The 60,948-nt window shown below is 34.5% G+C and overlaps 3 protein-coding genes across 6 annotated transcripts; 1 reads left to right on the forward strand and 2 right to left on the reverse strand.

Annotated features, from left to right (window-relative positions):
- Window positions 1–1,351: 1,351 nt before the first annotated feature.
- On the forward strand, window positions 1,352–48,906 carry LOC131668694 (cuticle protein 2-like). 2 transcript variants are annotated; one of them, XM_058943066.1, is made up of 4 exons: window positions 1,352–1,482; window positions 3,090–3,389; window positions 48,211–48,294; window positions 48,725–48,906. In XM_058943066.1, exons 1-4 carry the CDS (start codon window positions 1,471–1,473, stop codon window positions 48,758–48,760), a joined length of 432 nt encoding a protein of 143 aa, XP_058799049.1. In that variant the 5' UTR covers window positions 1,352–1,470; the 3' UTR covers window positions 48,761–48,906. The 2 variants fall into 2 exon arrangements, with proteins under 2 accessions (XP_058799049.1, XP_058799047.1); XM_058943064.1 differs by lacking the exons at window positions 48,211–48,294; window positions 48,725–48,906 and adding an exon at window positions 4,184–4,864.
- On the reverse strand, window positions 5,194–8,424 carry LOC131668688 (MYG1 exonuclease). 3 transcript variants are annotated; one of them, XM_058943058.1, is made up of 7 exons: window positions 8,209–8,424; window positions 7,959–8,103; window positions 7,735–7,830; window positions 7,414–7,650; window positions 7,149–7,350; window positions 6,833–7,005; window positions 5,194–6,664 (listed from the first exon to the last, which is right to left on the reverse strand). In XM_058943058.1, exons 2-7 carry the CDS (start codon window positions 8,066–8,068, stop codon window positions 6,478–6,480), a joined length of 1,005 nt encoding a protein of 334 aa, XP_058799041.1. In that variant the 5' UTR covers window positions 8,069–8,103; window positions 8,209–8,424; the 3' UTR covers window positions 5,194–6,477. The 3 variants fall into 3 exon arrangements, with proteins under 3 accessions (XP_058799041.1, XP_058799042.1, XP_058799040.1); XM_058943059.1 differs by having other exon boundaries at window positions 7,959–8,112; XM_058943057.1 differs by having other exon boundaries at window positions 7,959–8,424.
- Window positions 12,736–22,222, reverse strand: LOC131668686 (probable serine/threonine-protein kinase DDB_G0282963). The gene is made up of 7 exons (XM_058943054.1): window positions 22,195–22,222; window positions 21,105–21,181; window positions 20,703–20,826; window positions 19,527–19,683; window positions 18,233–18,614; window positions 17,840–18,145; window positions 12,736–17,746 (listed from the first exon to the last, which is right to left on the reverse strand). The coding sequence occupies exons 1-7, from the start codon at window positions 22,220–22,222 to the stop codon at window positions 13,823–13,825; spliced, it is 4,998 nt and encodes a 1,665-aa protein (XP_058799037.1). The 3' UTR covers window positions 12,736–13,822.
- Window positions 48,907–60,948: the final 12,042 nt, after the last annotated feature.

The following is a 60,948-nucleotide window of genomic DNA, read 5'->3' on the forward strand; positions in this document are numbered from 1 at the left end:
AATTTCTTTTGTCTGAGCTCGGAAAAAGTATCTTACCCCATCCCGGATGCAACTCGTGGCTTACCAAACTTGACCTTCCAATGCAGTTGGACGAAACATTATCTGATGCCATTTACAGATGCATCAAGTTTTGTAGTTTTTTTTCACAGTCTGTAGTATTTAACGTTGCAGTTTAGTTGTGTATTGACTTTTTTACTTGAAATGATATTTCTACAAAAATTGTTAAATGTCGTATATTTAAACATCATTATGTAATAATAACGATGTCTCAATGAACAAATAAATTAATTTATTATTTTTCTTCTGTGCGTTAGTTAATATTTATGTTGTTATTTACGATTCTTCATAAAAAAGGGAATTAAAATCTTTAAATAAAAAATAATTTGCAATTTCAATATACACTCCCATTTTTGTACTATTCAATTTCATTTCGACAAATTATATAATATAGAGTGCTAATGATTTTAATATCAAATGTTATTTCGTGTCAGAATCATTGAATGTATAATAAATTTTTGAAAAACCTAAATTAATTTAATGATATTTGTCTTTAAAAATTTTTATCTAATAAACTATCGGAAATTTTCTTCCCGATACAAGATTGTCTCAACAACAAAATATAAAAATGTAATTTAAACAGACGAAAAAAAATCTTTAATACAATTTACCATTAATAGAACCCTGGAAAAGGATCCTAATTATATGAATACTTTTATTTATTCTTCAAAAGCCACTGTGGAGAAGAAGATGATTCCATAATTAATCTTGCAACGTGATTATTCGCTTCGTCATCGATAAAAAATTACGTGAACATACATTATGAATATCCGGGAAAGTCAAGACGATGTGGTATTCGACAATATTTTGAAACACGTTAGATTCAATTAAAAGGAAGCATGAAGATAATGAGACGAGCGATAAAAACACAGGCGATCCCACGCGGTAACGACAATGCGGAATCGCGTAAGTGCACAAACAAACCAAAAGAAAAGAAAAGAAAGGAAGAATAAAGGTACGAGTCGACTTGCATCTCCCTTACCGTGTAAACATCGGCAGCGTATTATCGAGCGCTCTCGAAGCTCGCGGCAGTCGCGGAATAAGGTACAGGATAAAGAGGCGCAGAGCAAGTTGGGCGGAGGCAGCATCCCGTCTTACAATGTGCTCGACCTCGAAGAGCCTTTAATGTCAATGTCAGCATCATTGCGAGAGAGCTGCAGGGCATGCTGTACGTATACGCATAATACGTACGTATATCCCTACTACTTGCCGCGTACGCGGTAAGTGAGCACAGCTGCTGCTGGGGGTAGGTAGTGCATGCGGCATAGCGTGGCGGCGGCGGCGGCAGCGGCGCGTCGCCCGCAGGAGTTCGGCGACTTCCTATATATAAGGGGAACACGTCGAGCCTTACTCGCAGAGGATCTCTTGCTAAGTCCGTGTATCTCTCGTGTGCATCGCACAACTCAGGCAGCTATGAAGGCATTCGTGAGTATTACAATCCGCTGCTCTCTCGGTGTCTGTCGTCGCTTTTCACAGCTCGCGCGCTACGGCTGCGGGACGTTTCTCGGTATGGGCGCGCGCACGCGTGCTTTCTTCTAGATCGTTCGCCGCACGCCAGTAGCAGTAGGAATGCCGGCCACAGGTCGTTTCTTCTACTGCCACTGCTTTCCACTGCTGCGTTATATACTTTAAATGAGCTTGTCGTTTCTTTTTTTATTGGCACAGCACACGCGGGCTTTTCTCGGATGATGCTTTTTCTCGTTTTCAAATCAAACCTAAGTTGTTCGGACGAGGTCGGTATGCCGCGGTCACATTTTTCCTTTCAATTTATCCAGTACATTACCGTTTCATGAAAAACACACTGTTTTCTTTGGTTTCTCTTTCAATGACAAATAATTCCAGTTAGAATGCAAACGAATGAAAACCCCCATATCGGAATGTTTGTGCAATAGGTGTAATTTCGTTGTGGTCTATTCAAATACTGTAGGAAGTGTCATGTTTTCATTGGTTCCCGTGGCATGTGAAATACGGCATAAAGGATTAGGTACATTTTTTTCACGATTTATTTCATGAGAAACCTTATACACCTACCCGTCTATGTTTACCGTATTAGATATACTGCTAATTGGGTTTTATTGCAGCTAGAGATACGCATCAATTACTCGACGTTCGATATAACAAATTACACTGAAAACTGATCTTAAGCTTATTTCAACGAAGGTTATTGAAATAACGATTTTTCATTGGTGAAGTTGAGTAACAAACAAAGCTTGAGCTTTATTTATTTATTTATTTTTAATCATGGTTGCCTTTGTCTATCAGCGGGTTCGATGAAAATCGTAAGCTTGGTATTTTTACAGAACTACGGGCAAGATTGAAGTGAAATTCTGTATAGCTGTGACAAAGAAACGTTTTTTCTCGTGAAGACTTAGAAAACGCTCAAGTGCGAAGCTAATTTATGAAAATGACGTCGTATAAGACGAACTATGCTATTAACGTCAGAGCAAAATACTAAAATTACATACTTGTGTGCTTATAAATAGAAATTTCGATATGAATGCTCGAAGACGTGCCTCTGTATTTTTATGCGTTTCTTGACTTAGAAAATTGTTAGCTTGGAAAACACTGATAAGGCGCGCAGAAAAGAAAACGTGATTCACGATACGCGCATGAGCAAACGAGCGGTCAATAGTAATCAATTTGATATACGCTTTCCGAGTTGGAGGGAAAACCGACATTAACAAGCGATTATATTGACGACGATTTCTCGTGACGGTGATTTCTACGTGAGTTCCATCGTAAGAAACATTACGAAATCACCAAAACTGAAAAAGAACAAGCAATCGAGATCGGATCGGGCGCGTGGAAGCGTGCAACAAGAGCGACAAAAATCGCGACAACAATGCACTCACGACACTTGCAGAGATAAGTAGCGCAGGAATGTCAAGCATGCGAATGCTATTACGCGAACTTCGAGAACAATAGGCGAAACAGATATTGAAAAAGAAATCGCTCGTGAATACACACCGTAAAAGCCGGCCAAGCGCGCGCTCAAATGAACGTTGTTCTTGGTCCTTTGCCGATGATTACAGATCGCATTGTTCGTGGTGGCTCTCGCTGGTCAAAGTATGGCCGGAGCACTGTTTCCCAGGGACACCCCAGAGGTAGAAGCGGCCAAGGCTGCTCACATTGCTCGTTACAACTACGAGGCTGCAAGGAATACTCTTGGCTACGCCCCGTACGTTTACACCGCACCCATTGCCTATTCCGTACCCGTCTATTACAACAGCCCGGTTGCTTACGGACCAGCACCCCTTGGACCCGATGGCCGTGTACTCGACACCCCCGAGGTCGCCGCTGCCAAGGCCGCGCATTTTGCTGCTCACGCTAAGGTTTGTTTTACACATTGCATGCAGCTCAATTGCACGAGCTTCGGGCATGGTTGTGAGGTTCCGGTTCTTATTTTTCATCCCGCTGCTGATGCTGCGTTGCAGGGACTTTCTTTTCTTAACGTCGATAATTGTTGGTACCATGTAGCATGTATACCAATGCCTAAGCTTTATTAAAAAAGAATGCTTTCCGTTTTTAATGTCTTTACCTAGCTATTATTCTAAAGTTACTAGCTAAAAATGAATAAAAGAGTGTTTCAAATTCAGACTGAATTCACATTAAATAATAAATAACTTCGTACGCGCGACGAACTTTTTAGCAAATTGTCATTCATTTTGTATTTTGACGAACAATTTTGGTACAGGGAACATTGAACTGTCAATATTGACTAATAAGTATCCTATGAATCAACTTGTATTCAGATATTAGCAAACAATGCGCATGAAGTACGTTTGTTCAAATATTATGTTAAAACATTTTTTATTATATTGGCATCGGCTATTACCCAACAAGCTAGGAAAATTTTTTCACAATATGAAGTCTGAATTAAGGCTCGAAAAAACTTTAGCTAAAGCCATCAGATTTGCATTCTCGATGATAATCATTTCGTCACGCTTGTCTGGCTAATAAGAAAACTTGAATAAAATTACCCCACTCGCACACACCTCTGATTTTCTTAGCCCGTAACGAAGAATGCGAGCGCGTGGAGAGCAACATGTGGCGGGTCCATTGTTCCCAGACCGAAAGTCATTAGCGCTCTCTTGTTGCAATATCCCTTGGCATTTTCTGCTGACAGGAATCCCTGAAGCCGTACGGAGCTCTAGCCGTTTCGTCGCCATCGTATTACGCTTATGGTTACCCATACACGGCACCCATTGGACCTGACGGAAACGTAATAGACACACCGGAAGTCGTCGCCGCCAAGGCCGCCCACTTTGCCGCTCACGCCGCTGCCATACATTAACTAGTTGCATCGTCATATCATCATCATCGCTGACATCCCTCTCCGAGCGACCACCGTTCAGTACTTTCATGTAGCTGCTGCTACTGCACGAACTCGTGACGTACACGAACATTCTTCATTGCGAGACTCTTTGTACTCGTCTGATCTCGATTTTTTTATTAAATATTATAGTATTACCAGACATTTACGCGGCATTATTAAATTTTATACCCATCACTACTCAGATAAAGAAATAGTACTTCGATTTTTTATACAGCAGTTATTTATATGTAAGCGCTCGTTTTACTTCATCATGTACCATCTATAATATAAACCACAATGATTCATCATAAATTGTGCTTTTATTTTTTTTCCTTTTAATATGTTATCATTGAAATTATTATTCGACTCTACTTGGATCATACTTATTATGATAGGTTCGTAATAGTTAATGACCTACAAATACGGACTTGTTTATTATCTCAACTCAATTTCACGAATAGCTATACAGAATTGCAAAAAATAAACTTTCGTATTTCCATATATAAGTACATCATTATAAATATTATTTGAATATCTCTTTTTACTTTAATGTTGCTATTTTTATTTAAAATAAATTGAAATTGAAATAATAATAATAATAATAATAAAACAGAAAAAATATTTCACTTTTAAAATTTTGTTTGACCTGAACTGAGATATTACTACTTAAAATTACTATCTTTGTATAATAAAAGAGATTTATAATAAAAGCAATAACTGAAAATTAAATTTACACCATTTGTTTTGAGTTACTAAAGATATTTCAGTAGATTTATAAATAAATACATTTTATTATTTAAGTACATGACTGATTAAAAATTACGTGAATTTAGCACATGTAATTTATTATTTTCCAAAATATACAAAAATGGTGACGATTAAGTCGTGCAAATTATTTAATATTATATTAAATAGTAATTTGTTGAATTGCTATTTAATAAAGCGTACAGATGCTTAATTGAAGGTAGATTTTGTTAATATACAGAACAACGTTCAAGCTGTTAAAACTTACACGCACCTTATTCGTATTCGATTTCTTCCATATACTGTATTATCAAAGTAATTCTATGTGAAAAACTCATAAGAGTGCAACATAAATTATCGAGGATTAGATGAGATAAAAATATAACTGTATTTTACGTTTATTTATGTGTGTATAGCGATTTGGGGAAACCGTGGGTGTGCTTGTTTACAACATAAAAAGGAAATACCAATCGCATCTTCTTCATCTCTTCATTCTTAAAAAACGTACTGTTCTTGAAGCCTTATTGCTAGCATGATTATTTCAAACTATCCTACAACCAATTACAGTGGAGAATCAAAATAATCATATTACAATTTTTTCAGTATATTCATCGTGCCCAAAGATATTTTTAAACGCTTATTTACATTTAATGATTGTTGTATGTAATAAAATAAAATTTCAAGCAGTTTCCATAAATTCCAGCTTCAATTTTACTTTTTTACAATCACAAAACGTTGACATTGGAAATAATTTTGGGCCGAATATTCTGAAGTTTTATATTTTTAATCGTGATTTAGGTATATGAAACTACGCCTTGTAAATTTATTGCTATTACATCCTAAATTTCATTATTTTTAACATAACGAAATCAACCAAATATATAACATATATAGCAGTATTGTAATTAAAAAATAAAAAATTTGAAATTAGGTCCCTACAAAAGCTTGATCAGGCACAGAGTCAAGGGTAGAAATTCATTTAAATTGAAACTTTAAATCCATTAAATTTTATGTACAGTCTTAACTGTTAAATTAATGAACTTCAAAATTTTTGTTGAACCTTTAAAAATTTTTATTCGTTTATGTTTTTCAGTTGGTTAATATGGCTGTATTCTTTAAATTTATTTGTGGTGTTTAAAAGCTGCAGCCGAATTCATATCATAAAAACTCGAGCTTTTGCAGAATCCTATATAAAAGCATTAATTTGCAAAAGTGCCTAACTTTTATTATAATTATTGACCTTTTTTTGTATTTGAAGCAGATATTAGGTAACAAACATAATTAATTTTATCAAAAGATGATTAATTAACCGTGTAATATTTTCATATACAAAAGATACAAATAATTAATCAACTATCATATCAATATGATGAAATATCATCAACTTCGCCAAATTTCAATGCATAGCGAGCCATTGCTAAAGTTCCTTCCTTAGTGTTGTTACCTCCGATAAATCCAGATGAATGAACAAACACACAATCTTTAATTCCAGATAAACTACTTAGGTCGTCATCTCTTTTACCTCTCCATGGCTCGGGTAAAAATACTCTGGAATAAATAAAGTTATCAAAAAATAAGATTATAATTAAGATTATATGATATTGACAATAATCATTGTCGCTTATTATTAGGGTTCTAATATTCTACTATTAAGTTGTCTATACAAATTGTCTTTATATAATAAACAGATAATTTGCATTTAGCAGAATTAATTACCTGCAAATAAAACTACCTAATTGCTGAGGTATCCCTTGAACTCTATAATTATTATCTTTGAAAATGACAAATTTTATTTCATTTTCAATGCCTAATTCCTTTTCCACATCATATAAGTGTTCTTTCCATGGCACTGATTTAATTAATTCTACTATCTTGCCACTAGGATCCACCTAAATCATTAAATTTCTATTAGAAATTGAAAGTCTAAATTACATTTAATGTATACTCTAAATTACATAACAATTATTCAAATATACAGTTTCAATAGATTTATAGATATTTTGTATATTACTGTTATTTTTTTATCAAGTACCTCAAAACGGTTTTGAATAGATTGTTTTACAAGTACTCGAGCAGGTAACCATGTACATGCTGTGACTTCAACAAAGTAGGTAAATTCTTTTCCAACCAAAGCCATAGCTTTCTGAAATTGATCTTCTTCCTTAAGATGGACTGAATTCCACTGAAGATTCAATCTTCCCACTCTTGAAGATATATCAGTATGTACTCTGTACCTATAATAAAAATGAAAATGTAATTTTACTGATAAGTTTTCAAATATTAGATTTGTTACTTACAGAGGTTCTCCTTCAAACATGGGTATTCCATTATCAATTCCATCAATTTCTTTGATGAACATATCATACACTCTTTTAAATATTCTTTCGATATCATCAGCATCTTGTATTTCAGGAACTAACTGTTTGATAATTCTATGTCCAAAATGGCAATAAATTAAACCAGCACTGCTTAATTTCATGGTGCATGTATAGCCTGGCTTATTTATTACAGTACTTATTGATTCATTAAATTCTCTATTAAAATAAAGATAATACATTGAAAAATAATTCTAAAATTTCCTGAAAACTAATAATAACTATTTTACTATTGTTTTTTACCTCATGTGATGATCATATCTATGTATTTTGGGATCATATTCACTTCCAACATCGACTACAATATCACAAGTATCTAAAATATTTTGGTCGCGAGTCCTGAAAATAATAATTAAGAAAATCAATCAAGTAGTTTATTGTTTCTAAAACATTGTAAGTTTTAAATAAGTAGAAATGTTTACCTATGTAAACAAATCCTACGTGTACAGAATCAATATTGCTTTTACCTTTCAATTTTAGCATCTTTGTATTCTGGAAGAAGTTTAAGTAAATAACAGGCCAGAACTTCATCACAATGAAAATGTCCATTGTGTGTACCAATTTTTAGAGGAGCCATATTATCAACTGATGAAGTATTGCATCTGCGAAATGCTAAAATTGCTAAGTTACTTAAATTGAGTAAATTAAAATGTTTAGAAAATTTCTCAGCATTTGAAACGATGGGTCTCAAATATGAATACATATAACTGAACTGACCGATCAACTAAATAAAAAATTTATTGTGCGTAACCAATTTTACACTAAATACAAATTTTTAATTTATAACACTGCTATTGAATATTGATAATTTATAGACATGCTATTGAAAAATATCCATATTAAATTAAACAATAATTATACAGATTGAGATATAAAATAAGTATCATTCGTAAACCGTATCATGAGGCTGCTGAATGTTCGGTATGGAGTTTCGATAGCATGTATCGAAAAAAAGGATCCTAGTAGACAACTTCCGTTCACTTACTGCTCCCCTATTCCACATTCCTAGTTCAACTATTTTCTGTGATTATAGGCGCAAACTTTGGATACTATTTGTGAGCTTCCGAGCATCGCTTATAATCTATAAAGTTGCTTATAATTATAATTTAAAAATTGCTGTAGTTGCTGGATTAATTTTATAGTCGCTAGGTGAAAAATGACTGCTACATATAATTTGAATTTTGAGGTAACCTAGATAATAGCAGTATATGTTTAGATAAGTTATAGTAATAAAATGTGTATTTGGTTAATCATTTATTAACTGACTGATCTATTACATGTAGTCATGTATTTTAAAAAGTAAATAGTTATTACAGTATGAAAATTTCCTGCCCTAATGAAATATTTGCTGAAGTTGTCGTATTAGTTTGGTTCCATGTAATCATATATGTCAATAGTTATGATAATCCTCCTCTTGTAAAAAAGTGAATCTGATAAAGTGAAGCTAGTTTATTCGTGAGCTGATTGACTGAAAGACAGTCACGTGATCAGCTGTTGTGGGCAATTATCTATAGGTATATGTTGTGTATATTCATGAAAGATTATCGCCGATTTTTGTAAATAATTAAATGTTTGAAAAGTGCATCAGTATAGTTGGCATGAATTTCATATGAATTGATCGCTTTAATTATATTAACCTCAAAATAATGAGCGACTAATACCTCAGTAAAGAAATTAATTGAATTTTGCTACAAGCGAAAGTTTAATTTTAAATGGACAAAATTAACTTTAAAAGGACAGATATAAATTGACAGATTATCACGATAAAATATTGTACAGTATTAGAAAATTTGTTTAAAAAGGCACAATTACAACTGTGAACGTTCTATGCCGAATTATGTTATTTACATCGTGAGGGATATGATTATAGAAAACTATAATATTTTAAGAACTTACAATACATTGTTATTCTTAAATTATCAAACAAAATAATAAAGGTTGAAATAATAATAATTCAAATTTTTATAAAACTAAGATAAATTGAATGTTTATTTAATAAATATAATAAGTTAAAAGTAAAACTAAGCTACAATTCTTAAATCTTGCACCACACTGTGTAATAATGTTAACGTCAACTTGCGACCTGCTTTTTCTACGTTCAAAACTCAATCACTCTCATTTTCTCTAGAATATCAGTGCAACCACCTAACTTAAAATTAACTCCATTTAGTTTTTACTACAAATACTAATCTTGATTAAACATAATATTATCATGTTTTCCAAATTTTTGAATGATGATTTTTTAACACAGAACTTAGGATGCGAAAAACTTAAAACTTTATTAACATTTTGAAATCATGATTACCTATATAACTGCATATTTATTTATCAATAAATCATATCGTCGGCTATATCTCATATCAAATTAAAGGAATATCTAATGCAGATTGAATTTCCGAATGTTCTATTTCACCAATAAAAATGTGATCTATATTCGTGCATTAAAATGAATGCAAAAAATAAAAGGAACGCGTGAGGCGCGTTAAACATCACTAGTTAGCTTATATTTTAAAAAGTACGTAGTTATAGCGTGAAAATTTACTGCAATGTGAGAGCTAACCGCAGAGAACAAAATTATAAATCGAAACTCATAATATCTCCTATATGTTTCGCTGGATATTTTTCTAACCACTTCACTAATTTAATTATTGTACAAAATAAATTATATACCATTACAAAATCATTTATATTTTTTTTAGGTAAACACCTACATTTAATACATTGTGAACAGAATATACCTTTTGATTTTTCAAATGTCACACTTACATTGAAACTTTATTGCAAATCGCATATATCAAACTTACAGTTAAAAGTCTAACAAGAGTAGTCAAATTTTTTTTTAATTTTTCTTTTTTCTTATATTCATAATAAACGATATCAAATGATCGATAACGACAAGTAAAACTGTTCATTAGCTAATTAAAACACAACTGAAACAAATATCCCCACTCCTTCTTGTTCAACCAAAAAAAAACATACAAAAATATTATAATTAAAGAAAGCATTTTTTTTAATGAAAATTAATTATGCTTTCTTCAGCTTAGTAAGCATATTTTTTAAACATTTATATTGAGTATTTAGAACTAGCGTATCTTAATAAAGAAAAAAAAACAAATGATTTTGTAATAGTACATAATTTGTTTTGTGTAATAATTAAAGTGCTGAAGAGGCTGGAAACATATCGAACGAAACGTATAGAAGATATTATGAGTTTCGATTTATAATTTTGTTCTCTGAGGTTGACTTTCACATTGCAGTAAATTTTCATACTATAATAACTACGTACTTTTAATGTTTTTTGCTATATTTGAGGTTCCATAACATAGCGAAAATTTTTTTTTTCAAAAACGAGACTAACCGTCTGAAAGGTCTATTTTTACTGTTTAAAATCTTTTCTTTCATCGAGATATGATTAATTGAAGTCAAGTATTTTTGCATATGTTACATATATGTTTCCGGAAAAAGAGCTGTTTTGAGACATCTAAAATACTTGACTTTAATCAATATCTCAATAGAAAAAAGATATTTTAAATATTAAAAATGGATTTTGAAGAATAAAAATAGACCTTTTATACGGTTTGTCCCGTTTTTGGAAAATAAAATTTTTCGCGATGTTACGGAACCTCAAATATAGCATAAAACGTCTTTTTTGCCTTTTTAGATTAGAATATCTAAAACACTTGACGTGATGCATAAATTCGAATTCTACGCAAAAAATTACTTCGGAAGAGACCCTCAGTTGGCAAAATCATGCAGACTTATGTAATTAATTAAATAAATACACATACTTATTACTATAACTTATCTAAACATTTACTACTCTCTACGTTACCTAAAAGTTCCAATTATATGTAGCAAATATTTGTCATACAATAATTATAAAATGAATTCAGCAACTTATTACTTATAGTTATAAACCACTTTGATTCTATGGGGTGCTCGGAAGGTCACAGGGGGCCTATTCTGAAAAAAAATTTTAGCACATGTCATAAGCATTTATCACATCTAAAGTGATTAATTCTGTGGTAAACTGAAGTGACAAACTGATTTACCACAAAATTTTTTTTCAGAATAGGCCCCCAGGTAGTATTTAAAGTTCGCGCCTATAATAATAGAAAATAGTAGGACTAGGAATGGGTATATCGAATAAAAACGAGCTCTTTGGAATTGGACTCAGGACTCCAGGAGCAATGAGCGTACTGTGATGATGGTTCGAAAGCTCGGTCACGACATTTATGCTTAAATAAATGAGACATAGAGTTACCGTGCACAAAACGAGTTGTCGTGCACAAAACAAATCTTAGGGTTGGATTGAACAAATTTTGATTTTTCGGCAAGATATCGTTCAAAGTTTACGTAAAAAAGAAAAACTTTTATATATATATATATATATATATATATATATATATATATATATATATATATATATATATATATATATTTGCAAAATGTAAGTAATGTAAGTAAAGTATTTTCTGGGTCTGATCTGGGGATAATCAGTCTGTCAATAACATTTTTTAATTTTTATATGCTCGTGCAACGCTGTTCACGAATGAGTCCGATTGTAGATAGAGGCTCTGCACATCCGGATACATTTATATAGATAGTACCCCTGCCCTGCAGGCAGTACAGGCTCCTTAGGTCTGTTTTATCAAGAGAGATTGAAATACGCCATCTACAGTGCACTTGGCAAATTAATTATTCGACGAGATTTTAGTAATGAGTTTTAAATTTATTTTTAATCAATGTTAATAATTAGTAAAAAAATAATGTTATTAAGGAGACAAAAACTGTGAAAATGATTAATTCGGGTGGTATGAGCATAAAATTTTTTTATTATTCTGGTATATTTTCTTATAAAATATGTCTATACACATTCGTATAACACGAAAAATACTTTTGAGCTTTATTCCTTTTATTATTTATATACAAATGCCGTTTGTTGGAAGTGGCTTCACAGTACATTCATTGTACTCACTATAAAATTACTATTATATGTAGTAACATTATTCGTATTTTCCATTCATTTTCGAATAGTAAATAATTGAATTTTTTCTAGTGATATATGTTTTTTAAAACGTTTTATCCTGTTCTCAATTCAATAATCAACAAATTACATTTATTTGTAATTAAATTGTACATCAAAATAACATACTTAAATTAGAAAGCAAAATAATAACAATTTCAAATTTGCTTTCCATTACTATTCTATTCTATACGATCAATATTCACTATACAACTTTCATACAGTACATGTATGTGTGTGATTGCTTACAAATATAAATGTAATAATATGTCATATATACAATTTTATTAAGAATTCGAATTTATTTTTATTAGACAAAATACATAAGAAGTTTGCTAATTGATTCACCTGATAAAATTTTGCGTAGCAGCAATTTTAAAGTATTCATATGAAACAGGGATATTAAACGAGGTATTAATTGTATAATTACAAACTACGATGATTTCATCGACTTTTGATTCAATAATTTTTTCAACTTATGAGAACTAGTGGATGTCAATTTCACTTGAATCATACTTTGACGCATGAGTGATTACAAATTAGTTATATTCTAGTATAATTTAAAATTATTACTATCCTTGTGACAAAATTGATAATTTATAAATCGACTATCAATCTTATTTTCTAAGGCAAGATTAAGGAGACTCCTTTCCAAGGTTCGTTTTCTGCAGTCATGTTATACGATCGAACGATAACAATTTTTATAAGCTTTCATATTTCATTAATAACAATGAAAATATGACAAAGGGAGTTCCTTGATTTCCTTAAAATCGTAGTTAACGAGTACAAAAATAAAGACTAAACATTTCATTCATAGATAATAGTTGCATAAATAATGAAAACTAGTAAAATATCATTCCATTATAAAAATTGAAATTTGAATCTCGCCAAAACTTCATTAAACGAGAATTATCATTAATTTTAATAAGAGTGAATCCATTATCCGCAATATAATATAATTATACAGGAATGTTATGGCATTACTTAATAATACAACGCGTGTCATGTAAAGACATTTAAATAAGCACTAAAAGTCATCTAGGATTCACAAATTACCAAAATCAACGAAATAAATAATCAATTCTTTGCATTTTCGTGTTTGTTCAATTTCCCATAGAACTTTTGAAAACATCATCAACAAAAATATCGATAAGATTTCTATGAAAAATTGAATCAATAAAGAAAATAATCATTTCATTTTTTCATGATTCAAACTGCACTGTTAAAATCGATTTTTTTAAAGTGCAACCGTACTTGATGATTAAACTAGCCATGAAAATAATTTGCTAATTTTGGCTTGCTCATTCACCAAACTCTTTTAACGCATTTGGGATTTGGCACGTCATGTTTACAGCTCTGACTTTCTTCGTCAAAGATCGTACCTTCCTCGCAAACAAATCGGAAATCGAGAACTTGTCTAGCTGTGAAACCCGGAGAGCAATAGTGGAATAAACGACAATCCCTAACGTCACCATAGAATCGATACATTTCTTTCTCTAAACAATTAAATCCAGGTACTTGCTTTGGACCTTGATTAGTTTTTTGAATCAGTGTTTTCACCGATGTGAGTTCTAATTTCCGTCTTTCTGATGGTCTAAACGTTCTTGCTGTTGTACTTTGAACGTATAATGCTTTATAATTTGTAGCTTTTATTGTAGCATTTAACTGGGAAACCTGTTGACTTATCGTCACTGAATCAGATTCTGACTTCGATGTTTCTGTTGTCGAATCGTCTGGTTTTTGTGGTACATTGTTTGAATCGTTTGCCTCGAAATTTTGTCTACGTATTTCATTTGTTATCCGATGATCTTTCGACTGCAAAACTTGATTAATTATTGTCGGCGATATCATGGAAAAAGGAGTAGTTGGTATTGGTTCTCTGATATTTGCTGTTATGGAACCAAAATCTTCCGTGGTTACCTCATTATTTTTAATTCTATTTGCTTCAGAAAAATTAGTAACATTTTCGGCAGATGACGAATATCTGTTGACAGCGTGATTATTGTTTTCGTTATAATTCTTGTTTTTACTATCGACTAATTGCGTCATAGTTTCTTCAAGTAACTTTTCTTCTATGATTGTAGCTTCGGAAGTAGTCGTTGTTGTTCTTGACAATAAAGGTAATCTACGAATAAGTGGTTTTACACCAATATCGTTGTAACTTGGAGGAAGTTTGGTTGCTTTTGTACTGGACGGCCCTCTTCTTATTACAACTGCATTAGGCGTCGTTGATTGTGTATTGTAACCATAATTTTTTCTAAAAGATATAGGTTTCAAAAACTTTGATGTTGCTTTATTCCTCGTTGTTACTGATGTACTAGAGGGAACTGGAATTGTAGTTGTACTTATACTCGTTGCAGTCGCAGAAGTAGGCGTTGTAGTTGTAGTTGTAGGAGCAGATGTTGTAGTCGTCGTTGTTGTAGTTGTTGTAGTTGTGGTTGTTGTAGTTGTGGTTGCTGTTGTTGAAGAAGTAGAGATCGGCGTCGTTGAAATCGAACTAGGAACTGTAGTAGAGAAGGTACTAATTGTATCAGTAGTCATATCTATATCATCATATTCTTTAGAAAATGATTCAGATGTTGTGTTATCTATCTTATCTTCATAAGCTTCATAGTAATCTTCTTTACTATCTACATTTAAACTAATTGTATCTTTTGTTTCATTTTTATCAGGTATAACTTGCACATGTGGGTGCTGGTTAATGGTATGCATCGGATTATTATGTTCTTCTATGACTTTTGGTTCAGTTGTATCAAAGTTTATATGAGCGTAATGCACTGGTTCATAGTTATCATCGACGTAATCTTCTTCATTTACCGTTGTATTAACTATTTCATTCCTCCTTCTTGTTTGGCCATCCTTATTGTCTGATCGAGGTAACTCATCGGTATACTTCAAAATTCCTTCGGTACTAGAAATTTCGACTGTAAGTGTTATATTTTCAGAATCCTTATCAGATTTATCTGTCCCTTTCTCAGTTGTGTACTCATCGTATTCTTGTGACGTTATAATTTCATCAGATACTGAATATTCATTCGGAGAGATAATAGTGGTAGTTTCTTCAATGTTAGTTTGGGTTATAGATTCAGTACTTGAGAACTCCTTTTCAGTAACTAAAGTGACGTCTTCATTGAATTTCCTACTCTTATTTCGTCGATGAGATTTTTTGCGTGGAATCGGTTCAATGTCGTCGTCAAATCTGTTTCGATTACGTTGACGACTAACTCCGCCTCTGCTATGTTCTCTCAAATCTGCATAATCTAAATAATCATTAGGAACATATTCTACTGGATCATTGTATTCATCAACATAATGTTCAGTTTGGTCCAAATAATCATCATCCTTTTCCAAAATATCGTATCCGTTTCTTATTAGCTTTTGATTTTTCGGTTCATTTTTCTCATTATTCAGTTGAACTATTATTTTAGGGCTTTCATTTTTCAGCATTTTTAACCGTAATTCTTCTGTTTTATTGTAAGGTGCAATTTCATCTTCAGTGATTGAAGGACGCCTTCTTTCATTTTTTCTTCGTCTTTCTGGCCTATGTCGTCTATTTTCAACTTCGCTTTCATAATAAGATCGACCTTTTGACCTAGTTGAAGTACTAATAGTCTTCATCCTCATTCGAGGCTTTTCAGCAATTTCGATATCATCTTCATAATCATAATTACGATTAGGATATCTGCTCGAAACTCTTCGGCCTTGTGATCCTCTGCGATATGAATTTTTACGAATCCTAGTTATGTCTTCATTGTAATCTTCATCTTCAATATCGTCTTCGTCTCTATAATCAGTTCTATAATTCACAATACGCCTTTCCTTTGGTCTTTGCCTTATTCTGTTTACTCTTTGTTTTGTTCCTACTTCAATGCTTTCACTAGCATCATATTCATCGTAATACCTAGATGGTTTTCTTTTATTAACACGACTATTTCTCCGTTGCAAATGATCTTCAGATGTTTCTGCCGATTCGGTACTAAGATTTTTTCTGCGATTAGATTTGTTTGAATTCGAGGAAGAATATGTTTCTAAAACCTCTTGTTTGATTTTATCAGTCTTATTATGAACAGTTGAATTTATTTTCTTCTTTAGATCTATCGGTGTCAATGAGCTTTCATTTCTTGATATAGTGTTATTATTCCCAATGGCTTCATGTAGAAACAATTGTATAGTATCTTTCGACTTAGTATCCATCATTTTATGATCAACTGCCGCTAGATTAGTGTATCTTTGACGCGAAGTTAATCTGGGATATCCATAATTTTGTCTGTTATTTTCTCTTCGAAGGTCAGAATTTTTTGTTCTACTTTTAGGAGCTTCTACGTTCCTAGGCATATCGGGATTGTCTTTTTGATTGACTTTACTCGGTATATTTTCGTAAGCATGCTGAATGACTGGGTTAGGTTGAGTTTTAATATTTTTATATGAGACACTATCTTCATGAGTAACTGGAGTTTTTTTATCCAAACCCTTATCATTCACATTTTTGCTATCAATATTTTCTGTACTCGGTGCAGATTCATCATTTTCTGGTATAGGCAAACCAAAAAGAATTGCTTTGATAATTGGTAAGTTTGACTTTAAATCTTCAATATCTTTTATTTCTGCATCAAAAATTATTTCTTCAGAACTACCAGCATTTTCCTCAGCATCAATAGATCTTTTCTTCCTGAAATTTCTCATACGAGGTTCTATGTGTCTAAATATTATTCGTCGATTATTTCGTATTTTTGGAACATCTCTATAAAATGGATCGAATGATTCATCTCCTTCTTTATAATCATCATAAGTAGACGGGATTGTAGGCAAAGGAAGTGTAATTAGTTGACTAGCGTTTAAAGGTCTTCCAGCTTCGTCGCTTACACTTGCTTTTGCTGTGACAATAACTCGTGACTGAGATGGCAGAAGAGGAGATGGATTTTGTACTATTCTTTGAATATCTGGTGGCGGTAAATTGATAGTTATTTGATGCGTTTTCAATTGAGGGATAGATAGTGGAGGTGGAACATGTATGTGCTGTGTAACTTGATTATTTAGATTTTTCGGTGGTTTCTGAGATGTAGACCGCTGAGTGGAAAAAAAACCATTGATGGTGGTTTGCGATGGATTCTGCGTTGGTAAATAATTGATCGATATCCTTTGTTGTTGCGATGCTTGACCATTTTTTGATTGTATTGTCGATGATGAATCCTCCGATTGTGGTACTGGAGATATTATTAATTTCGAAACCTTAAAATTTATCAGTTAGTTATAATTACATTACTATCATTAAATTTTCAACATTTTGAATTATTATAATAAATCTTGTGTCATAGTTATTACCTTTCCTTTATTGGTCGATTGCACTGGCTCCAGTGGTCGTCGCTCACTCCGCTTTTCATGTTCTTCGGAATCGTCATGATACTCAGCAATCTCCCGTGGATTATTATTGTGGACGCTAAATTGTTCAGTCGTGCTGGCAATTCCGTGATTATGAAACAATGGATTGATCAAAGAAGGATTATTCGAATTACTATTCAGGAGTGTTTGAATTGTCGACGATGTTGATTGGACGTGGTATTGTAGCGGTGACGCTGTTGAAGGATCATTATGAATCACTTGTGGGTTAGCAGTTGAACTGTATCGAACCTGTAACCAACGCTATCATGAGAACCATGCTCTTACTTTTTTCTGTTCGAATAAGCTCTGAAACATTAAATAATTAAAATGCGATACCTGTTGATGCACAGGCGGTGTAGGCGTCGTAGAACTAACTCCTTGATTACTGAACAGTTGATAAGACGTCGCTTGGTTATTGTTCCTCTCATCATTGTGATAAATATATTGATGATGATATCCACCATTCTTATCATCGAAGTGAGAATTAGATTGACCCGTCTGACCAGATTGAAAAGCAGGTCGAGGTTGAAAATGTTGTGGATATCCCGTAGGATGTTGCTGATAATTGTTGCTAGCTGAGGTCGTTGACGGTTGACTAGGGCGAGAAGTCGTCGTGGTCGTTGTACTCGTCGTACTCGGTCGAGCTGACGTCATGTAAGGCTCTTGTTGATCGTCTTGAGGCTCCGTGAAATCTTCATCGTCTTCTACCTCGTGAAGACTGTTAAAAGTTAATAATTTGATTAGACTTTTATATAAGAAAATACGTGAAGAATATGAATTTGGCTTTTTGCTTGATTTTTTCATTTGTGATTTTAAGATGGTCCTTGCGGTTATGTTTTGAAATAAATTAAAAAGTAAGACTACCTAAGTTTGAAAAAAATACTTCTCTTCTTCACACAGTAAAATCCCACTAATCGAAATGATATTTTTTTTTGTGTAGGTACACAAAATGGAAGTTATAAAGTCGTTAGTGAATAAAACAAAATAGAGTCCCCGTGTTAGTTTAAGGTCCTTTCGAAATCGCATCCATCTTGGCGTTATAAGCGTCCAGCAGCAGCACCGAGAGCGCACACATCGTAATCGATCGAGCTGTCAATTGATCGGCAATAATTATCCTGAGCGTACCTCAGCGTGGCAATGACGTTATCACGCTCCAGATCTCTTTGCCCTGCGCGCGACTTATAAATTGCATGCACTGTGCACCCAGCGTAGAATGGACAATTTCGATGCACGATAACAATCGTTCGGGGAGAGATAATTTTTTTCTTTTTCGAGCTCTCTCACGTATCGGTCGGGCTACGTCGCTACTATTAATTGCGAAAAAATATTCACCTCTAGATTAAGAATCTGTCAAACAATAACAAAGATTTATAATCCTTATTGTGCATGGTTATCTTATTTAACTCCCGCTCGTGTGCATGGTCACGTGTTGGTAAATATCCACATACAAGGTGTATATGTAATGCTCATTTTTTTTAATTTCCAACAGTTACAATGGAAAGAAAATCCGTGTACCATGACCTGATTCGATAATGATTGCAGGTTTTCTTTCGTTTTTGCTAAAAACGTACATAGCGAGCTACAATTGTAAGACTTTCGGAGAGTAATGAGAGAAGATATAGTCAGTCACCTAAGTGTCACGGCATTATTTCCATAAAGCTCGAGGTTGAGGTTGTAGAACCGCTCGCTCTTGCTGCAATCGACTTCGTCGACTCTTTCACAGACTCTTGTCTCTTGGTCGAATACAGTTCCATTTAGGCAAAGGAACTTTATGTCCATTATCTCATCTGAAAACCATGTTTAAAGGTCTTATAAAAATTATTATATTTAACAAATTTAAAAAAGTAATAATCTTTAGTTAGTTTTCGTAATATTGTATGATGTCATCGTAGCAATACTAAATATCAAAATAATAATGAATAAATAGCTTAAGTAAATCAATAGTATAAATGTACAATTTGTTATTAATAATTTTAAGCTTTTATTGCACGGTTTTGATAGCGATTGTAAAATAAAAGCTGAATGATATTCTAAGCATCAATTTATAAAAATCGGTGTCATGAGCAAGCAAACTTTACAGATTCTTTATAGCACTTACTAGCGCAATTATTATGTCTAGGTACATGAAACTTGATATTTAGTATAATCAAAGCCCGAGAATCGAAGCAACAAGCAATCGACGTATATACCATCGGAGTCACGCGAAAGAATATTTTATAGAGTTGCTTATAGAAGAATTGAAAGGTTACTAAACGCGCCTTTGAACTTTTGTTATAACACAGCGACACCCGCATGACGCACCTGAATCTTGAAGTACGTTTTTCATCGCCAGAGGATTGAAATTTCAAAAGACTGATTTGAATCACGATTAATTTTTCTTGGTAAAAAGCCTAGGTTTTGCACGCGCGAAGCTATACAAGCTTAACTTTATATACACTTAGATGATTCGTGCTTTGGAGATTCTCTCTCGCAGTATGAAATTAATGTGAGCGCACGAGTTTGTAAATTGCAACATTTATCTTATGTTTGTTTTCTGATTTTTCAAAATGAGCTGAAAGAGAGAGAGAGAGAGAGAGGGAGAGAGATCGTTACATTGCTCCGAATGCGCCATTCATTTAATATCATACAAGTGTAAGCAAGAAGTTAAGTATGCAGTGAAATCACAAGGAAAGGCTCAATGGAAAATGGAAACACGCTAACGCCGTAAAAGTAAATCAACTGGTGGAGATTGTTATTGATAACATATACAATAGAACGCGGATAATGCCACGCGCGTGGCAACTAGAAAATGTGTACACCGTATTACCTTTCTGCCCGATTGTACACACGTGAAACATCTGGCAGCCAGCCTCAACATCCGCGTAGTATCCGCCAATCACCTTCCCCTGACACGAAAAGTTGGTCTCTGGCAAGTTATCGAAGTCCAAATACTACGCAATCCAGTCGATCATATAAGTATCAGTTTTCGTTCAGACAATCATTTTATGTTCTTTGTTTTTTTTAATTTTGACTAGATGTCATACAACAAGAATAATTTGAATCATGTTTCTTTTTAAATTAAAATTATAATCCAATGAAGCTACTCGTAAGCAATAATTAACATTTATTATTCTTTATAAAAAAAATCAAGAGAATTATTTCACTAAAGCAACCGCATATAATAATAGTTATTAACATTAAAAAAGTAGAAAGTAATAGAGTTATTTACACCAGGCTCCCCCGCGCTGCACAATCTGAAGCCATGTTTGAGATTGAATAACGATAGAATGACTGCAACAGAAAAAATAATAGAAAGTTATCGAAAGAAAAATTATTTCTATAATATTTACAGACACTTATTTAGAAAAACTAATATATCATAACCAAAAATATTTCTGAAATGGTGAAGTATATTGAAATTTTAATGACACCAGAATAGATCGTACTTTGCAAAATAGTATACTCATTCAAGCTAATTACTCTGTAATTATTGATTATTTCAGTGCTGTATATACGAACGCTGCCATTTATTATGGGCTGTTATCATTTTCAAAATGAGTTATGAATAACTAATTTAGATATTATTTTAAAAGAACATTTGAATCGACACTTGGAATGATGTATGGCTAATTCGGTTATAATTTATCATTCGTAGAACTTGATCAGAATAGCCTGCGGCACGATAACAAGAGACTGCATATTACAGCTATGTTTGAACGATTCGTACATGATAATTTTATCATTTTCAAATGAATTATATTTCGCAAAAAAACCATAAATACCAAGTGTGCGATGTTCGATCGCACATAAACTAATATGCAAAAAATAAAATAAAATAAACTTTTAAAATTTAATTCCGTAGGTGTGGAACAAAAGTGGAGTACGCAATTGGAAAAAAAAAATTTTTTTTTCCCAATTAGGTAGGAAGCCGCAGGAATCCATCAGGTGCCTAAGAGATTTCAATTTTTACGCAATCGCAAAGAGGGAACCCTCAAGTTACACTATACTCGGGTAGTTTGCTGCCAATTATGTGCGCTTCTACATCGTTACGCCCTTGGCTAAGTTTCCATTGCTTCGGTAGAGAGTTCGACACGATTACGTCGAAGCAGCCAACTCTTTACGAAGATTATTAACGATTATGTTTTGCCTTTTTTACGATGCGATTTTTCGAAGATGGCACTTACTTTTATCCTTTGATGAAATTTACGAAAACTTTTTCTTAGTAAACCGAATGCAATGACGTTCCTTGAAGATATTATTCACTTCGTTATTTCGTCTTTTAACATAATTTTATTATAATTATTCCACGAATTAGAAATGACTCCGCATAAGTATAAGCTTTCCCATTTTCATTTCTAAGGAAGCTTTGCCAAGTGTACAAATAATTTCTCATTCTCTGAATCATGCGCAACCAATGGCGTTAACAATTAATTGACAAATTCGTAATTTCAGCATTCCATAATGAGAAATATAAGATACTATTGCATTTAATTGATTGTTAAAAATGATTCGTTGCAGCGAGCGAAGACTTTCAGCATAAACACGAGAAATAAAAAACTGCTCCTCTTCAAATACGGTAAAGTTATTAAGCCCTGGTCTAACATTAAAATTGCCTCGGTGAGGGCACAAATATCGACACTGAAATACAAGTAAATTTGAGTGCCTCATTGAATATAATTTATACGGAGAGGCACGTGTGCCAAATTTATCTTGCAGAGGATATCATCGCGAAGATGAGTCGAATGGATACGAGACAAAAGAAAAAAAGATATAAGGACTTCGCCGCCGGTAGCTTTCACCGTCCGCCTCTTCGTCCTCTTATCCAATGCACTAATTATCACGAGAGGTTCTGCTCTTTAACTTCCTGACTAAAAGAAAATGAACGAAATGAAACACAATGAGTACGGATTCGCGGTAGAACCCGATTACTCGTAAGTCTTCCCTTTAAAGGATCATTGCTATTATTTTATCCCGCGACTTAATGTGTCCAATTAGATTAGACTAACTGGTCGTTGTTGAGATTTTATATAACTAATTTTAGTTTTATTGTAGCATATTTACGCGTCGAACTGCGCGATTTCGTCTAATGACGATGGTGTGGTTTGTACGTTAATTAGCGAAATTAATTGATGAAAATGAGAATGATAACTACACAGAAGTAAAAGACATGATTAAAATAGTTATTTCAAACGTAAATTGAAATAAAATATTTTGTAGGTAATCAGAAATTTACAGTTTGGAGAATTTACGAATTTTCGACATGTTACGTAAAACATTTTTTTCGTTTTTCATAAATATTTGATATGACGATTAAGGGTAATAAATATCCTCTGAGTGATGCTACTTTCCTCACATCGTGTGAGAGCGAACTTGTGACAGCGAAGACGAGAAGGAGAAAAAAAACCTAGTCAATCCTGTCTACACAGTCCAGAAATTGACGTAGTAGAAAGATGCTGCAGGCATTCGTTTCGCAACACCGATAGATGTGTCGAGAGATTCTCCAGAGAGAAGCTGCCGCCGCGAGAGCGAGCAAGGAATTAATGCGGCGATCCCTTGGATCTTTCGCTTTTTTTTTTCGGAAGTTCCGAGGCTCGAGGAGCTCCTTTCTCGGCTGATAAAAATGCTGCTGATGATGGTTTAAACGCCTGCTACATCGAGTAGCTGATTGACGCGTTTAGAAAACGAGTCTGACACCGATAGCATAGCTGAAGAGAGTTGAGCAAGCTATTTTTATTCGACTGGCGATTATTTTCACGGCAGCTGTTCCGTGCGAGAGATTAATTTTCGAGCAATTAGCTCTTGTATATTTGAAGTACTAAAACCATTCAAATTGCATTACGTTTAGTGTACGATTGAATTTTCTTTTTCCTCTTAAACGTGTTGTTATTCGTGGGAAAACCCTGTTTCGATAATTTAAATATATTATCGTTCCATGCAGTATAACTCAAAGGCTATTAACAAACGAAAACCACGCTTTTATTAAATATAATCTATAAATTTATATATCTGATTCGTATCGATTCGCTCGTATCAGCTTTATGGCGTAATAAAAATATGTCTATAAGTTTATTTATTTTCAAGTGATTTACAATTCACTCTCTTTTTGAGGAGGTAAACTACCATCAGTATATACAATATGTATTGTACAATAAAGGAACTAAGAATAAATACATTTCATCAGTTTTTAAAGGTATAAAATCAGGAAGGAATGATAATCCACTATATTACAAATTAATTTCTAGAATTCATTCATTTTTATCAAGATATTGCAATTTTATAACTTTCTTTTCAAGCTGTGTCGATGGAATCAAGAATAAAATTAACATGCGTTATTAAACAACAATTTAATACATTTCGCCTAATGTGTTAGTTAGTGTTCAATGATACTCAAAACAAACTATGAATCTAATGAATATACGAGATCGTATCTGTGTTTTATTAAGATAAATAACATTTTAATTGATCTAGACCTTGGACAATCACATAAACAAAATAGTTCAAAAATTCTAAATAAAAGGACCATAAATATTCATCATATCAGTCTAACACTGGGTAATAAGATTACAATGCACAAATTCGAGAAAAAATATCCTTTGACAAAGCAAGAGTGAAATCAACTATTTGATTTCGCAGTACTAGCTCAATCTACGTGACGTAATATACATACGTATTAATACGAACGATCGATCGACAAATCTAGGTTTGTTCGGGCAGACAATAACGTCGAATGTAAAAAAATTACAGAAGTTGCGAAAAAAGTGAGTGGATTGTTTGACAAGGCCGAGCGGAGACTCGCCCTGTGCTAATCATAGTTTTCAAGGGCTTTGCGAAAGTAGAAGGCTCAATGACTCTTTAGACGCGCCTTACTTTTCTCTTCGTCATCATCTGGGCTCGTCACTTTCGCTAAGTAAAAGTTGTTTCTCTATGCGTATACCTATATAATTTCTGTCGATGTGTCGGTGTCTCATAATTTTTTTTATATTCTCATAATGATAGTGGCTTGCTGATCAGTTTTATAATTAAACGTACATTTTAATTAATCCACAGTTGTTGAATATGGAATTCATTACAAACAAAAAAAAATAATATAATGCACTATGAAAAATCGAACTCGCAAAGGAGGATACAATAATATTATAGGATATATCGAAAGATTAATGTTATTAAATGGTACTGATAATTATTATTGCGACATATATTTGATCGTGAATCAATTATTTTGTACATAAAATTTTTGACATCATAGCTTGCTTACAAATAGTTATTACGAAAAGAAATTTAAATGTATTAAGTAACGAAGATCTTTTGACAGACAAGCTAAGCAGCCATATCAACTGATGAATCGGAGAGAGAAAAATGAGTTTGATATTGCATAAATCAATCATTAGTCAACACTGACATTGATTTTAAAGACGAATTATAATCGTTGTAACAGTTAAAATATATATAATTTTTTTTTCTCATCGTTTACTCATGCATTCGGCAAGTAACCTTGCAATTCAAAGTCGTTCGTGAAATTTAATATCCAATAAATAACTTCAATATCAATTAATACTCGATAAACCAGATAGCAATCATTAAAAAATACGTCCGCGTAACGCAAAGAAAAAAAAAAGAAAGGAAAGAAATTAGCTTTGTAGTCATGTGCGGCAGGTGAATTCCGTGCACAAATTCTGGCGTGTGGCTTGCACTTTCAAGAAACAAGCGCGCGCGGCGTCACACTTGGTCGCACGGCGAATGCTCTGGGAATTATTTATGAAATTTCGGTTTCCAGAACCCCGGCGATCATTCTGTTACTCTCGTGTAACCGTAGCGTGAATATCCGCGCGCGCGACTTTCCATTTCTTTCTTGTTTTTTTTTACTTTTTTTCTCTTTCATTCTCTTTCTCGGGTGACCAAGTTCTACCGATACGAAACATCTTTTATACATATATATATATATATATACACACACACACACACACACACACACACACACACACACACACACACACACACACACACACACACACACACACACACACACACACACACACACACACCTTTCGACACTTTGTGGCAATGAATGGATATTCTATATGACAGTAGTTAATTTTATTTGAAATTTAATAAGCTTAAGTGCATAGATATAATTATCATTTTCTATGTTATCAATTTGTCGATCAGTTACTAATAATTTTATTATTTTTTGTTATTCGAGCTCTACTTACAATTTTTACACTTGAAAGGGTGATTGATCTATTCGAGTTTGAAAAATCGTGTATTGCTAGATTGATATTTTCATTATTTCCAACATTTTGATTGTTAGATCACTATGTGAAAGTTATCGGCTTCAACGGCTGTTCGGTGGCAATGCGGGCTAACTCAGAAAAAAAATGAAATGTTTAATCAGAATGTTTAATCATATAACAACACACGTGTTTATGTTAATTAATTTTCAAACGGGTTTTCCAAATATCGGTACGAACACATATGCTTGAGCTTTGCGCATGTGGACCTATTTTGTAATCGGTGTAGAATTTTACAACGCACGGCACGATGCTTCATTAGTCGCATACTTGTCTTGGGATTTGTCAGATGACATTTTCTGGGGGATTTCAGTAAAAATGCGTAACTTAATTTTACTACTAGTGAAAGGAGTTATAATGGATAAATTTATTGGCACAGATTCGTTATCTCGAAACGTGCTTCAGCACTAAATATTGAAAATGTTACATAGTTAAAATACTAACATATAATATCCAAACTTCTGGTAATTGAATGTAAACGATCCCTCAATGGTGACAAAACGAATCACGGTTTCACGCTTAATCAGTTATGTAAAGAAATTGCCAAAGATAAAAAAGCAAACGACCCCGAATCAATTACAAAAATCGGTGTGAACGGAAGCGAAGCAATGTCGCCACACGAAACAATTTATATTTTTCATGGTACTTTAATTAACCTCGCGTACAAGCTAAGACAATATGTATGTATATATATATATATTGCAAAGCTGAAAGGAGTGTGGATTTATTGCGAGTGACACGTAGAGTCATTAGGTAGCTCACTAAAAAAAGTGCAAAAACTACTTTTGGAATCGATTCTCACAGAGATAAAGACGATAGATTTCAGTGGCCGCGAGCATCGTAAAGGTGTCAGGCGAAGTTTAAAAGCGACGGAAGTGTCTGTTGTGCGTCGTAAAGTAACGAACTGGGCGTAATAAACATGACCGTCGTCGTGGTAGTGTAGCACGCGGTGAAAGGTTTTCGCGAATTATGCTTACCGAGCGCGCGCGTAATAAGCGATTGCAGGTGCCGCAGCGCCGCAGCGCCGCAGCAGCAGCTTACAACAGATCAAGGACGTTGGCTCCGGTGTCGCGCACTATCTCCGGTTTCGCCCGAGTTACACATCCGCGCCGCTGCCGCTGCTGACTATGCCGCTGCTGCCCCCGAGACATCATAATTATAGAACTGCTCAGAGCTGCTGCGTACGCGTGCTAATGCTAGTTACGCATACGTCGGAGGGGGATAAAGGAGATTATTGCGAGAAGATCGCCTTCTTCGAGAATTAGTCAATGCTGACGGCTCCATTATATAATCTATGGTGCTGACGAGCTTTTCTCTGGTAATTAGCTATTAATATACTTTATATGTCCAAAGTGGATATAGTTTCGCTTTTGAATGCGTATAGGATATGATCTGAATGTTGTTCGTTTATATCGCGTTATTGCTCAAATCCATTTCAACTAGTCGATATACTGACCACAACAGATTCTATTTTTTTTTCAAGAGATATCATAAAAAGCTGCTTCAAACTTGTGCTGAGTTGTCGTATTTAATTAATTTCAAATACGTACTACCTTCACCGAAATACAAGCTTGCCACATTCAATATAACTTTTCACAATGTGTTATGTAGTTAAAAATATAATTCAAATATTTATTGTTTATTGTACGACATTAACGCCAAAATTCTAAAATAAATATTAATATTTCGTTTATTTTCCAGTCTAGTTTATCCTAAAAATTTATTTTTCCGTCGCGTTAAAACTGTTGCGCAAAGTCACAAATAAAGTGGAAAGAAGCAGAGAGAAAAAAAAGGTTCTCAACGCTCTACGATCGCTGCGGCATTGGAGGTATTCACTTTGACGCTATCTAAGAAATCAGCGAAGTTTCAAAACGATCGCAACTATCATTGATTATATTGGCGAATTTTTCCGCGACACTTTAGAATGCCGCGTCACGACAGGCGCACGTACATTTTGCGGCATCGCGTCGCGTGAATGCACACGCATACACGACGCGCGCCCATACTTCTCTAAGTTATGTGCAAGCTAACTGTTATAACTGCTTTTCCCGGGTTGCATCCAGCAAGAAATCCAGCATATCCGCAGTTTACGGCTGATAATATAATCGAGAGATGCGTAGTGTACCTTTTCGCTGTCAGTCAATCGATACGTATCATCGTATGCGTGCCACAAGATTATTACGTGCTGAATGTGCCTGACATCGACAAATAATTTCTATAGGCTTGACCTACTTATTAATTAATTTTTTTTTCTTTGTAAATAAAGCAAGAGATGATTTCATGCTTTCAATTTTTATTCCATATATACATAAAATGCATACTTTATCCAAAGTGATTTAATACATTTTTTCAAAATAGTATAAGTTAATCGGCTTAAAAACACAATATTCGATCAATCACCCGACTATTATAAGTTTTTCTTCTTTTTATTCTTTTGGAATTGGAATTTATCAAATACAACGCAAAAAGTTGTTTAGAACCACTGCACGCGAGGTCTTCAATTTCCAAGCAATAAATCAAGTATGTGCTGATGTTTTATAGACAGCTGACGAATTATCACCAATAAAGCTTATATAAAAATAATCGTTGTATAAAAACGATTCAAAATCTTCTAACTAAACCGACAGTGACAATGGTTTACAAATGATATTGTATTAGAAAATTAATTGGATACTCAAGTAGTTTTTCTCACCAGCACTCGATAATCTTGACTTTATTTATTAAATGACTTTATTAAATGCCTCATTTAATGAGCAACATATTCAACCGCACACGTTAAATATTTATCGTTGAAAAATCGTAATTTTTTTCGCATTATTTATATTTTATTTACATTTCATACGTGAGCAGTAGCAAATTAGTGGTCAGGTAATTTTTCGTATGAATATCCGGCTGCAAGGCAATCACCTCAAACCAACAAATAAATTACCATTATATACCAATATTTCTGCGTGCTGTCACTGAAAACTATCCATATAAAGTTTTTTCAGAGCAACGTATACTTAATCAAAGATATGTCGCGCGCATTTGGCAAGGCTTACCCAGAGGTGAAAGTTTTTTTAAAAAGAAAGAAACCAATGTTACTCATGCTAATTCTAGATAGTGGAGACTTTGCAGAACGTATTTTTTCATCCAAAGCGATTACAGAAAGTTCATTAGCTCATCGATATGAAAAAATACTGCTTTCACTACTGAAATTCACGTGCGGCACAAACACTTTAGCATAGACAAGTACATTCAGTCATTTCGGCTATTCGACGAGAGAACCGCAAAAGAAATCGTTACACAGCAAAAAACCGACCTCGTGCAAGGGCCATCTATTGCGCTTCACGCGGCGCGCGGAGAAAGATCTCGTATAATAGCGCGTTGCATTATATATATATATATATATATATATATATATATATATATATATATATACACACACACACACATGGATTAGGAGTTGGCCAATCGAGCATAGCGGCCTTCTGGATGCGCGCAGCTTTAGTCGATATTTCTCTTTCTCTCCCGTGAGTTCATTACACACACACACACACACACACACACACACACACACACACACACACACACACACACACACACACACACACACATACACACACACACACACACACACACACACACACACGTACATATTCAAGGCATCCTAATGAACTGCAAATCATCGTTATGTAGTCTATGAGCCTATTACAAGGGATTATACCAAGCTGAATTTCTACATACAGCCGTGAGGACGAATATGCGTACATACATGCGTATTGTGTATCTATACCCATTCACTATTACATATAGCCATGACGATTGAATTCTTGTGAAAGTATAGTGATATTATGAAGATTTTTCTGTGATTGGCACTTTTTATTTCCTTAGAAAAATACAATTCTGACATGATTGATTCTTCGCTTCGTTCTCTCTTTCTTTTTTTTTCTCTCTTGCTTTCATTTTGATTCATCCCGTATAGAGTAATCGTGAGAACAGCCTTTACGACTGCAGAAAAGAATCCGAGAAGCTTATTTATGTTGATTTTACGACTGTTGAAAATGATTGTGGGCTTGGTGCGAGAGAGAAAAAGACAAGGCGAATGTCGCTCGTGTGCGCGAGTATATCTTCATTTTGCCGCTCGACGTGCTTTCTTCCTCCCTGTATAGGTCGAAGTTGTCGACAGTATTGCGATATGTGTCTACTTTTTTTCTCTCTCCGCAGTGCTATCAGTCCGCACAATTGCAGCTTTAAAAGTGATTGGAACTTGTTTGTCTGGCTTTTAATTGGAGAATCTATTTACATTTCATTGCATTCACACACAACTAAATAATTTTGTAAAAGAAGGAGTAGCGAATTAATTATATAATTAAGTGTGTAAGTCGCTGCATTTTCATTAAATAATAAGGTACATTGCATAATTGCCAACATTGGCAACGCAGAGGTACACATGCAAATTCACGTCGAATCAAAAGCGAAAAAAACCATTCGGAAAAGACGAAATCTGAGATTGTGCATTAAAGGCTTTTAACAACTTCCTGAGCGCGATCAACAGCTTCATGTACGAGTGAACTCTGACGAAAGTCGCAGGCTATATTTTTTTTAGCAGCGAAGGAATACGAAATTCCAGTGTTTTCGTTTGTTGCGAAAAGACGCTGCGAAAAAAATGCTTGCACGTGCAATGCCCGTTGTTGGCTTATAATGCGAATCAAGTGCAACAGATTCCTCCATAGCGAGTAAGAGAAGATCGAGGGAAGCCACTCTTCTTCTCCATACGTCTCCGAGAGTTTTATTAGAAGCCGGCTTGAGAGAGCGAGACGAAGAGAGATATGTTTTTCCGCTGAAGCACGCGGCATTGTAAAATCACGTAAGAAGAGCACCTTTCACCTCACGCGCCAATGTGTGTCTCTGTGTGTGTGTGTGTGTGTGTGTGTGTGTGTGTGTATGTGTGCACGCGAGCTGCGCGAATCTTCTTCGCGGATTCAGAATCTCTCGCGTGGGCGATGCAGCGCCAACAGCTGCTGTTGCTGTGTGTGTGTATGTGTGTGTTAGGAATACGAAAGTCGTTTGCGAGGAGCGCATCTGCCCGCGTAAGAGATGCGGAATTACGTTCGAGCCGATTACACTGTTATGCGACTATGTATTTACCCTAGTCGACGAGATTAGATCGTCTTCTTTTGCGTCGCTGCCTGCTACATTCACGTTCACCCTAAACTTCACTTGCACATTACGATCAACTTTGTCTTCATCTTTTCAGCGCGTTTAATGCTCGCTATTCACTAAACTTACTGCATGCACTTATCTGATTCAAATCATGAATGAAAGTTTTTATTTATCCACAACCGCATATTTCGGCTAAGGAAAATTTATTCATGCGCATTTGTTTCTTGCGGGGCTTTTGAAACTAATGAGTTGACTTAGAGCAGGAAAAGTGAGAATTGTAAAAGGACAATTTGACCTCCATACTGCGAGGGAAAGTTGAGAAAAACATACTAGCAAACCATTGATAAACATGTTTATAGGAAAGTTTGAATTCGATCAATAATAATGTTTATAAAATGTACAAATAGAAACGTTTAATTCGGTTGGTGAAAATAAATATATTTCTTATACGATTGGTGTAATTGTATTGTATAAGTTATAAACATAGCAACATTATTTTCTAAAATAAATAATGCTGAATAAAATTATATCCACAAGTTATTGGTCGAATCGATTGGATGTTAAAATACGACGATATAATAATTGTAATTTACTTTATCGAGACGGTCGTTGTTAAAGTATTTTCAAATGGGTAACTTACATAGACGTAAGCTTTAAAATATTCATCTGAATCTCAACAATTTAATCTCTTAACAAAAACTAAACGACTTCAGGTATCGAATGAATTGGAAGATTAGATTACTAAACCAGTTGAAAGCATAAGCACACGAGAATGTTGTACACATATATATGTATTCAGCTACAATTTGAAAAAAGAAATAATTTAATTTTATATTTTGAATACGATACACAAAGCTTATAAGATTAATTGCAAACGGCGCCAGCGTCGAATAAATGAGTCGAGCGACATAACAACTATTTTAATGCAACTAACGACATGCGTTTTGCGATGTGTTATATATCTTTTACCTTTGGAATTCGCGCAACTATATATATGAAAAATACTGTAAACATAAATAAACACATTTCCGTTATCGTAAATATTTAGGGCTTGTTAATTAGATAAAAAGTTATATTTAGATTAATATAAGAACAAATAGATAACATTTATGTATTTGATGCAAAATAATTGAGCGTTGATTAATATTGAATTTTTGCAACAAAATGTCAGCGCATTTGTTTTCTATTTTCTATTTTAGTCTAGAATATAAAATCCTTGCCATATGAAAAATCCAGTTCGTGTTACTAATTATCTATTAACATGATTCATGATTCATTCACGCATAACTTATTTCATTACTAAAACATAAATCAATCATTCGGATAATTAAAAAATAAAAACTATTATATATTGAATGAAGGATTGATCATAAAAATTAATATTTCTAAAAAGTTCAAGTTTCTTTTTTTAAGTTTAGCCATAGATTCAACGACAGTTTTACTGTAAAAATGACAACGACTTTCCGAAAAAAAAAACACTTTCAAAAAATTCCGAATGAATAATTAACTACAGCCGATTATGCTGTTCAAGAAAATGTCGAGCGAGAGTTACGCACTGAAGATCGCAGCGTCAGGAGAGAGCCGTGCATCGAGAGATAAATCATCAGAATTATTAACACAAATTCTGTTGACTAAAAAGCTGAGAGTAAGTCCCACGCGCGGATAATCAAGCGTAATAAAACGGCAACATAGCCGAAAAGGATGTAGATTAAGGCGAATGAGTGGCGTAATTTTGCTATGCGTGGTGTATGTATGCATATATCCTGAACTCCGAGAAAGTGAGAGGAAGAACTTGGCGTAAAAGAACGGGTGTCACATGGACAAAAGCGCTTATTCAATTTTAGCTACCGTATCTCATTTGTTCACATATATGATTGTTGCATTTCCGTGTAAGTTTATAAATCGCTTCGGACTGAGATTGCTGTAAATAAAATTTTTAGTTTTTCTTTTTCGTGTTATTCAACTTTTACAACAACAAATGAAAAATGAAACCACACCGGTTCATCGCATCTCCTGAAACTAGTCGACGCTGATTAGCAATAGTCAACCGCCATGAAGTTTCACTCTCTCAGGTTACATTTCGAAGCAAAAAGCTCATTTCCATGAAACATACAGGAATATTCAGATATCCTCGAACTTCTAAAAAAAGTGAACGATGCGAACACGATCCTCTTCCTTCGACTTCTCTAAAAACGCTCCTCATTTCCACAGACATATACACGACGCATAGTCGCCTATATCTCTCTTTCTCTCCACTTTCACTCGGCTGCGTTCTTTTTCACCTTTTATCTCGCTCTTCTCTCTCTCTCTCTCTCTCTCTCTCTCTCTCTCTCTCTCTCTCTCTCTCTCCCCCTCCCTCTCTCTCTCTCTCTCTCTCTCTCTCTCTCTCTCTCTCTCTCTCTCTCTCTCTGTCTCTCTCTTTTTCTTTCTCGTTTTCTCTCTCTTTCATTCACTTGTATATATATCTGCATCATATATGTGTGTATAGTCAGGTACATAAAATCAGACTGCCATGCTGGATTATGCAAGAAGCTACCGTTACGACCTTATACCTTCCCTTGAGATCATCGTTTGCGAAGATTCCGCGGTTTATGCTGCTTACTTGCGGTATGGGTCATCGAGCTGCGCGCGTGCGATGCTCACGTGTACATACGTACTATTATGTCGTCGTCGGTTGCGGTGTACTTGTGCCATTACGTATTACAAATGAGATGCGTTTTTCGCACTATGTATATACATACTTATATTAACATTTCGTATGCGTAACAGCGTTAGCTCGGCTTCTGCTTCCATTCGTTAATGCTATGTATTTTATTGAGTCTACATTATATTCGGGAATATTACTAGGTAAACGATGAAAATCGTTGTAATTTTCGTAATGTCGCTATTTATTAGACATCTTAATTGCTTCTAACAAATATTATCATTATATAATTTATACAAAGAGTATTTGATTTAAAAAATTTTAAAAGACAAATTTTTAGTTATCGGTAATGCTACGAACAGAAACGTAGTGTTATAAAATTACAGCTTATATTATTTCATTACTAAAAATAAAGTCATTATATTTCTTATCGTTCATGATTCAATTGATATTAATCAATCGGAATCCAAATAAAAGGGATTTGCATATATTAAAAGTATACCAATAAAATGATCGATAACGGATAGGGGAGAATATGGACCACCCAAACGTTTAACGAGTCTACAAATTAGGAAAGACTTTCAAAAAATTATGAAACAAATTATTATTTATCAGTCCCTCAGTTACAAAACTTTGTGATTTTCTTTTACAGAATTTTTTTTTACAAAAATATCCAAAAACGCGATTTTGAAGAAACTAGAGGTAATATGAACTACTCAAAAAAAGTTCCAAAATTCGTATAAAATTATACAGTTACTTTATTTCTTATGTAAAAAGCCTAAAAACACTAGAATATCACGTATTTCGATATTACATTAATTTTCAAATATTACATATACGTATTTTTTTTCAAATATTACATTTTAGTACAGAGAACAAATCATAACTTTTTGTATTTGATTAATAAATCATAAATTTATTATTTTTAAATTTATGTAAATGAAAAATATATATTCATATATATTATTAACAGATCATAAAGTTATTTTACGTAATAAAAACCAACACGAACTATTCAGTCAAAAGGCAGTTTGAAATAAAAATCATCAAAAGTCATCAAATATTGCATAGGATTAAATATTACCCACCCTTATTCAATTTAATAGTACAAATTAGTCATAAGTCAATATACGATCAGTTGTTTGAAAACAAGAATAAGCAGTCGCTATTCATATACCGAGGAAAAGGGAGTTGAGGAGAAATTGCAAGGAATCGCTTCGAAAATATAATAAAAAAACTGCGAGTGATTAGCAATTATAGGAAAATCTATTCACAAATCCACATAATTAGGTTTTCATTAAAAAAAACAATTCCTAATTTCCTGTAATAGTTGGATGTGAAAAAATTCTTTTCCATTCGTTAGTAAAAAGTCTGCGCAATTTTTTTGTGCTTTCGGTTTTTCGATCAGATTTTCCAATCATCCAATAATTATTTTCTTTTTGCGTTTTTTTATAGTAAAATAAATGAGCGGATCCGTGCATGCATCACTACACTCTTACTCCACAACCATGGCAGTCGAAATAACGCAAAAAGAAAATAATTATTTAATAATGACTGGAGGATCTGATCCAAAAACCGAAAGGACAAATAAATTTCTCGGACTTTTTGTTAACGAATGGAGAAATCCTTTTTAACATCCAACTATTACAGTACTCACGTAGTACAGAGAACATCGAATTTGAGATATTTGACATTAAGAAGTGTTTTTTTTTTTTTTTTTTAATGGAAACATAATTGCCTAGATTTATTATTAGATTCTTCTATCGTTGCTAACCACTCGCAGTTTTTCTATAACATTTCCGGAGCGATTCCTTACAATTCGTTTTTGTGAATCATAACTATTTCACACACACACACACACACACACACACACACACACACACACACACACACACACACACACACACACACACACACACACACACACACACACACACACACACACACACACACACACACACACACACACACATATGACATAACAAAAAATGGACGTCATCTCTGCCTGTCGCTATTTTCAATTGTTTGCGTTATTTGAAGTCAAAAAGACTTAAATAAAATGTAGAAGTATGATATAATTGAATGTAATGAAATTTTCTAGTGATCCATAATACCCAAAGCATTGATATTTCATATTGCCCCGAAGGTCTTTTCTTTATTTGTATTATTATAGAAGTATAGAAAAAATTATATGACAAATAATTTTAAAGACGGCGAGGAATGGTATTTATTAGTACCTGAATAAAGCGAGAAAAAAATGCCGATATGAATAGCTTATATATGTAATACATTCTGAATAATAATTTTTTTTTAATTGGTAATAAATATGAGAATAATTTTAAAAGCTTGCAAAAAATGCCGGGGCCACGAAAGATGGTCAAAAACTTATGGAATACGGTGCGGAATATCTAATAATCATATTCTGAAAATTACAAGACCCTGGGTACTAGATTTCATACAAAACAGGAAGTGGTCCATATATCTCCATTTTCTCCTACACTGTTTTAGTATTATTTATTCATAATATTATAATATATTTACATTGTTATATCAATAACAAACAAGCAACTGAAAATTTTTATTCAGTTAAGATGTGAAATGGTTCTATCTTAATCAGTGTCATTATTTTTAGGACTAAATTATTTATTGTTTTAATAAAGTTGCCTCATAAGTATAATTTGATCTGTTATTTGACAGTATAATCTTATCAATCCAATATTTTATTATATTAATAATGTAATTAATCTTTTCTCTTGCAAGTGAATTAAGGCAAAGTAAATGAAATTGGTACAAATTGATAGCAGTTTTAAGTACAATATAATTCAAATCATATGACAATTTTTTTCTTATACTCGTGATGGCTATGAATAACTCAGAATGTTTGTGCAAAAATATGATTAATTAAATTGAATGCTTTATTTTATTACAACGCGATATCTGTAAAAATCGACGATATTAACTCGTCTGCTTAATAGTGACTATATTTACCAAAGATCTTTTATTGGAGTTATTCTCAAAGCGTATGTACAGTTTATAAAACAAACATTTTAAAATGAATAATAGGCTATAAGTTCCACATGGTTATAAAGAATATGAAAAAAGTTTACATCATTAGAACGGCAATTTTGAACTCAATAGCTATTAAATAGTAGTACTAGTTTTATTTATCTAAGTAAATAAAGAAACTGATGACGATCATAGTATATTATGATATGAGTACGTAAAGTACAGATATTGAAATACAACTAATATCTATTATTTGGTGATGTGCCTCAACCGATACATGGAGCATAAATACTCAAATGAAAAATCAAAGGAAAGATAAATTGGTGACTTTCCGCAGTGATAGTCACGTTGGCTCGATCGTATCAGAGATTTGTGTATTTTTTATAAATTTCTAATATTCGGTGTTCTATCTTATTCTATCCTTCGCCCAGAGGAGAGGTTGCCATATGCCGGAGGTAATATACTTTCACGTTACATAAGGCGACATATGACAATATACTTAAATGCATATGCGAGGTGTCGACGATTAGTTGGTGCCCCTACCGTGAATACATATAACACGTGTATATAACACCAATGAACGGATAGAATCTATGTATACCATTTATTGATACTATTTTAGAACAACAATATGTTATTCAACTTTATTCAGGTTAAAGCATAAAATTAAATTTCGAATTTCATTATATTTTACAAATGCATTATACGTTTTAAATCTATTTCGAATTGGTAAAATGTTGTTTGCATGGTAACTGATAAAGCGAATGTGAAATTTTTTTTGGAAAAACACTAATTTTCGAAATAAATATCCGTGGAAAAATTTTTGACGACCAAAACAATATCTTCTATCGCTAAAGCATACAACAGCAACTTTCTTAATGTCGCATTATTTGGAATCGTAATTCGTTAATGGTGCCTCGTAAAATGTAAAAAAGCGGGGTTACAGCCTGTAAAATCAATATACCAGTCACGTGTAATCGCTTTCGGCGCCTAAGCTTCCAACGCATTCCAGTGCATCGATGTTGCAGAATGCGGTAGTTTGCTTTGACCGATTTTTGTATAAAATGCTACCGGTCTCAATAAAAATGACAAACAAACATCAAGAGCGTATAAAAATGTAATTTCATTAAAAGTTAATTAGCGATTGCCTTTAAATAAGTGTAAAAGTTACAGATTGCGAAGTAGAATGGAACGTCGTCGTCATCCTTTAAATACCGATCATATCAATGAGCAAAAGCGTAGTAGCAAAGACACTGGGATCGAAGAGCCCATACGAAAATCAATGTGCCATATATGCATGCAATAGAATATATATATCCGATGCATACTGCGATTCGGTCCAATTTATCATTGGAAGAGCGAATCGTGCCGAAGCTATCGACACTGCCGATCGATTTGTTTTTCCCACTGCTCCACGATCGTATATATAAGCTATTCTTGAGAGACAGGTGCGCGCACATAATTCGCGAATACACTTATAACCAACCTTTTTTTACTTTAAAGGTCGACACACGTTACACGACTGCACGAATATTTGAGTTTTTTTGTCTGCCCTAAATATTGTCACGTATCTATCTAAACTTTAATAAGAGATTCCCGAAAATCCTTGTTCTCTTGAACTACGTATTGGTAGTAAAATTTAACGAAATACTTTTATTGAAAAATATAGAAATGATTCCCTTGACTCCGCATAAGTGCAATACAATAATAAATATCTATCTTATATATTTATGAGCAATTTTATATCTAATTATTATATCTTGAATTTGAAATAGTTCGAAATTCTCGCTGCTGCGAATATGGCCATCTGTAATAATCGTTCACATAAATAACTTTGTCAAGTAAGTTATTTCAGTGGTCAATAAAAATGGGCTTCGACTAGACTGCAATCTGCTTGCAGTCGCTAAACCGATTGCAATTCTCTGCTGTCAAATTCTAGTCCGGAGGCAGATATTTTAACCAGAAACACGCACCGCGAACAGGTCGAAAGTGTTGGCTGCATACAAATTGGCGCTGAAGATTAGTCACTGCTTGATGCGCATTTCGTAACACTGCGTCAAGTTTTCTTTTCGACCGTCTTTAGGGATATCAAATTTATTTACAACCTTGGAGAAATATACAAGCTTATTCAGTCTCTACATTCTAAGTTTCACTAAAAGACGACGTTAATATTCCATAACAATTTTTTATCCCGATACTTATAATAAAGCTTCCTTTAATGATCATGTTATAACTGTGAAAAATTAAAATTTCTTATACTTTCTTGGACTGTCTGATTTGCAGCAATTGTTTCGCCCTCTTCATATCAACATCAGCAGCTTATCTAATAATAGTTTTGTTTATGCTATAAATTTCATGTCAGATGAGTAGTCATGTGAAAATGGAAATAATTCAACAATCTAAATCGAACCAATGAAATTAGTCGATCGAAGAAACATGCAGCAGGAAAAAGTGAATGTCATTGGGATAATTGTTCGTATACTCGCATGCTCCCGACATAAATAGAGGAGAATGCAATCCCACGGACGCAGAGAGGCATACAGTAGCAGTGAAAACGTATGATTAAGGTAAAAATTAACATTGAAAAGTGATCGTCGGCCCGCGACCTTAAACGGTAGAGTCATTGTACGCGGCTTCGCTCTACAATATGTATATCCCGCACTTGGACTTCCGGCCGCAGAAAATTTCACGCGAGCTGCAGCATATGGAGAAAGAGAGGCGACGTCGACGTTGTATAGTCACTTGCTAGTCGAGGACCGTCGCAGGAAACGGAAACCTGCCATTATATCTCAACGAGAAAGGAAGAAAGAAAAAAAGAAAGAGAGAGAGAAAGAGTACAAGAATGTACTTTGAGTATATCTATATATATTATAATGAAGCACACGCATTCCGTGGGCGCAAGTTTTGTCGCCTGTCACGTCAAAATTACGTTACATGTGATGACTAGCGTCTATTTTTTCTCTGTTTGCTTTTATTTTCGAAAGATGGCGATTCATTGCGCGTCTTCGATGAAAGATTTTCACAAATATTGCTGCAGTCCTTGTTGCCTTAGGTTGCAACTCTCCAGATAAATAAGTTATACTACGCAATCTATTATAGATGACCGTAAAAACGTGTCTACGTAATATCTATGCGAAAATTTCTCATTTTGTTATTGCGAATATTTCTCCGTTTCATAAAATTAGAATAACAATAGTAACAAGAAAATTTCATACTGTAAAATATCAAACTTCATGGCTTTATTACACAGAAAATATATGACTAATTATCGCGCTTGAATAAAAAAAAAGAAAACAGCGGCGGCAGCGGCGGCGGGTGCACAGCAATCTGGAACCTTAACTGCCCCATTATTAGTTTATTATAGCATTTGAAGCGCGCAAGTAACTACGTAAAAAAGTTCATTGAATTAAAGAATCGGTAAAAGTTTTATTAGAGCAGTGGGTTTGCCAACAAGAAATGTAAAGGCTTCCGTTGTCTAAACTATCATTAAGATCCTATAATATTTTTATTAATACTATAAAGCATCGAGCACACGGGTTATTTTCTCGGACTTTCTTTGGTTCAATGCATCACAACACCCAATAATTTCATAAGAATAATTACTCGCATTGAACTGCGACGAAAACAAAAGAGAGAAGCTAGTGAACACTTTCTTTTATTTCAATCGTTGTCCTTTTTCTCTCAATCGGCGTTACGTTATAAAACGTTACTGCGCTTTAGAAGCGTCCGATAATAGGCTGTAACGAGAATCTTTTGTTTAACCTAAACAAACCTCATGAATTTTCAGCATTCAAATAATTGTGTCAACGACAGAAAAACTAATAATAAGCTGTATAACACACGTGTGCAACTGCTAAATGCCATTTGTTACACGCAAAAACAATGCATTCCGTGAAGGATGACGAATCGCGCCTGGCTACCCACGTGCATTGCCGACGATATTGCCGGCGGCGGTAAACGGCCGCTTCTCATTGAGAGCAAATAATGAATGAAGCAGCTGCGAGCGAATGACGATAGATGCGCGTGAGACCGGATGATATTACGATAAATCATCGCACGCATTGCCTTGTCACGCGTAAGCTCGTTACGACCACCCGTCACGTAAAACGAGATCAGCTAATTTTTCTTTTTCGTACCTGAAATCACTCAACACAGAGCATCTCTCACTATTTGTGGAAGCGGTCAATCAACGCTCGTCGATCGTTTTAGAGTGACTTTCTTAACGAACATGTATGAGTTTTTAATTCTTTTGAAATACCTCGCTTCATTCTTTTTGCAACAGTCATATTAACTTCGTGAAAAAGCAGCTAGCAATAATAAGCGCTTGATAATACAATAATAGAAAACAATATGTCACGTGATTTAATGAGTAAATAATTTTCAACCGATTTTGATGAGCCAAAAGAAAATTCATCTCAAACGTAACAGTTTTGTTTCCTGACTTGAAAAAAAATCGATCATATATTTATAGCTCGAGGAAAAAAAAATTGGTGTTCAGATTGTTTCCATAACCTGTTCGGATATTTTTCACGCGTCACAATTCAGTAATACTGCATGTTTGATTTTCTCCACACACCATGGACAAGCTCAAAGTAATTATTCAAAACATAGAAGCTTTCGGCGCCGCTTTGGATGACGTGAAGATCTTGGTGAATTCAATTCAACAACAAGTCAATCAACTAGTCCGTGACTTCAAATCCAATGTATCGGTTCTGGAAGAAAGCATGAAAATCAAAGTCGAAGATCTTAGTGAGGAGGTACAAGTGCAAGTGAAGGAAGAAAAAATTTTCGCAAGTCCAATGTCCGTCGAGACTAGTACACCGGTAAGTCAGAACAGCAAACTAAGAAGTAGAAATTGGGATAACGCGAGTTCGACTATCAGCGACGAGTCGCAGCTCTCGATATGTTCGCCGCAACTTTTTGAGTACAATAGAAACGGCCACCTACAAAGAAAACGCCTACCGGAAGATTGGTGGAACGAAAAGATAGACCCGAGCGAAAGTGAAATTATCGACTGGGAGAGAGATGAAAGGGAGAAAAAAGAGTTGCAATGCTGCCTGTTGTTACGCGAAGGGAAGAAAAGACAGAATTCGACCTACGATGATCTGGAAGAGCTTTTGTCAAAATGGACTGGGCGAATGGTCCAGTGGAGCATGATGAAACGCGGGCGGGCGAGCAACGGGAAACCTGTGATGAGCATCAAATTGAGGAACATGGAAGATCGTCAGAAGATATTGAATATGAAGGATGACATCGCAGAGGAAGGCTTTTTTTACGTCGGCGAAGCTCTGTCCTACGTGGAAAGGAAGGAGCGTTGGAGAATGCTGGAAATGACCCACCGATTGAGAGCTGACGGTTATTATGTCATTTTTGAAAACAAGAAGATCTGCGTGAACGATGAGTATTGGAGATATGAGTGGGGAAACGGCTGGAAGAGACTGTATAACAATTGATTTTCACGTTGTTCATTCTTTGATATTTATTTAGTTTTGCACAATTATTAGGTTATTTTATCAAGTTTTATTTATTATTGAAGAAGCATCGCATAATGCGAGAGTTCAAACAGTGGAATACTTTTGAAAAATATTAATTTGCTACGAATATTTCTATGGTGATCAAAATAGTCTTGTTACGTACGTTTACTTTTAATTTTACCAAGAAAGCTTATTAACCTATTAAAAAGTGAAAATAAAGATGGATTTTGCAATTTCATGTTAATTTTCAAGCTATTAAACCATTAGCAAAGTCTTATCAAATACCACTTCGATTTCAGGAAACCTGCCCAAATAGCCAAGCTGCAATTTTTTTCTCCTCTCTGTGCGTAATCGACTTTTACTTTCTATCGCTGCTCAACAATTTTCATTGAAATCTACGATGCATTGGTAATTGTTTCCAAAACGATTGACTTAAACGCTCCAATTAATCATGCGATAAACAACCAACAACATCGACAGCAAGAAAAAGTCAAGAGTCTCGGATAACAGCTGGAGGCTATTTTCGGAACAAAATCCGTCATCAACATTTTTGGTGCGATTGCGCACTGTCCGGTCGTGCGCGCCGTTGATCTTGTTCCGCAAGTCGATCGTTTCGCGAACGCTACCGGCATTAAGTCTATATTTCCTTGGAAGGTGGACTTATACCCGATGATTTTATAAATTGCTCGATGAACGACAATTCTGACGTTGCAAGAGGGGGAGAGAGAAGGCGGACGAATTTGTCATGTCGTGATAAAGTCATTAGTGACGTGCTTGAAAGTGAAAGAAAGGCACGAACAGATTTATGTAACTGTAAAGTTTCTGAATTTACGCATAATTCGTTTTATATCACGCACGCTGCTATTTGTTTTTACATTAACTTTTTTCGCCATTACATTATTATGTTCAATACAAGTGAGAATACAAAAAATTTTAAAAAAGTATCGTTTTGCATTCCAAATAAACATTTTCTTGTTTGATAATCGGAAACACGTGGCGTAGAAAACAATAGAAATTCACAATGATCTTCAAAACAGCACTCACGTATGTGTAATATATGTTTCATATGCAATAGAAGTGGTTAGTCACCAATTATGCATATAGTTGGTGTCCTGCGGTGCATGCATACTTGTATAATTGCACTGTTACTATTCACGCGCTCTCTCTCTCTCTCTCACTCACGCACTCACTCACTCTCGCTTACATGTAAAAATTATTAAGAACAATAAACGGCGTCCCGAGTCGTATTTCTAGCTAAACATGAGCTTAATTTATGTTGTTTTTTTTAAGGATACGCATGTCACTCGCGGGTGTATTATATATAAGCTGCAAGTCATATATATATATATATATATATATATATATATATATATATATATATATATATATATATATATATATATATATATTGCACCTCTCTGCACACGGGTATTAGGTTTCAGGAATATTTTCGATTGGACAACAGGATATCATTGCTCTTTCTCTCGACCTATTATTCCGACTGCGAATTTCCCGCGAGTTTTCATAGACACAACCGTTACGTAGCTATATACATGTATGGGGTACTGTTATTTCCAAAGTTCACGCGTTCGCGCATTTTATCGTCTGTTAAACGGCTTTTGCAGAGCGGGAGATATGGGCAGAGTGACGCGAGTTGGAATTTAAATCAACGCTTGCTGTCTGTGTAATGGGTTTTCAATTTTTTTTTCTCTTCCCTTTTGGCGATGGAGTTATTACCGTATAGTCCTCAGAGGCATGCTACTAACTCAATGTCATAATCCGTTTTGATCTTTCAACAATAAACGGTAGGAGCATGCAAACACTACCATTGTGTATTCAAATATTTATTGAATGCGGCTATTCATTCGAATTATAACTTCTTATTAAGTACAATAATTCATGATATACTTCATAGCTAAACCCTTACATTTTATACTATATACCATCATTTATTTTTCTACAGAAAAGTTCTGTAATCAATATCATTTCAGCTAAGCAACAAAACCAGATTTACGTAACTTTGGAGAAAATGACTACGTGTAAATTTTCACTGTACCCACGTTACCTGTGAGGAAGCCTGAATTATTCTCGAACTTTCTTACTGACAAGATGTAAGATAATTCTCGAAAGAATAAATAAAAACTCAAAGTCTATTGGAAATTCGTTGTTCACGCCTGTCAAAATCTCAGCGATTGATCGATTCTCTTACTTTTATATACGCCGCTATCGAAGAGTTGTGTCCGGTGGGCATTTCATAAGAAACGTTTCCACGCCGCTTCACGATCCGGAAGTGTTTGTTGCTGTTGTTCTTGGCTCCCGGCTGCGATTAGATCCTCACTTGGGAACAAAAGATACCTATAACGTGCCTATAGCTGGTGAAATTTACAACACCCAAGTTGCTACGAGATGTTGTTCAGTCAGAAAGAAAAAGGTCTCTTAGATATCGATGCAAAAACGAGTGCATTATCAGCTTGTTGTGAAAGATACACGTCGAATTAATTAATCGAAAAGAGACGAATATTTTGTTTGAATGGAATGATTATATTTACAATTATTTACTTTCAGAGATTTATTACTTTTATTTATATTACTTATACTTTTATTGTTTAATGACATTTTAAGCGTATTATAAGATTATTATATTTAAAAATGCTCAGCGATTATTGATTGAACTAGTATATCAGAGTAATCGAAATTGAATTATTTATTCTAATCATTTATCATTTCAATGCGTTGAATAAAATAGAGCAACTGATTTTATTATTTAAGTCTTTTTTAGTAAGATCTTATATAGACAATAAAAATGTTGTCACATCTATAGAAGAAAGTATTTTCATCCGGCTTACAATGATAAAAAAATCTGACAACTTTTTTTAACGCATGAAACCACTTGCTTTGTCTATGCTGAGATTTTCTATGTTATCTCTGCTTTTGACTAGTGATTTTCACTCCGGAAAATATTCTACAAATAATGCACTTTTGCGTTATTTTAAAATAACTCTTCAATTTTTTTAATTCTACCTATAAAAGATAATAGGAGTTTCGAAAAAGAATAAACGAAAATACGGAAGAAATAATAAGACTTTAAAAATCGAAATCAGTTTAACGATCTTTGTGAAATCGTACGTGGAAAAATACTAATATATAATTTATTGTAGACAGTATATAATGATAACTATGTATTTTATTGAACATATATAAGATTACTTTAGGGCATCAAAATGGAAACAGAATTAAATGTTTTGATGTTGAAACTCAACTTTATACGAAGTAATAAGACATTGAATGTTTTACTATCCTCATTAAATTTACAAAATATAGAATAAGTGAATCTAACATTAACGAGCTAGATTAAAAGCTGTTGCCTTATAATAATTAAAATGAAATTATTTACAAGTAACATATTGCAAATTAAGGTAATAGTAGCTCTACATTCCTCGTAGAAAATCGGACATGAAAAAATAGCAAGATGAGATGCCATTGCACCATGGTGACCCGCAAACGAACGAGTGAAAATACGCACAACGACACTTTGTGACCTAATTTCCTGCATTTACTGGACTCTGATTCCCATCGCGAAGCAAAAACGTAAAGAAGTGGCGAAGAGGCATGCTGATCGATTACTGTAGACGAGCTTTTTATTGTAACAGAAACGTCGACCCTAATTTATGATCGCAATAAACGACAAGACATTTTACGCAAAAAGATAACTATAACCGTCCCTAACGATTCCACACAGCATCTACGGCAATCGACTTGGAATAATTTTACTCTCAGCATCGCAAAAATCGTTTGATGAGCGGCAATTAGTGCATTGACATCGTTTTTTCCCCTGCAGGCATACATTGCTTACTCAATCTAGTCGTTATTCATAATCGATCGATTAATCAGTCATGAATCGTGTTCGATCCAAAATTGATCACGATTTTTTAAAATATGCTTTGACCATAAATCATAAATATTACGTCAATTGAATGTTTTATTGTTTTCACCCAATATTAAAATAAAAACTCGATTTTGTGCCTGCATCGATGACGAATATAATTTTTTTGCAATGAAAATAGTACATTACGATACAAGTGCGGGAAAGTAGATTCTTGTCTCGCGTGGCGTTTACGCCCGAGCGAAGCGAGCTTATAATTTGTAAAAGAAAACGAAATTTTTTATAATAAAATTTGATTCCGAGAACAGCAAATCTATACATTAGGAACAATACAATTTACAACCTTACGTAAAAGTGATATGATACATAAAGATACAATAATGATTGATATAAAATTCATTTTAATAAGCAAACGCCGTAGAATCGTAAAAAAGAATTTAGTCAAAAATTAAATCGTAGATCAGCAAAGTCAGTTACATTGCTCAGCGGGACAATAACGTGAAAACGAGCTATGTACATCTACAGACAACGGTACCTGAAGAAAAAACTTTGTATAGGTAGCGGTCAGTGTAGCGTGTTTAACGGTTACATACCTTACATATATTACGCACTAAGGAAGTCGTCTGAAACAGGCGATGAGAAATTCAATTTGAAGCCGCCACCCACGCACAGTTTAAGGTCCAGACGTCAACACAGACACGTGGTAGGGTCGGACCGTGTAAATGAATTAAGATGTAAATGAAATCTATGTCTGGGCGTACGGACGCATGTCTTAAATGTTAAGATTATATAGTGAAGTACTGCTGAGCGTAGGCATTGTACATTCATCATTCGGCATCTATCGAAAAGGTTTTAACGCATCACAACTTACGCGCGCGCCTTTGTAATTATGCAATACATAGGTAGAATTACTGAGAGAAATCCTATGGAATGAAAGTTGCTATTAGAGAACTGATTTAATGTCTCTGACATTAGTGCGAAATTTTTTCAATTGTACATATGAGAAAAAATTTCAAATAAAATACTTTCTAGACTTCCAGAGAATTGCGATAAATTTTTTCAATCCCATGGCTTTCAAACAAGTTTTTTTTTTATTTAATTGATAAATAAATTAAAATACCTCGTGAACAATGGAAAATTGGCTGTATTGTTTTGACCGATCAAAAAACCAAGGAAAAAATAATGCAGAAAAACACAATTTTCAAATAATAATTTATTACTTATCTTTCAATCACTTTGGACAAGTTTCTCAACAAGTTAGCACGAATACTCTTAAACAGATAAAAATTTGGTTAAAAAAAATTATCCGATAAAAAGTTATTGATAATTACTAACTATTAAAAATTACACTTTTTCGCTCAAATTTCTCAAATTTGTTATTTATGCTCAATTAAAATAATTAAAATTTGGATTGCGAGTATTTAATTTGTATGTAGATTGGGTCTTTTTAATTGAAATTTAACAACAAATATATGGCGATAAACGTTTATAGTATTAGAAAATAGGGAACGATTTTAGTTTAATAAACTTTTAAATCCGCGCATAGCTTAAGCTGTGGTTTTTCGCTTCTAGTATTTTCAAGGAGGCTTTATGATAAATTAAATTGCATGTAGAAATATGTATTACATGTTAGGAAATAAATTTTAGTATCCCTCAACTAATCCTGCGCTAACCAAATCGTTTTCATTATGTAAATGGCTTCAACGTTCTTAATTGCGAATGTTTATGTACAACACTGGAAACTTATCATAAACGGATTATATTTCTGCAAAGTTCTTATGAATGCAGAGTAGTGGCACCACAAGAGCACGTAAAAATAGCTGATCTAGTTACTAAAGACGTTCGTTCAGATCAATCTATTTTAAGCCTGCTGCACCGAACTTTTTCCCTTTCAGCATTCTAGCGCAAGCGCTCGTATTTGTCGTGTGGAAGGTACTGGAAAGCAAAGAACTCGAAATATTTTCACTTCATCTTCGCAGGTATTTGTGGAAAAACATAATTCTATTTCCTAAATTATAATTTTAAGGATAATAAAGACCGATGAAATTTTATGTTTTATAATACAAAAATACCGATAATTGTATGGAACTTACTTAACCTATTTCGTCTTTGCTTTACAATGACTCACTATATTATGACGTATAAGAACTAATACATATTCACATGATATTAATATTATTTTATTATATTTTACTAGTAATAACTATTATTTTATAAATAATTAAATTAATTCATAAATAACCAATAAATGTGGATAACGTGTTTTGTTAACAAGGTATTTCCAAGAAACTCTAGATTTGGTTCTATCAAGACGGTATATTAAATTATTGCAAATGTACCAATAATGTAAATAAAAATCAGCTGCTCTTATATGTCTGTAGTATTACATTAGTTAAAAAATTGTTTCAGGTCATATTGTTGTCAGAAAAATTCGAAGAGTTTTAGATACGTCACATTTGATCATATTATTTCAATTAAAATGTTGTTGAAATTAGTGATATTTGTACTTCTATATGGATTCATCTTGTTGCTTGTTGAAAGTGCTGAGCCAGATCCTCATGCACTATTCAGATGTAGAGATGAATGTTATGGTAAGATATCTATTTTTATTTAAAAAACGAATCTTATATACTAAGACAATTATACAACAATTTCAATTAATTTTTAGAAAATAACAAGCGATTAAACAAATTAGGCAAATTATATGAAGAAGGAGAAAATTGTTTCACCAAATGTGGATAATCAATGTCTAAAATTGCATTGTCATGTTATATGTTATAATCGTTTTCATTCTGCATTTGATTTATAAATAAAGTAATGTGAAAGTCACTTTTCAATCATTTATACAAAATCCTTAATTTCTCAAACACTTTAAAAAACTCGTAATATTTAAAAGGTATTATAATTTTCTAATACTAATTCGGTCGAGTATTTAAGAACTTATTTTATGATAATTTTTATTAAGTAACTTATTTCACTTAACTCAAGTAAATTCTTTACGGTATACCGTTGGAACACTTTTTATTAATGAGAATTATAGTTTATCAATATTTACCACGGTACTGACAAGCCGGATCAATGTTTGATACATACAAATATTTTTTCTACTTTATCGCTTAATTTATTTAATTTCGTATAACAAACTATTTAACAAATTGTTTGATAGATAATGTTTAGTTATTTAAATATTTGATTCTATTGATATTGATAAATAAAAACATGATAGACAAATAAATCTATTCTCTTTAAATTAGTATTGCTTTAAAAAACATCTTCAAGATTGAAAATCTGATACAAATGAGACGTAAATCAATTCTTGTCTTGTATAGCTCTCATTATTAGCGATGTAACATCTGTGAAAACCAAACGGTTTGTACTTATAGATAAAACCTATCTAATGCCGATGATTAATTGGCGATTCTCGGCGCGTGCACATGCACAGTATACGGCACAAAAACCCAGATAAACCGCCGAGGACGGCCTCCTACGCCCGCTACACGCCCGACGGATGTTAACATCGATTAGGTTTCTCACTCCGAAAGCCAGCATGCGTGCATTGTAAAACGCCTTTGCGCGCGTTTTCCATATCTCCGCGAAGAGAAGTCACTTCTCTCTCTGTCTGTCTCTCTCTCTCTCTCTCTCTCTCTCTCTTTATACACGGCTATCCAAGGCCTCACTTTTGTTTCGTCAGACTTTAACAATACCACACGCGCGCACGTTAAGGATATGATAGAGAATGCCTGTTTGATGTAGGTTCAAGCTTTTCATCGCTTGGCTGATTCTTGACAGAGAGCATTTAGATAAGGAATTTGAAATTTGCTATTTCTCATTTAAACAAACAAAGTAAAATATTCTCTCTTCTACCAGTTAATTTTTCAATAAAAATGAAATTAGAAATCGCTTATCTTGATTCAGACGCTTGAATAATATTCTACTAATGTACCGATAATAAAATTGCAAAAACAACGATGTATTATACTGCTTTCTCACAATAAATTTTTCTTTGCTTGTAAATCAGCATTTAAGAAATATAATATTCGCTGTATAAAGAGTGGTTAACTGAATAATATTGTAAAGTTAAATAAAGACAAAAAACTCCGTTAGATAAATTGATACCAATTGTAAAACTTTTAAATGAAATTCCGACATCTAGTTTCAATTTTGAAAGTGTACATATCATATAGAGAGGAATTAACAAAAGCAAAATACTGATTTCTGAAATGATTTTTATTAATACTCATAGCCTCACTATCAATAGACAAGAGGATTCACCATTATTGAGTAAACAATATCAAAGAAATTACAGACTGTTTATGGACATATAAGTTAACCAGTATAAAATAAAAATAGCGATTGAAATCTTCTAATAATTTCATGATAATTTGAATTGTAATAATAATTTATTGAATTTTTTTTAATTTTTAATTTAATATCTATATATTGATTTACTGTTTTTTAGCAGACATATGAAACTATGTTTTCCCTTCTTGATTATATATCCCTTCCATATCCGTGTTAATACTGTGATCAGTCTATACCGGTTTCCCTCAGTGCAATTTTGATTGTCGATCTCTTATAACGTTCTGTGATCACTAAGCTTTATACAAAGACATTGTTACTATTGACAAGGAAATTTTATTATTGTTGTGACAAATAATGATCTACTACGTAGATTTGGTTATTTCTTCCTATTTGTAAGTACCGTCTAGACAATCATATATTAAAGTATTTTGTAATGTTTGTAATTTTTGTATTTTTATTCTTAATAGCGATCTGATGAGGTTGAAAACCATACTAGCGAAATGTTTTCAAGGAATATGAAGTTATATTAATTGTTTTAAATTTTAGAATTTACTGTCACAATCGTTGGTATTAGAACATTTTTTTTCCGTTCAAAGTATTTTTTCGTTAAAAAGTCTATTTCAACGAATGAGTTTATTTTTATTTAAGAAAAATTTAACTTTCTACCCTTAATTTGAAAAACTCTTACATTGTTGCAAAGTACCCTTAATTCAATAATTACGAAAGTAGTAGAATATTTCTGTCACCCATAGTAAATAAATATGCAATATTAAAATGAATAACAATGAACAATTGTAATGAATAAAAATTTGAAAAGCATAGAACTTACCCTGCACCAAAAATCCATGCAACGCGAGGTTCATGGCTACAGAATAGTGGAGTTATGTGCCCTTAAACAGAAAATTTGTTTATGATGTAATTCAGAGAACATGTTTGCCGTGAAAATGATATTTTTTTTATTGCAAATAATTGTACATTATGTAAGTCATTGTGCAATAAAATTTAAACGGGTCTCCTTTTATACGCATATAAGAAGAATTTCAACATTTTCTTTTTTCTTCCGAATAGTAATTTTGCAAAACTGTAACGCGAAATTATCTCTTGATGGCTTTCAACATAATCATTTCTTATTTTCTCCCTAAATTTACGACGTAAAAGACTGCAGTACACTCTGTCCACGATATAAAAAGATAAAGCAACAGCCACATTAAAATCGATTACCCTTAAAAAAAAAGCATCGAAGTCAATATAGGATGATAATTGACTTATCGGAAAAGCAAAATATCTAGCTGCGGTGCGTATAACAAAGCGACAAGGTTACCGCGGTGATCCTCGTAAATAAAAGGTAAATCAACGTTGCAAATGGCGCGCGGAGCGGAGCAAGTGCAGCGCTAAAGTATGCGGGTATTTTTTTTAATGCTCTGTTTTCGCGCGCGCGGCTCGCAAGCGCACGAGCTGCTGCGGCCGGCGGCCGAAAGTATTTTCACCTTACGTAAAGGAGCTCGCGAGCGTTCGCCACGTTTCCATGTAGACGCGTAAGTGCTTTCCCCCGGCAGCACTGCACAGCAGCGGCAGCAGCAGTATCGTCCGATCAAAATACAATCGGCCACGCCCGCGGACGACCGGCGCGCACCGAACGCCAATTCACATGCATCCAGTCTGTATCTCATTAAAGGAGGATCGTGGCGCGATCGGCATTCTCCTTGCGTCTAATTGCCAAAGCAGAGTATCCGGTGCGCACATTCTTGTGTCGCTCACTGTGATGTAATATTGCTTGAACTAATTGCTATGCTCGAAATTCTGAAACTGCTTCGACAATTTCAAAAATGCCTCGATATCTTTGATTAAACGTTGTTTACATTCGATACAAAGATCGGCTTGAGCTGCAATCAAGTGACAATTTACATATTCTCAATGGCCGAAACGTACTTGGTATGCGGCTGCTTGTTTACACACGCTGGACGCGTAAAATAAACAAGTCTTCGACCGTCAATTTCAGTTGCGGAGCAAATAGATTATGTAGGCATCGTGCGCGCGGAAAAGAAAAGACGTCGAGTGCAGACTGCACAATATCATTGAATCTAGTCGAGATAACGGAGAGAAGTAAACAAAATGTTTGTTGGCGTAGAAAGCGGCTCCGGCCGTGTGATTACTGTCGTTAACATCCGCTCGTGTATATAGCGATATTATCGGCCGATCGATTTCGTTCTCGCGTGCTTGCGCGCGCGGCACATATGCACTTGCGCGCGCTCGTTCGAAAGCGAAAGTTTCAGCGCGAACATTAGACGGGATATGATCCGTTTTCCATTTTGATGGGCGCGAGAATGCCATTGCCATTAGTTATGCATGGAACGAAAGCCATGAAATATCGGCTCTAATTAAAGCGTTTAGGTACGGGCCTAGCGATCCTGTCTCTCTTCTACATACACTGATTAGCCGCTGCTCTCTCCGCTCATTGTGAGCAATCAGCGCGGGATTTTGCACAAGACTCTGCAATTATTGTTTTCAATCGTAATCTGGGATTTTTCTCATGTGCGCGTGAGCGGGCTGAAAAGTTTGTTCGCGCGCGAGAGCGGTATGTACAAGGTGCAATGGCATCGATTAAAATTAATTTTCTAATGTGAACGCGATTAGCCTGCCGCAACTGCAGCCTGATGAAGCGGATGCTAGCAAACCGTTAGCACCGATATATCTTACGTTCCACTATCGACACTGTTTTCTTTTCCTCAGTTCCAAATTGGTATTGATGTGTAATTGCACATGCCGATTGCCGCTGTAACTTATCTCGTGTTTATCACCTTGCGTTCCCATCGTCAATGAAATATTAATGTGGAAAATTTTCCAATATATGAGAATTCTATGTCAGTATGATATCTTTTGCATGCATAACCTATCACTCTTCAAACGATTCACCTAAAATGTCGAATCATTGTAGTATTGCAAAAGAAGCTGGATAACATTCTCGATATCACAAATAGAAATTCATTTATATAAGTTCCTGTGGGATCGATTTATCGAAAATTATAATGCTGAGGCCATTTCCTTATCATTATCCACTTAAAAATTGTATAATTAATCACAATTTATGAAGATGGTGAAACGAGCATACTTCATGGAAATCAACGTTTACTTCGTTCAAACGCATGGATTTTCTCACTATTAACTCACTTCGTTTACAAATATTGCTTCATTCAGATAAGTCTCAGTTATAACTCTCATTTTTAAGGTATAACGCGGCGATAAACATTTTATTTATTTATTTTTTTTTTAATTTTACTGCATACTAGTTGGTAAGTTCGATTATTACGATATAGCTGTATATAAAAATATATTTATAGACACTGTGCAAGCCCAAAAAGTAATAAATTTGCGTATAGAATCTCTATAAACGAGATATTACGCAAAGAAATTTGTAAAGCACAATCTATGGAAGTTGATTTCCCATGTGAAGTTGTTTAACCTATTTTGTGTTACCCCATTTTCCAGAAAAAATTTTGTTCTTATAATTTCATTGGGTGAGTATGTATACCTGATGATTATAAAAATATAATGCTTTATTTTCAGAATTCGAGAAGATTGCAAAGGTTGCTTGTTTCGAATAACACATTTCGAAAATCAGATATAGCAATGTAATAAGCCGATCTTGGCAAACGATAATACTGTTCATTGAAACTCTAAAATATTTGTAACAAACAAGGGATTAGCTTCAAGCTGTCGAATTTGATCCAAATAAAAATTCTACAGCAGAAATTGCATAGCATGTGAAAATTAGATTGAAGAAGATTAGATAATTACTATACAATCTCATAAGTCTTACGATTTTTCCATCGAGTATATCCAAAGTTATATCGTAAATTATCGTAGCAATAATTTATTCTTTGCGTATAAGAAATTATACTGGAATCAGGTTAGTGAGTATACATGAAATGCGATTACTAAGAAGTTTTCATTAATGTCAATAATGCGAAATATTTACGAATAATAACTATCTGCGCGCAAAGCACTGAATAATTGTAAATTAATAGCTATAAATCATATTAGCTGAATTACTTCACACACAAAAACGCTTAATATACTGCAGCAGCTTTTAAGCGATTATTCTAAAATGGTGAAAAAGATCGAGAGTAATAACTCATTGGATTTACACAATTTTTTTTTTCGAAATTCCATTGGGTTACCGAGGTAGATTTTTTTTGTTGAGACAAGTACAGCGAGTACAGTTGAAGCTGATTACAATGAAATCCGAAAAAATTGAGCAATTTGACTTTCGCAGCCTTCGTATAGGTATACGACGGCAGTAGGCCAAACGAAACAGCTGAGAGTCGACAAGAATCCGCGCATCCCGAACTTTCTAAACGATCGATCGGTGGATCTTGGCGAACGAGTGTGTGTTTCTACTGTCCACGTGTATGTATGTATGTATGTATTCTCTTTCGTACAGTCGCAATTGGCGCTCTTTCTCCGTTAGTCGAGAGCCTCGCGAGAAATTATAGGCGATTCACCAAGAGGATTACGTCGTCGTTGCTCACTCGATTGCTTTCCGGCAGGCCCCGTCAGTATATACACACGGCGCAACCACTTTACCGGAAATCAAATGCCGATTTTTTTTCAACACGCATATTCCAGTTAAGTCTTGCGCACTGCAATTAGCTTTTGGAACTCGTGGGTGGTAGAATGCGATTAGAGCAGTTTTTTTTATTACGAGTTTTCTTACATAGATTTGTAGTTTTTGACTTGTATTGCGAAGATGAGATGTATAGTAAGAGCTTTTGAGATTCATCAGTTTCAATCTTTGGTTTAGCGATTTTTGTAAAAGAGGATTTTCAATAAGGTGACTTATTGATTAAAAATTATATTTGTTTTCTTCAGGAATCATCATGAAAAGATACTTTGTCTGAACAAGATAACATGAAATCTCACTTAAACACTACCACTTAGGTTTAACGGGCTTTACGACGATGTCCAATAAAATGTGTATTTCATGTATTATTTCAAAATTTGTTATTTTAAAAAATTGATATTCATTCATACGACCAAAGAATATTGTCAGTGGTTGAAGATTTACTCGGTAATAAAACATACTGAAAAAAATGCAGTGAATCGTGAAATAGAAACTTTGTAATAAACAAGTCAGGCGTCAATAGCTCGCTTAAGTCCGGTTTGCACCTTATATACAAATTCAACAATTTTCACACCGTATTTACGTTGATTATTCCATGTATAATGTGATGTATAACGCCTATGTACTTCAGCGTGTAATGGGATCAAGAATCGGTGGTGAATTTCTTGAGTGTACGCGGCAATACTTTCTCCAGGTTGAAAAATAGGAAGAGAAAAGAATAAGGAAGGTCGGGCGCGAGCGAGGTGCATTGTATACTTATAGAATTTGAAATTTTAATCAGAGCATGAGATCTATGGTTGTATTATGCGTTGCCACGTCGAGAAACGATGACGTCTATGATGTCGTTCGTCTACTGCTTCGAAACAGTAGCTGCACTAAGGTTGTAATATTATATTTGCCATCTAATCTCTCCCCCCTCTCTCTCTCTCCCTCTCTCTCTCTCTTTCTCTCTCTCTCTCTCTCTCTCTCTCTCTCTTTCTCCCTCTTGGTAGTTTTCAAACAACAGAAAGTCAGGAAGTTCGACAACTTTATTCTTCGCAAAATTAATGCCGTTTGTATATATACATATGTATTTTCATGACTTGAAATAGACGTTGAATAAGATAAGATTACAATGTAATTTGCTCGTAATTTTAAATTTGAACAGATTACTGTAAGCTGGGGCTACACGGCGGAAGTACATTCATTTTAGACTTTCAATGCTGAAAATATTTGTATTTTGAGTAGTATACTGACAGTTTACTAGCTATTCCAGGTTGACAAGTTTATTTATTTTTTAAAACTAGTTATTACTAGTTACTATTTAAAAACAAATGATATTTATAAACGCAAGAAAGTCAAAAGATTTTGCAGTAAAAATGTCGAGCTGTACTCGCGTGGGAAATTGACAGGATGATTTCGAATCACTCGGTGGCGTAGTATGTACTCTGCACATCAACCGAGAAAGACGAACGCTACCACCTAATAGCTTTCACTGTCGATAGGACGAAGATTTACCGAGCAAACCTATCAGTCGTATCGTTACAATTGCCATACCGCTTGTTTTGGAGTATTTGGCTTTAAATGAGTAAAATCGAGCATTTAATTTTCAAAATTAAATGAATTAAATGAATTTCGGTAACATTAAAAAATAAGTATTATCAGTTGATTAAAAATTTTTGAAAGATTACGTTTCATTTGAAAAATTTCGTATTTCAAAATGTCAATCAAGTGCAATTCGCTCTGCCTGCCAGCCAGCAAGCGGAAGAAAATCACTCGCTACATCTGTCTCGCGCAAGAAAAACATCGAGATCCGATACAGTATATCTCGAAGAGCTAAAGCGAACGAAAAAAAAATGACGAAGTAACGTTGGTGCAATAGCGAAACGCGCGCGGCTCCTCCTCTAAGCAAGCCAATGTGCAATGCAACAGCATACTCCGATATCGTTCGGGCCGAGCTCCTTAATTGAGCAGCGATTACAGTTGTCGCTCGCCACGCAAAAAGTAATTATTTACGGGGCGCACAAGAAAAAAGTCCTGAGATGAGTGTGAACGCACGGTGAAATATACCGGCAGTTCCTTGCGCAACGCTGCGCCGTCGCAACTCAAAGGCTACGATATAATCGATGGCTCAAAATTCGCGCACGCGAGTTTCCTTACATTTATGTGTTCGTGGAAATTTCGATTTCACGTGAAGAAGAGTTTCGCGATGAGTTTGTGGATGATTCGTCAGACCGGACATGCGCAAGTTAATTTGTTTCGTCCGACAATGATCGAGTGCTCGATGGTGGGAAACGTACGCTTATAACACCACGGAGTTGAATATTTTTACAGCCACGTTAATGAACGGTTTGTTTTGGGATGGGCTTTAGGAGCTGATTGATTCGTGCGAAGTTATGTAACATGTAATATCGAGCCAAATTACTTTTACGAGCCCATAAAACCAACGTGCTGATTGTTTTAAAGTTCCAAGTGCATTACACATCGGTCGCATCCCTCTGCGAGCCAAAATCTAATCGAAAAGTTGTCACGATGAAAATAGGGCCAAATATAATTAGCAATAAATTAATTTTGAAAACAGATTGCTATCCAACTTCTTATTTGCAAGTAACCAAGCTGCCGTGCGTAAAAGTGAAAGTGTAGCAGTCCAGAGTGATAAATTCATCGCAAATGAGAAGCGATAGTAATTTACAATAAATAACCGATTTCGAAGCACACAGATTGAAAATTTATAAAGAGCAAGCTCGAGGCTAAAGCGCATCATAAATAAAAGTTGCGGACAGAGCCTAGAATAATGGAAACGAGCCTCGGAAAATACTCCTAATAACGTATACATCACCTTGGCTTCTTATAAGTCGAAGCGGATTATTCTCATTAGTTGTTGGCAAAGGGTACACGACATATTATACCGTAATAAATTCGTCCGCGGAGAGCTTTAACTCATCGGCGCGAAAGTCGTTAAAGATCGGTGCACGGCAAAAGTTCTCAAGGAACAATGATTTACGGCCACGCGGCGCTTATACGTAAAAAGAAAGAAGAAGAAGAAGAAAAAAAAAGGCCAACAAGGGCCAAACCATGTACAGACAGGCGACACGATGGAATGCGCGCGTGCAATTTGCATACGCGATGGTAAGTTCCAGTTCTTTCCTCCCGCTCGCCTACAGGAACATCGCGAAATATCAACCGATCGATTTTCTCACAAAGCTATTTTCAGCGGGGACAGACCGGTTTCATCATTCCCGATAAATTCGTTACGCCTTGTCCGGCATGTGGACGACCGAATGAATGGCTCCTTTGAGCGTATAAAGGATGATCGATGGATAAATCCTTGCAAGAGATCGATACGCGCGTACGTTCATTAGCTCTCTTGGATCGTGAAAAATCTCGCGGCACGAGCCGTGAAAACAAAGTTTTATAAGCGTAGGGCAATTTCGCTCGCAATTTCCATCGAAGAAAATTACCGCTCGTGTCGATAGGTCGTCGTGTGTGCGCATGTGTGGTGACTCACGCACAACAATATCCTTATTCAGTTGCGTACACAATATGATCACAGGCGTGCGTATACAGAACCCCATTAATAAATGTTCGCACGCGTGCGGGCGCGACGTGCGAAAGTGCGCCTGTCTATGTGTTTCCCTTGAAATATTTGCGTGTGCGCAGGCGACTTATCGAATGGACTATTTTATTATAGGCGGTGATCGAGAGAGAGAGAGAGAGAGAGAGAGAGAGAGAGAGAGAGTGCACGTGTGTGTAAGAGAGAGAGAGACGGACACAAAAGGTGACCACACTAACTATCTATATAGTGGGCGGTGTTTCAACTTTTTTCACTCACTCACCCGGATCCCGTACGTGTACAGTGCGCGAGCGATCTGGTTATGTAAATCATTATGACGCTGACTTTAACTGCACGCGACAGCAGGGTTAGTACGGTCCTCTCGCGTCTATACTTAATAAATGACATAACCGACTTCAACTCTGATAAACGCCCGCACCCTATGCTTATAATAAAGTGCGTGTAGGTCAGTGTGCAAGGATGTAATGTGTAGAGAGGCCGATGATTGGAAAATGTTGGTTCTTTTTATCAACTTTTCGGCAACTTCGAGTAAAATGTACCAATGTTGCCCGTGATAAATGGCAATCAATTTTCACCTAACAAATTTTTATGTTTATCAATAATTAATTTTATTCTTTTTATTACGAATGAATTTATAATCCAAAGACGTATTTTTCTACAAAATGATATTTTAAAGCGATAGCATGATCCTGCATCATCGCCATCAATCTAATGCTAACTACCTTAATGAAATCATTATATCAAATATAAAATGCAACCTACAAATAAAAAGAAATTCTTCGATTAATTTCATCGATCAAAAGTATAAGAAATTACCGATGACAATAGTTTGCACTGCGAAAAGATGGTTTCGCGCGCGCGTTAGCCCTGCATCCGAAAGAATCGCAAACGTTTGTTACAGATCGATCGGCATATGGCTCGCGTATTTCTTCTGCTACCATCGATGCCGCTTATCGTTTCCTTTCCACGATTTTTGCGGCTACTACACATGGCACGACGGTGTCGAAGCGCCGCTATTACTTCAGGTAGTCGATCATCCGCCGCTGCATACTGACGAATCCAATCGACTAATATTGCGTGCTTATGGCCACACTCAAATAATTCATAAGCGGTTGTATCTGAGTGTTACATAATCGAGAAATTTTTAATCGACATGCGTCGAATGATAGAGGCGTTGTGCTTTCATTTTCATTTATATTTTTTGCGTATAGAGAAGTGTATCGAAAACAAGCCGGAAAATAAGAGAATCACGCATCGCATCCCAAGCGTATGATGTTTATTTTTCTTTCCTGGACTTGCGATTTTCTCTTTCTCGCGAAAAAGAAAACAACTGCATAACTGTAAACGTGTCGGAAAAGTGTACTAAGCAATGCTCAATGGAGTGCGAGCGCGCTGACAACCACCACCGTAAGCTAAAGGTATCTCGATAAAATTTTCACTTTGGTAATACATATCGATTGCAGTCGCATAAAATATGCAAGGAAGCTAGTTTTTTCTTCTGTGGACCACTCTATTTCTACCAGCCGTAACAAGTTGTTATTTATAAGAGGGGGGGGGGGGGGGCTCCGGACTGTTGAATTTGCTCTGTAGCGGCAGGCAGAAGGTTTTTTTCCTTTTTTTTAGTCAATGGAAATTAGCGTAGCGTGCAGTTAGGTGTTTCGTACGCGCGGATTGGTATACAAAAATATTCAGAATATCGGTCAACGCGGAAATCATTTGCATATTTTGGTAGCAGCCGAGCTTTGGATGTTAATTACGGGGACTGTTCAATCTATTATATCGAAATATTCTATAATTTTTGCATGCGAAGTTGCGAAAATTTATTGACCCGATGAATAAAAAAATAAAAACTAAGTTTATTCAGCCAAAAATAAAAAAAGAGAAGTGCGTTCGGCTTTAATGCATGAGTTGACGTCTTATTATAGACTATTGAATGGTATGCAAAAGTTCAGCCAGCTGGTTTATAATTCATTAATCGTAGTGACAGAAATAAGTTAATTTTTAGTTAAGTTCTGCAAGTTTAATTCCGCCCAAACACGCTTAGGTGGTCGGATAAGTAGATCAAGCCAGATTTGACTAGACATTAAATACTTATACGAACCTTATTTAACTGACGATTGAGAGGGCACTTTGACAACTAATTATCGCTAAAGGATA

Source organism: Phymastichus coffea, unplaced genomic scaffold (assembly GCF_024137745.1).
Source record: "Phymastichus coffea isolate CEN01 unplaced genomic scaffold, Cenicafe_Pcof_1.1 PCOF00082, whole genome shotgun sequence".
Taxonomy (NCBI): domain Eukaryota; kingdom Metazoa; phylum Arthropoda; class Insecta; order Hymenoptera; family Eulophidae; genus Phymastichus; species Phymastichus coffea.

What these genes read in the sequence shown, in the direction of transcription:
- LOC131668688 (XM_058943057.1), bottom strand. Translation starts at nt 8,194, where the DNA reads ATGTATTCATATTTGAGACCCATCGTTTCAAATGCTGAGAAATTTTCT. An exon ending in AAAGATGCTAAAATTGAAAG is followed by an intron (nt 7,831 to 7,958) that starts GTAAAAGCAATA and finishes TATTATTTTCAG; the next exon opens with GACTCGCGACCAAAATATTT. An exon ending in AGATATGATCATCACATGAG is followed by an intron (nt 7,651 to 7,734) that starts GTAAAAAACAAT and finishes TTATTTTAATAG; the next exon opens with AGAATTTAATGAATCAATAA.
- LOC131668686 (XM_058943054.1), bottom strand. Translation starts at nt 22,222, where the DNA reads ATGGGAAAGCTTATACTTATGCGGAGTC. An exon ending in AATAATGCCGTGACACTTAG is followed by an intron (nt 18,615 to 19,526) that starts GTGACTGACTAT and finishes AACTTTTAACAG; the next exon opens with TCTTCACGAGGTAGAAGACG. An exon ending in CACCGCCTGTGCATCAACAG is followed by an intron (nt 18,146 to 18,232) that starts GTATCGCATTTT and finishes CGTTGGTTACAG; the next exon opens with GTTCGATACAGTTCAACTGC.
- LOC131668694 (XM_058943064.1), top strand. An exon ending in ATTTTGCTGCTCACGCTAAG is followed by an intron (nt 3,390 to 4,183) that starts GTTTGTTTTACA and finishes TTCTGCTGACAG; the next exon opens with GAATCCCTGAAGCCGTACGG.